This window comes from Rutidosis leptorrhynchoides, chromosome 10, assembly GCF_046630445.1.
Source record: "Rutidosis leptorrhynchoides isolate AG116_Rl617_1_P2 chromosome 10, CSIRO_AGI_Rlap_v1, whole genome shotgun sequence".
NCBI classification, from domain to species: Eukaryota; Viridiplantae; Streptophyta; class Magnoliopsida; order Asterales; family Asteraceae; genus Rutidosis; species Rutidosis leptorrhynchoides.
The window spans coordinates 347,767,321-347,839,409 of record NC_092342.1 but is presented as its reverse complement, the minus strand read 5'-3'; the positions used below and the strand labels follow the sequence as shown (position 1 = coordinate 347,839,409).

The 72,089-nt window shown below is 33.5% G+C and overlaps 2 protein-coding genes across 2 annotated transcripts; one reads left to right on the top strand and one right to left on the bottom strand.

The window, feature by feature from the left end:
• Positions 1–28,882: 28,882 nt before the first annotated feature.
• On the bottom strand, positions 28,883–29,798 carry LOC139873343 (uncharacterized). Its single transcript, XM_071861269.1, has one exon. It carries the CDS (start codon positions 29,693–29,695, stop codon positions 28,883–28,885), a length of 813 nt encoding a protein of 270 aa, XP_071717370.1. The 5' UTR covers positions 29,696–29,798.
• A 28,473-nt stretch (positions 29,799–58,271) lies between these two features.
• Positions 58,272–62,198, top strand: LOC139871741 (probable chlorophyll(ide) b reductase NYC1, chloroplastic). The gene is made up of 10 exons (XM_071859475.1): positions 58,272–58,682; positions 59,032–59,110; positions 59,220–59,355; positions 59,564–59,638; positions 59,766–59,961; positions 60,057–60,125; positions 60,452–60,591; positions 60,687–60,809; positions 60,905–61,097; positions 61,604–62,198. The coding sequence occupies exons 1-10, from the start codon at positions 58,386–58,388 to the stop codon at positions 61,790–61,792; spliced, it is 1,497 nt and encodes a 498-aa protein (XP_071715576.1). The 5' UTR covers positions 58,272–58,385; the 3' UTR covers positions 61,793–62,198.
• The last annotated feature ends 9,891 nt before the right edge of the window (positions 62,199–72,089 follow it).

Here is a 72,089-nt window from a genome sequence, read left to right as displayed (position 1 = left end):
TAAAATTAAAATATAAATATAAATATATATATATATATATATATATATATATATATATATATATATATATATATATATATATATATATATATATATATATATATATATATATTACGTATATAGATAGAGAGATTGATATATATGATATTAAAACTCGTCGAACTGCGTTGGCTTTTATAGGGAATTGAGTCCAGGGGAACTCCGCGACTCGCGGCATTTTCCTTCTTTAAACTCCGCAAGTCGCGGAGTTTGAAATTACAGCTCACCCAGCTTTGGCTCTTTGTTTGCCAACGAATTATAAATATATTATAATATATATATTAATTTTAAGAATTAATTATATATTATATTATATTTATATACATAGTTAACTTGTAATTTTTAGTCCGTTGCGTCGAGTGTTGAGAGTTGACTCTGGTCCCGGTTCCGGATTTTCGAACGTCCTTGCGTACAATTTAATATCTTGTACTTTGCGATTTGAATCTTGTACTCTTGTAATTTCGAGACGTTTCTTATCAATAATTGGAACCACTTTGATTGTATTTTGTACTTTTGAGCTTTTTGGACCTTTGCGTCTTCAATTCATCGAATCTGTCTTTTGTCTTCACCTTTTTTTATTTAAACGAATATCACTTGTAAATAGAACAATTGCAACTAAAAGCTTGTCTTTCTTGAGGAATAATGCTATGAAATATATGTTCGTTTTTAGCATTATCAAATATTCCCACACTTGAGTGTTACTTGTCCTCAAGCAATATAGTCTTGAAATACAAGAATCACTTCTTTATTCTTCACACTTTGTACATCAGTGATTTCTTTACGGCGGTATAAACAATGGTAGTAACGATATGGTTTACAGTCCCACATGACTATAAAATTTAGATCCTTTAAGGAAATTGGATCTTTATGAAAATATTTGATCTTTTGAAAATTAAATCTAGATTTTACCCTTGATAAGTTTTCCGGAATAACCCTTCACCGGTGTTTGCAAAATATTTTTGTGGGTTTGGTGGGTTTCAGATTTGAAAATTTTAGCTCAAAACTTGTGGTTTTGTGTCACCCACTTGCTAACCTTGTATTGGGAAAGCAACACGTCCAGTATACTTGCTCCGAATATTACCTTTCGATAAACTACCGTCCGGTTGTAAAGGAAAGCGTTGAACAAGCAACTGTTAAGGCAATATCCCCTGACATGCTTTTAATTATGGTCTATAACGTGTCGGACGCAATTACTATCCTTTGTAGGAGCAATAGTAAAGCTCACCCTTATAATTTTTCGGTCTGGCACAAGGTCCTGTCTTTGACCATACTGTGCAACCACCGTTCTTACGGTTGATACCCGATTTGGTTCAGGTGACCTAATGAATTCCAGGTGAATTCCTAGGATTTTACGTTCAATGGTAATGAACGCATTGAAAATAGGTTTTCAGAAAATAAATCGGTTTGTAATTTTTGATCAAAATATTTTCTCGTTCAAGCTCGAGTTTAGATATTATTGAATTCCATGAGTTTGTAATTCTCAATCTTTAAGGTCAATCTCAAGGATTGAGTAATATCAGGCTTAAAAGCTGATTTTTAATCTTTAAGGAGATTATCCTTTCTGGGGATCTGATTCATTAGTCTTATCAAGCTAATTTGCACGGTGCCCCCCCATTGTATGAGATAAATCCTTCTCATGGTTAGGATAAATCTGAACACTTGGCGAACCTGTTTTATGCTGAGGTCCGTGGATTTCCTGCTGATTTTAGAGATGACTTTTCTAGATTTTTCGTCAACCTACAGCTGGTCTGGACGACAACTTCATGACCTAAATCAAGAAGTGCGTGTCTTTTTCGGAAGACTTTACTTCCTTTTAATGATGGAATTGATTCATCAGGTAGATCCATCTTTCTTACAGTAGATCGGGTAAAACAGTTAATTATCGTCCAAAACAAAAGTATTTTCAATTATTTGTACAAAAATATGTGTCATATGTTTAAAATAACTTGGTGAATTTTCCCACACTTGGCTTTTATTTTTTTCTTTTTGTTCTCCTCTATTCCATTTTAAATGAATTCTAACATTTTTGGTTTGTTTCTCAATTTATGTCCTTTCCGAGGTAACAATAATTTCGGTGTTAACACCTAGTTTTATCATTCATAAATATGTATAAACATGATTTTGAGTTCATTTAATTGAAAATTTTGAAAATTTTACTAGAATTTGGTAGTCAGTATATAAGACTAGGGCTGTTCTTTATTATCAGAGAGCACTAGATTCTAATACAACTACTGCGTTACTAGTATTTTTAATGGTAACTAAGTGTTTTAAGTTAAAAATTTTAAAAATCCGAAAGAATTTAACCCCTTCCCACACTTAAGATCTTGCAATGCCCTCATTTGCAAGAAATCAGTAACAATTTAAATTATTGAGGGTGATTAGCGTAGAAATGGTTAAATTTTACCAAAGTTTCCAAACATATTGGCGTTTGTTTTCTGAATGATAAATGGTGCATATCATTTGTTCATTCCGTCTTGTTGTTATTTCACATATATTTTGCATCTTGTCGTCAAAATTAGTTACTTTTACTGAACTTAATGTCAGTCTTTGAAAATGCGTTGTTTTACCCTGTTGTTTACATAAGATAAACTGCAAACATATATACATATTTTTGAAGTTTGGTATATTACCCCACATTCAAAAATTATTAAAATCTAATAATAAAAGTTAGAAAATTATAAAAACTAATACAATTCCAACATAAGTATTAAATGTATCAACATTACAAATAATAAAATAAATAAAACTAAGTACACTAGGGATGATACTGATACCAGTAGGGGTTCCATGCATAACCGTATGTGTTATAAAATGCTTCGGCAGGGTTATAAGTAGGATACGGTGGTTGCATCTCTATAGACCAGGGAGGAAATATGGGCGTTGGAGTAGGAATATAGTTTCTACCTATTTGTTGGCAATAAGCTATGATTTGGTTTTGATGAACTTGCCAATCTTCAAATGCTCGATGTCTAGCATTTTCGTACTCCTGTGAAGCTATAAACCTTTGCATTTCTGTCATTTCATTTCCCCCTCCCACATTACCTGGCTGTTGATTTCTCTCAGCCTGTGGATGTCTACCATTATATCGTACTGCGGCGTTATTTCGCCTCTTCAAAACTTTAGCACCATGGTATACATTTAAACCAATTGTATCGTGGGGTTCTGGTTCTTCGATTAATAATCCCCCCCCCCCCCGACTTATATCCACATTGAGATACTCAGCAATTAGTGTAATAAATATACCACCTCCTATTATACTGTGTGGTCTCATCCCCCTAACCATAGCTGATAAATAATAACCTACACAATACGGTATACTTACAGTGCTTTGTGGGTCTCGAATACACATGTGGTAAAACAAATCCTGTTCATTTACCTTTTCCTTATTCTTACCTCGTTGTGTAATCGAATTGGCTAAAAACCTATGAATTACTCTTAATTCAGCTCTATCTATATCCAAATAAGAGTAATTTCCCCCTTTAAATCGGTGATGGCTAGTCATTTGACTCCATACACCATGCGTATCAAAATTTTCGTCTATCTTTTTACCATTTAGTATCAACCCTCTACAATCGGCAGACGCTAACTCCTCAGGCGTATATATACGTAAAGCCTGAGCCATGTCTAGTAAAGACATGTGGCGCATCGAACCTCCTAACAAAAATCTAATAAAAGATCGATCGGTTAAAGTAGTTACCCGATCATTTATCTCTATACTACACAATAATTCTTCACACCATACTTTATATACAGGTCTACGCATGCTGAATAATCGTACCCAATCGTTAAAAGTAGAATTACCATACCTCTGTGTAAGTAATTCTCTAATTGGCCCGGCCAATTCTACAGCTTCTAATGGTCCCCATTCTATTACCCTAGGTACTTCAACAACTTTAGAATGAAGAGTATGCAAGCCTCTTTGGTATTTTGGATAATCTATCCAACGTCTGTCAAATCTCAAGTTCGGGTGCAAATCTTCCAAGTGCATATCAGAAAATGTCATAACTGGATGAGGTATATCTTGTTTGTAGTAGTTATCCACCTCCTGTTGTTCCGCATTCTCAGCAGGAACAACGGTTGAAAACCTCCCAAAGTTGACAAAAGAGCTACGCGGACAGTAAAAGAAAAGATATAGAATTTGAAATTGGTGATATGGTCATGCTTAAGGTATCACCTTGGAAAGGTGTTGTTCGATTTGGTAAATGGGGGAAACTGAATGCAAGGTACATTGGACCATTCAAAATTATAGATCGTGTCAGACCAGTAGCTTACCGACTTGAATTATCTCAACAACTCACCGGCGTACATGATACTTTTCACGTATCGAATCTGAAGAAATGATTAGCCAAAGAAGATCTCACTATTCCTTTAGACAAAATTCAAATCGATGAAAAACTTTAATTCATTGAAGAACCAGTCGAAATAATGGATCGTGAGGTTAAAGGACTTAAGTAAAACAAAATACCAATCATTAAGGTTCGATGGAATGCTCGTAGAGGACCCGAGTTCACCTGGAAGCGTGAAGATCAGATGAAGAAGAAATACCCGCACTTATTTCCAGAAGATGTGTTAACACCTCCAACTGCTTAAAATTTCGGGACGAAATTTATTTAATGGGTAGGTACTTATATTATATGAGATTAATATTTACATGAATAAATGTTTCCAACATGTTAAGCAATTAAACTTATTAAGACTTGATTAATTGAAATGATTTTATGTAGACAATTGACCAATCCGTTTGCCTGATGATTCACGAACGTCATAACTTGTGATAATTATATAATCGTTTTTTTATGATGTAAGTTTTTATTTTATATATATATATATATATATATATATATATATATATATATATAAGAAGAAATACAATTAAATCAAAGATGTACAACTAAAACACTATTTGCTACAGTAAAACACTATTTGCTACAGTAAAACATTATTTGCTACTGTAAAACACTATTTGGTACAGTAAATTTTCGCTTTGCTACAGTAAAATACTATTTGCTACAGTAAACACTATTTACTACAGTAACACTATTTACTCGTATCCAATTCGTACTCGTACAATACACAACTTCTAAATGTATATACTATTAGTATATACACTTCAATGATCAGCTCTTAGCAGCCTTAATGAGTCACCTAAACATGTGGGAACCATCATTTGGCAACTAGCCTGAAATATCTAACAAAAATACAAACTAATGGAACCTTATATTCAAGGGTAGGATCACGTTTTTCTTCACCAACCATAAACACATTTTTATTCCAACTTTTATGCATCAAATTACTCTCTCTCAATTCCTCTCTTATTGTTCTAAGTGTTCTTCATCATTTTCTTCATAATCTAGTTCAATCTAGTTAACCTAGATCAACATACAAAACAACTACTCAAGAACACTTCATAAACACTTTAAAGTTTACAAGTTTACTTCCAAGCTTTCTAATCTATTCCAAGTAATCATCTAAGATCAAGAAACATCTGTTATTTATAGTAGGTTATCATTCTAATTCAAGGTATAATTCATATTCAAACTTTGATTCAATTTCTATAACTATAACAATCTTAATTCGAGTAGAAATCTTACTTGAACTTGTTTTCGTGTCATGATTCTACTTCAAGAACTTTCAAGCCATCCAAGATTCTTTGAAGCTAGATCAATTTTTATCACTTCCTGTAGGTTTACCTACTAAACTTGAGGTAGTAATGATGTTCATAACATCATTCGATTCATATATATAAAACTATTTTATTCGAAGATTATAACATGTAATCACTAGAACATAGTTTAGTTAACTCTAAACTTGTTCGCAAACAAAGTTAATCCTTCTAACTTAACTTTTAAAATCAACTAAACACATGTTATATATCTATATGATATGCTAACTTAATGATTTAAAACCTGAAAACACGAAGAACACCGTAAAACCGGACATACGCCGTCGTAGTAACACCGCGGGCTGTTTTGGGTTAGATAATTAAAAACTATGATAAACTTTGATTTAAAAGTTATTCTTCATGAAAAATGATTTTTCTTATGAACATGAAACTATATCCAAAAATCATGTTTAAACTCAAAGTTGAAGTGTGCTTTTCAAAATGGTCATCAAGAAGTCGTTCTTTCGACTTAAATGACTACCTCTTACAAAAATGACTTGTAACCTGTATTTCCGACTATAAACTTATACTTTTTCTGTTTAGTTTCATGAATTTCAGATCATTATGAAACCATAGTAACTTGAATCACTCAAAACGGATTTAAAACGAAAAGTTATGGGTAAAACAAAACGGAATATTTTTTGTTTGTTGTAGCTACGTGAAATTTGTAACAAATCTATTCTAACCATAACTTAACTAACTTATATTGTATTATACATGTACTCTTACATATTATGTAACGTTGATAGACTATAGACACGTATACAATGTTTTGACATATCATATCGACCCATATATATATATATATTATTTGGGAACAACCATAGACACTCTATATGCAGTAATGTTCGAGTTAGCTATACAGGGTTGAGGTTGATTTCAAAATAATATATATACTTTGACTTGTGATCTAGCCTGAGACTTGTATACACTGGGTCATGGATTGATTCGAGATAATATATATTGATTTAATTCTGTACATCTAACTGTAGACAACTAGTTGTAGATCACTAATGTTGGACTGCTAACTTAACAAACTTAAATCGTTAAAACGTAATAAAACATATTGCGAATATATTTCGATCATACTTTGATATATATGTATATATTTGTTATAGGTTCGTGAATCGATCAGTGGCCAAGTCTAATTCTCAACGAATTAAGAATCTGTGAAAGTGAGTTATAGTCCCACTTTTAAAATCTAATATTTTGGGATGAGAATACATGCAGTTTTATAAATGTTTTACAAAATAGACACAAGTATGCGAAACTATATTCTATGGTTGAATTATTATTACCGAATATCACCCTTTTTAGTCTGGTAATCTAAGAATTAGGGAACATAAACCCTAATTGACGTGAATCCTAAAGATAGATCTATTGGGCCTAACAAACCCCATCCGGGTTACGGATGCTTTAGTACTTCGATTTTATCATGTCCGATGAGAGTCCCGGAATGATGGGGATATTCTAGACGCGTTCTGTTAATGTCGGTTACCAGGTGTTCACCATATGAATGATTTTTATCTCTATACAGTTTATGCAAAATGCCTGATATGAGATGGATGTTTATGAAAAATGAAATCTTGTGGTCTATTATTACAATTTGATATATATAGGTTAGACCTATAACTCACCAACATTTTTGTTGATGTTTTTAAGCATGTTTATTCTCAGGTGATTATTAAGAGCTTCCGCTGTTGCATGCTAATTAAGGACAAGAATTGGAGTCAGCATGCTTGTAATATATTGTTTAAAAACTGCATTCGGAGATTTAAATCGATGTGTAATATTATTGTAAACCATTATGTAATGGTCATGTGAAAAATGTTATCTTTTAGATTATCATTACTGGATAATCTACGTTATGATTTTAAAACCTTTAACGATAAAATAAAGGTTATGGTTTGTTTTAAAAACGAATGCAGTCTTTGAAAAACGTCTCATATAGAGGTCAATACCTCGCAAGGAAATCAATTAATATGAAACATTTATAATCGATATGAACGGGACATTTCAGTAAGTGTTTAATTCTTGTTTGAGTTAGGATTTGAGTTAGTTAGGGTTATAAACCCCATTTCTCATGAAATTGGGGTTTTGTTGTATTGTTAGTTAATGTAAACCTAATTATTGTGGGTGTAGGGTTTGATGACGAATTTGGAAGTATTTATCATGGATTTGGGTGTTAGTCACTAGTTTATAAGTGTATTGGTGGTTTTGATTTTCTTAAGAACATGTTTGCTAGTCAAAATGGGTGTTGACTTGGTTTGGTGTCAAAATGAGTTTTGAGTCACGTTTTGGTGAATTAAGTATGTAAATACTTGGTTTAGGTGTTAATTGGTGTTTTGAAATATAATCACTAGCCGTTAGTGATTATGGGCATTTTTGTGACTTGGGCCAAAATGGGTGAATTGAATTGGGTCAAATTTGATGATGACACTAGTTTTGGTCAATGGATGTTTAAACACTCGTGTTAAGTGTTAAATGGCGTTTTTGGAAGTAATCGCTCATGAGAAGTGATTTTGAGTCGAAATGATACTTTTACATAAGTCAAGGTGGTCAAAAGCAATATGGGTCAATATTGCACGTGTTGTGGTTTTTGTGTAAATGGCGGTTTGAAATGATCTTTATCAAAGTAGTAATCTAGTATCGGGACCTAGGTTGGTCTAATTAGTGTAAAGTATAATTTGGGCTAAATGTACTTTGTGGTGTGGGTTTGAATTACCACCCGAAGTGGTAATTAGTTTGTGTCCATTAGGTGTTAAATGGGCGAGTTTTTGCGAGCAATGTGTGATCCCTCGGCTAAGAGATGTTGGTGTTGGGTTCTCTTTTAGAGAATCGCTATTTATGTGTATATTGTACCTATGTGTGATATAGGTGGTTACTTGCTCGGATTTGAGGATAAAGATTATGATATACATGACTTGTGCATGCATTCCAAGGTGAATGGAATAATTATACGTGTATGTAGTTAGTGTATTTACTTGTGTGCTATGGTATGAACCAAAGAGCCGGTATTGCCATAGCATGTGCGAATGTGCTATGATGTAAACCAAAGAGCCGGTAGCTTCATGGCATATGTGTTGTAGTGTGAACCAAAGAGCTGGTAGTACTATAGCATGAGTTGTTAGGGTGTGAACCAAAGAGACGGTAGCACCTTAGTGTGAGTTTGTTAGAGTGTGAACCAAAGAGCCGGTAGCACTTTAGCGTGAGTATGACTCAAGTTATGATGTGAACCAAAGAGCGGGTAGCATCATGACAAATGCGTATGGTGTGAACCAAAGAGCCAGTAGCACCATGACACGAGTATGGTTAACCATATTGTGTGTGTGTGTGTGTCTTGTTTATTTAACATTTTATATTATGATGAATATATGCTATTGGTGAAGCTAGTTTGTTGTGAATTGTGAGTATTTAGCATTATGCATTGTGATTGTATGCTAATTGGATTGCTAGCTCGAATGCAGTATTTGTCTAAGTGTTTGCAAGTAAGTAGATTATATATGTATATGTATAATTATTGCATTCACTAAGCTTTATGCTTACCCCTCTCGTTGTTTACCTTTTTATAGGTATCGTTCGTTAAGGAGAAGACTTCTAGTTGCTAGACTAGTTGCTTTCGGGTTGATTGGGCTTATGGTGGGGTAGCTTTTGGATATTCTGACATAGTTTGGGGAATTGGTAAATCCCCAAAATTATGCTCTTAGTATTGGGTTGAGTTATAGAGTCCTAACTCGTCTAAATGTATAATTGGGTCGTGATTACACCGTTTGGTTATATGGGTTGTCAAAACCGTTTGTAAATTTATATACAATTATTGTATGTTGAATTTGTACGTCGTTAAACAAGTATTGGTATAAAGAAATTGTTTTGTTGGAAAATTTGGATTCTGCCTTAAAAAGTTGTTGATCCTGTTTTGTGTTATAAGTCGCGCCGCGCGGACAAATGTGGACCGCGCATATGTGTTTGGTCCCAAACTGTCTTTAAAAAAAATTTGTTTTCTCGTGTTACGTTTTGGGGTCGTTACATGAACATAGGTCACTATTCGAGTCTTCAAACTAGTTAATTTAGTCGGTTACAAACAAAGAGGTCTTTGGTGACAACAATTCCTACACCAGGTAATCTAGTTTGAGCGTTCCTTTGAGAGAACTCTTGGCGAACCGATCAATTTAGCCACGTTCATAGTAAATTAATACGGTCTTTATACATGTCATCCAACATTGAGGGTAAAAGGTCTAGGCGATTTTTTCTATTGATATAAATTCTATCTTTTTTGTTTAATAGAAAAGCACAAAAACATTGTCTTTTGCTTTTATCAAAACTTTGATTGGTCGATCATTAAACGAATACCCCCTACTATTTTACTTGCTTATTTGTTTAAGTTTAATAGTTACTTGCATATTTAGTTTACAATCTTAAATAGCTTCTAGAACTGTTCAGAGGACGATACTAGGGACTTTACCAATATTGTACTGCTATATGATTGGGTACACCTGCCCAGTTGTGTTTTAGTATTTATTTGGGTATTTTCCATTCAATAAATATATATCTGATTTTACACATCATTAATGCAGGATCATTGTTTGTTTTTGTCGAAACACGTCCGGTTAAACATATTCATGATTTATTAGAAGTGGCATTACCCGTTTCGGGTGATTGTACAAAATCACATGTTTGGGTCAATGAGATCAATGACCCTTCATTGGTTGACCGTGTGATTAATGGCCGTTTTTCTCCGGACTGAATAGAGTCTTTGAATAGTGAGCTTTTAAGTTACATGGATGACGGTTTTATTGCTCCGGATCCCGAGTTTAATCTGGTTAAATAGGTTAGTCATGGTGTGGTTAGTTCTCTTGTTGTTACTATGCCTGTGAATGCTGTCGTAACAGTTGTTGCATCTACGATTAATATCCCCTTAGTTATTTCGGATAATGGTCCTTATGTTCTAAGGTATAATTCGTTTAATTATCCTCTGTTCCTGTGTTAACTTCGACTTTTCCTTCTGCCCATGTAGTTGTTAATGTTGTTGTTACAGATGTTCCTGTGGCAACAACGGCTGCAAAAGTTGGTCCGAATTTTGAATCTGCCGATGTTCTGGTTAACAAGTATGGTGGCATTTTCTGGTAAAATTTGGTTGTATGTTCGGTTCAGTTAGATGAGGTTTGGGATGCTCTTAGCGTAGGTTTGAGCCTAAGAGTAAATGATGTGATGAACCGGGTATATAATTTATATTAGGAAAAATACCGGTTATTAGAACTATTACACAACTACGGGCAGTGTACCCGATCGTATAGTAGTATAGATAATGGTTTAGTCCGTGTATCGTTCCAAGGACAGTTGTATGAGTCAAACTATAATTAGAAACTATATTATGATTAACTAAGTAAATGAAACTAAAGGTACAAGATATTATGGTTTTACCCTTTAACGATGGGCTAATCAAGACGAGTTCTAGTTTACAAGTAAAAGAAATGTTTTTGGTAACTTTGGTTTTAAACAATTGTAAATAAAGCAAATAAGATAGTTTGATTTAGATCAAAAAGACAAAATGTTCATCTAGATATTTTACCCTCGGTATTGGATGTAAGTTTTGATATTAAGGCCTGATTGAATGATTATGTGTGTAAGTTATCTAATAGGTTCACCAAGAGTTCTCTTTAGTAAACACGCAAACATAATTACAAGATCAAGGGTTCCCTTTTCACTATAGTTCTTGTATTTGTAATCGGATAACTTAACTAGTTCTAAGGCTTGAAACTTGACTTCTATGTTCATAGTTATCAATAATTGTACAAACGTTCGTTGCATACAATTCATCCCTATATCGTCTAATCAAATGAGTCTAATTTACCCCTTGGTCCGATTTAGTAAACAATCAATCTAAGACAACTTGATTGTAAATCAATATGATAAATCAACAAGAGTTCTCTTTATCAACAACATATCAATTAACTAGTTATAAATGATTTTTAACATCAATAAGCATGTTCTTGAATCAAGCTTAAAACTATCACACAAACTACATTCAATCCATAAGATTACATCCAATACCTCAGTTATTAATCTAAACAAACATTATAGAGTTTAGCCAACAATCATATTAACAAACAAAATAGCAATCAATTGATAAGTAGAATTCATTGTTAAGAACAAGAAATCAACCTAATAGAGAATGAATCTTGAATGGAGAAGGTGTTGAATCTTGATTCTTGGGATGTTAGACCTCTTCAAAGAGCTTGGAGTTCTCCAAAATAGCTCCTAAAATTGTCTTCTAACTCTTCTGGTTCGTATCTGATCGTCTCCCCAAACTGGTCTTCCAATCATTCATTTTTAAAGTGGTTAAAGTGGGTCAAAAGTCAAAAGTAGGCTGAAACCTACTACTGGACGGCGTCCCAGATTCTGGACGGCGTCTAGTACTGAAGGGCTGGATGGCGTCCCATATACTGGACGGTGTCTAGTTGTAAAGGGCTGGACGGCGTCCCACTTCTTTGGATGGCGTCCAGTTGAACTGAAGTTCACTGTCTCGTTTTTCATAATCTCCCTTATTTTGGACGGAGTCCCAATCATTTTGGACGGAGTCCAACTTATCTGAAGCCTTTTTTTATCATTTTAGAGCGCTAATTTGACCCTAACTTGTATCGGGATCAACTATGATGATATCACAACTTATAGAACGGTCATAATTCACCAAAACTCTTTATAAGCCACTTTCCGATACAATTTACATACCTTTGTGTATTACTTGTAGAAACCGCCTTAACTATCCTTGATTCGAGAGCATTTATTTTGATATTGCGATAGATATATATGATGAAATCGAGCAATATCAAACACCCCACACTTAAACCTTGCTTGGCCTCAAGCAAATCTTTCTTACAAAGTAGAACAATATCAAACATACTAGCACAATTTAAATTTTGCACATCACACAAATCATGCGAAGCACACGAAACACATACGTTTTTATGAAAAGCAACTCACGCTATATGAAACACACGCTTTAAGTATAACACACCTTTATTGTTATCACACTCACGCTATATACACAATGAGAACACACGCACACATTTTTGGGAGATTAGAGCCAAGTTTCCGAAAAATTTGATCCTACGGAAATCAGGACCTTATGAAAACGTTTTATGTTTTTGAAAATATAATGCTAGTTTTTACACTAGGCACGTTTTCCAATTTTTGTCGGATTTTCTGAATTTTGAAAAATGAGTGCGGGTTTCCCGCTATTGGTCAAGCCAATACCTCCCACAGTACCTAACATTGCTAAATGTTGGTAAGAAAATAATATGCTTATGAGGATACACATTACGTCCGGATATCATTGATAACTATGAGGTAATCATCTAATCCGTTATATCAATCATATAAATTGAGGATCATCAGGCTTAAAAGCTGATTAATCTTTAAGGAGATTATCCGTCCGGGGATCTGATAAATCACTAACATTTTGTGTATACATGGTGCCCCCCGATTTTACTAGTAAATCTCCCTCATTGAGACAAACTTTGACTACCAGTTTCCCTGCTTGACGTTGAGGCCTGGTAGATTTCTAGTCGATGTTAGTAATGACTTTTCAAGATTTTTCGTCACCCTACAACTAGTCTGGACTACATCTTCTGAATTAAATCAGCAAGTGTGTCATTCGGAAGACTTTACTTCCTTGAGGATGGAATGGATACATCCTATGGGTAATAATAAAGTGGTCGGACGCAACATTATCCTTGTTAGGAGAAACAATGAGGATCATCTTGTTTAAGTTTTCGATTTGGCACGAGATCCGATTTCCGACCACGCTATGCAATCACCGCTCTCTCACGGTTTACACTCGTTTTGGTACAAGTGACCTACAAGTTAGCTTTACTAAACTAGTAGGATTTTCATCCAAATAATTGAATGATAGTGCAACTTCAAAGACTATTAATAATTTAAAACATAACTCAACATTTCTTTTTATAGTTTTTAGAACACTATGTATGTAACATGGTTTTTGGACAATTTTCGTTTCTAAGGCTACCTTAAAATTTTAAAATTTTAATTATAAACGCCTTAATTTTTGTAAAACGAATTCCCGATAAATATCTATTCTCCCACCCCACACTTGAGATTATGCAAGGTCCTCATTGCATGAAATCAGAAAAAGAATTAAAATTAGAGGCAAAGTGATAGGGTGATTGTAGAAATTTTCAAATTTTTAACCTGTAAATTGTGGAACATGTAGACGGATGCCGCTGAACTTACTGCTAGCATAAGAGCATCGCCCACTCCACGATTAGCATCAAACATACATCATAATATCAAATGTTGTTGACCTTAATGTCAGTCTTTTGAAGTTCAATTACGCTGCACAAAATAACAAACCAAACAAATAATACTAAAAATAACGGTGTTTTACAACCACAACCATTATTAAATTAGTTAATATTACAAACCAAACATTGTTTTAATACACACCATAACAAATAAATAGATAGTCTCAAAGTAATGTAACAAAATGATAATAGGCACGCAGGCCTTCAGTTGTTGTAAGGCCAAAAGTAATTTCCTGAACCATCTCTGCTTGGCCGTCCTTGCGGGTATTGTTGCTCAAACATGTTCCTGGCATCCTGCAACGCAGCGTTAGAATCATAAATTGGGTAATGAGGAGGTGGGTTTTGCGAATCAGTGTAGTATGTGGGTGTCAGGCGTGTTGTCCCATAGTAATGATCGGGGTCGCAATAAAATAACTCAGTGTTATGGTTATTCCAATCAATACCATAACTGTTCCACCCCTGATCATGTACTTGAGCAATATGGTGTTGCTCCACTCTCTGCTGACTATCCCACATACGATCGTTATGAGTCCTCTGTTCATTCGGACTTAACCTCATGTTATTCACACTATTAACCAAATTATCCCAACTAGATTGGGACGGATTCCAAGGACCTTGATTATGAATATTAGTCTGAGCTTCCATTTCCGCTTCTTCTTCTTCTTGTTGTTCTTGTTGAACATTTGCTCCACTACCACTTGCTCCACCTGCGACAAAAGGCACTAAACGCCTACTTCCGTCATACATAAGAATATCAGCGTTGACATAAGAAACTTTCTTTATAGCTTTCATGGAGTGATCACACTCCATCAATCGGCTGAAATCATTGTTAAAGTGACGAGCAATCCTCGTGATATAGTGGCCCCCAAGAAGCGGTTTATCTCTCCATGTCTCAGTGGCGATGGCCAGAAAATAGTTGCCTATCAACCCCAGAATATCAGTATGGCAACCCCGTTTTATTTGATCCATTATCCATAGATCCATCGACTTAACCTTTTCGTTTCCCTCGACTGGCGCATTGAAAGTGCGTGCGATAAGTCGATGAAGAAGTCTATCATTAGGGCTTGCAATTTCATTATACCGGTGTCTGCTTGATTTAAATGGCCTAGATGCATTCGGCCCACAAATTCTTTGCCAAAAAGCTAGCTCATTAAAGACAACTCTACCAGGGTAATCGGAACCTCTCGAGTAAGTTCCCAATTGATTGTCGGTAAGCTCCTCGAAAATGCCCAACACTCTACATAACTCAAATTTTCTTATACCTCTATCTTCACCCCCTAACCGAAACCGAATAAATTCATTCGACAAATGATCACGAACATTATTAAACCTTAAAGATGAGTAAAATTTCTTTAATAACACCGGATAAATTTTTTCGCGAATGCTAAAAACGTGCTCCCATGCGTAGGAAATGATCCTATCGTATGGAATGGCTAACAAACGAGAAACATGGAGGTGCATACCCGCCTCATCCAATGGAGCCCAAACAAAATACCACGTGGCATTTATTGGCCTACTATTTATCCTATTAAAGGTCTCTGCGTAATAGTCGTCGTTCCTAATTTGTCTCAACCAAACTTGAGGATCATTTAGATCCTCCTCTTCTTCTTCAGAAGATGATGTATAATGTTGTTGTGGTGGTGGTGGATTGTTTCTTGTTGTTCTGCCTCGTTTTGGTTGTCCACCTCGGCTAGATTGTCCCTGCAAAACACATTAACACCAAACCAAAAGAATATAGAAATCGTTGTGTTAGTGTTAGCTAAAAACATAACCGTGTAGCAAGAGAACTTATTCATTCTATTCAAAGTTCAAAGGCATTGTGATTCATATAAGAAAAGTTGTATGTTCAAAATATTTGACCAAAGTCAACCAAAATCAACATAAGCTAGTAAATACACTTTCAAAAATGTGGATCACATAATTCACAATTAAGCATCAACTTAGGACTCAAGCATGTTGCATTCATAAACCTGGGTCATAACATGTAGAACTTGTATTCAAATTATTTCCATTACAAGTATAACACAAGTATCACAATTTAGTTCAACATGACCATTAACTTCTCATCTCGCAACTACATTATCGCATACAATACTATCAATTCAATAGGTCTAAACATGTGAAAATCAAGCATACATCTTTCATAAGAACATCAAAATTCAAAATATGCTAGAAATTCAAGAAATTTCAATTCATGACCCGACCACATTGACATCTAAATCATCAACAATAAATTAAGCATTCACAATCTTCATAAACATCACAAACAAACCCACTATCTTAAAGTAACAACCCTAATTTTGGATTTAATCACTACAAACCCTAGGTTCATGACCACACCCATTAAACATGTAATTATTGCAAAATCAAGACATAATGGGTAATTAAACAACTAAGGCATGTTAATCTAATTAAGAATCATGCAAATCAAACACCCCACACTTATCTTTCACATAATCATACATACAAGCATATAAATTGAGAAATCAAGAAAGAAAAGTGTGAAAAGGTAGTAGTATTACCCTAGAAGTCATGATTCAAGAACGAATTTGAAGGAAGAAATCACGAAATTGAAAGAAGAAATTAGGGTTTTTGAGAGTTGGTTCGTTTGTAAGAGAGAAAAATAGAGAGGAGTGTGTTTTGTGGTTGAAAATTGGGTTAGATAAGGTATAAAACGCGTTTATTTATTTTTTTGGGTCAGGCCATAAGGACGGCGTCCAGAATTTGGACGGCGTTCAAGTGTGAAGGACTGGACGGCGTCCCATTTTCTGGATGGCGTCCAGTGGATTTGGACGGCGTCCAAATGTACTAAAACTGACTGACTTCTTTTTTGGAAAAATCCTTTGAAATTGGATGGTGTCCAAGAAATTTTGGACGGCGTCCCACTGGTCTGGTGGCTCAAAATTTTAATAAAACTCATAAAAATTCCCATTTTTAACACATAAAAGTTCATATCACCATCATAGATCATTTTGTACATTAAAAACAGTCAAACCAATCATAAAACACTCAATTCAAATTATTTACACGTGCGAACCTTCTTTAACGAGTCGTTCACCCAACTCGTCCCCTTTTTAATTTAAGCTTTGTTCTCGAAGTTGAGGTTAACCTCGTCTTTGATTTCCAGGGGACCATCGACATAGTGTTTGACCCGGTGGCCATTCACTTTAAAAATATCTCCCTTCCAGTTCACCACTTCAATCGTACCATAAGGGTAAAATCTTCTAACAACAAATGGTCCCGACCATCGAGACTTGAGTTTTCCTGGTGATAATTTGAAACGGGCATTATAAACAAGGATACGATCTCCTTCCACGAACTCTTTTGGACTTTTCAATCGCCTATCGTGCCATTGTTTGGTCTTTTCCTTATAAATTAGAGAGTTGTCATAGGCTTCAAGCCTTAACTCGTCTAATTCATTCAACTGGGTCAAACGTAACCGACCCACCTCCTGGTAATCCAAATTACATGCCGTTAGCGCCCAATGCGCTTTATGTTCAATCTCCAAAGGGAGATGGCATGCTTTCCCGTATACCATTCGGAAAGGAGTGGTTCCAATAGGTGTTTTGTAGGCCTTATGAAAAGCCCACAATGCATCGTTTAACTTAACAGACCACTCTTTTGGATTTGCACCAACAGTCTTTTCAAGTATGCGTTTTAAAGACCGATTGGTATTCTCCACCTGCCCACTTGTTTGGGGATGATATGATGTTGAAATTTTATGGATAACTCCATAACATTTCAACACCTTTTCCATTTGCGTATTGCAAAAGTGGGTGCCCCGGTCAATGATAAGGGCTTTAGGTGTGCCAAATCTTGAGAAAAGTTCCATCAAAAAGGTAACTACAACTCGGCCATCATTTGTTGGGAGAGGTTTTGCCTCCGCCCATTTGGAAACATAGTCTATGGCAACAAGTATGTAGAGGTAAGAATGAGACTTTAGAAAGGGCCCCATAAAGTCAATTCCCCAAATATCGAACACCTCGCATACTTGAATGCTTTGTTGAGGCATTTCATCCCATTTAGTGATTTTACCGGCCTGTTGGCACGCGTCACAAGCCTTACAAACAGTGTAGGCATCTTTGAATATTGTAGGCCAATAGAAACCGGCCTCGTAAACTTTCTTCCCCGTAATTTGGGGACCAAAGTGTCCACCCGTAGGACCAAGGTGACAATCAAGCAGAATTTCGGTGCATTCCTTCCTCGAAACGCACCTGCGAATAACTCCATTCGCACATCGCCTAAATAGATAAGGGTCTTCCCAAAAATAGTATTTTAGGTCACTAAAGAATTTCTTCCTTTTCTGATGTGACCAACCGGTTTCAAGGTACCCCCAACAATGTAATTGGAGAAATCAACATACCACGGGTCTTCCACCTTCTCTACTCGCATGAGGTATTCACCGGAAAAATCATCTTTAATACTCGATTCATGGAGTACTTCAAGATTGGGATTTTCAAGTCTAGAAAGATGGTCAGCCACGAGATTTTCGGCACCTTTCTTGTCCTGGATCTCGATATCAAATTCTTGCAAGAGCAAGACCAGTCTTAGCAATCGAGGTTTAGCATCCGGTTTAGAGAAAAGGTATTTCAATGCCGAATGATTGGTTAAGACAATTGTCTTTGATAGGACAAGATAAGATCGGAATTTGTCAAAAGAAAAGACGATAGCAAGGAGCTCCTTTTCTGTTGTTGTGTAGTTTAATTGGGCTCCTTGTAAAGTCTTGCTTGCATAGTAAATGGGTTGAAAACGTTTTTCAACCCGTTGGCCCAAAACTGAACCAGCTGTAAAATTAGATGCATCGCACATTAGCTCGAATGGTAATGACCAATTTGGAGCTATAATTATTGGTGCGTTAACAAGTTTTTGTTTTAAGATGTTGAATACCTTAATGCATTCACTCGTGAAAACAAAGGGTGCATCTTTTTCGAGAAGTTTATTCAATGGCGTTGCAATTTTTGAAAAATCTTGAATGAATCACTGGTAAAATCCGGCATGCCTGAGAAAACTTCTCACACCCTTCACATTTGAAGGAGGTGGAAGGTTGGCAATGACGTCAACCTTTGTTGGATCCACCTGAATACCAACACTTGAGATTTTGTGCCCCAAGACAATGCCTTCTTTAACCATAAAGTGGCATTTCTCCCAATTTAGCACTAAGTTTGATTTCTCACACCTAATTAGCATTTTCTCCAAATTTAGAAGGCATGAATCGAAAGTGTGACCGAAGACTGAAAAGTCATCATGCAATCTTCAATCATATCATGGAAAATAGCCATCATGCACCTTTGGAATGCTGCTGGTGCATTACATAGATCAAAGGGCATTCGACGGTATGAAAAGGTGCCATAGGGACACGTGAAGGTAGTCTTTTCTTGGTCCTCGGGGGAGATGGGAATTTGAAAGTACCCCGAAAAACCATCTAGAAAACAATAAAAGCTATTTTCCGCTAGTCTCTCTAACATTTGATCAATGAATGGTAGCGGAAAATGGTCTTTTCTAGTGGCATCATTTAACTTACGATAATCAATACAAACTCGCCACCTCATAATAGTTCGTGTAGTGATAAGCTCATCCTTATCATTTGTGGTAACAGTTGTACCACCCTTTTTAGGAACACAATGGACCGGGCTTATCCACGGACTGTCTGAGATTAGGTAGATTAGACCTGCATCTATCAATTTAATGATCTCCTTCTTGATAACATCTTGCATATGAGGATTTAGGCTCCTTTGAAGTTGCACCACTGGTTTAGAATTTTCTTCCATTAAGATCTTGTGAGTGCAATAAGAAGGACTAATTCCTTTTATATCATGAATTTTCCATGCAATGGCCAGTTTGTGGGCCTGTAACAAGGAAACAAGACGTTCTTTTTCATGTTTAGAAAGAAGTGAGGAAATAATTACCGGAAGCTTCGAATCCTCCTGAAGGAAAGCGTACTCAAGATGATCAGGGAGCGGCTTAAGCTCCAAAATTGGAGGTTCCTCAATTGAGGGCTTACTCCGGTACTCGCTATCCTTGTTCAGTTGTTCTAACTCTTCCTCAGTTGGTTCATACCCATTTGCCATCAATGTAGCCATCACATCCATTTCTTCTTCAGAAAGTTCTTCATCTCCACTCGCCAAATCGTATGTACCTGTTTCATCCAATTCGGGAAATTCCTGCAAGAACTCATAATGCGAATCTATGCTTTGCATAAAATAACAAGTATCATCTGAAGATTCGGGATATTTCAATGACTTTTCAATTACAAAATTCGCACTAGCTTCACCAATTCTAAGGGTCAACTGCTGATCATAAACATCAATGACACATCTAGCAGTATTTAAAAATGGTCAACCCAAAATAATTGGTATTCTGTCATCAACTTCCATGTCTAAAACCACAAAGTCTGCCGAAAAAATCAGATTTCTGGTCTTAACTAACATATTCTCTATTATTCCTCGAGGGAATTTTATAGAGCGATCAGCTAGTTGAATAGCCATTCGTGTGGTTTTGAGTTACCCAGGGGCTAATTTAAGGTAAATCGAATAGGGCATCAAATTGATACTAGCCCCCAAATCGGCTAATGCCCTCATACAATCAAGGTCACCCATTAGACATGGAATAGTGAAACAACCCGGATCTTGAAGTTTTTTGGGAAGTGTGTTGGACACCAGCGCTGAACATCTAGCATTTAAAGTGACTGATGAAATGATTTCCATCTTCTTTCGGTTGGTGAGCACGTCCTTCAAGAATCGAGCATATTTAGGCATTCCTGCAATAACATCAATAAAAGGTAAATTTACGTTAACTTTCTTGATGAGCTCCATGAATCTTGACTTTTCTTCCTCGAGCTTCTCCAATCTTTGTTTTCTTGGGAATGAGAGCGGTGGTTGATACGCTTTAACAACCGATTTGACTCGCACCGTGTCTTTTTGACTTTCCATGTGCTCATTGTCAAAACCTTCAACCACATTTTCCAGCTCCTTTTCTTTCTCCTGTTCATTCACACTACTTTGTTTACTCTCTTTTGTTAATGGAACACGAAAGTCGGAAACTTCTGGCATCTTTGGTGGATCATAGGTTACCCCACTTCGGGTAGTGATAGCCTTTGCTTGCTCGTTTCGGGGGTTAGATTGCGTGTTGCTTGGCAATTCCCCCGATTTTCTTTCGCTTAACAATTTAGCAAGATTACTCATTTGTTGTTCCAATACTTGAATGGAAGATTGTTGGTTTCTAAATTGTTGCTCATTCTTCTCATTCATTTGGCTTATATTGGTAACAAGTTAAGTTTGCGATGCAATTAACTTCTCCAACATATTCTCCACATTTGACTTTTTCTCTTCATGTTGGGGTTTTTTGATAAAAACCCGGAATTTGTTGTTGGGACCCACTACTTGACCCTTGTTGGAAATTTGAATTTTGACCTTGAGGGTTGTAAAGGTTGTTGAAGTTTCGGTTGAATTGGGCTCTTCTTTGAAATTAGTTATTATTCCTTTGGCTTATGAAAGCCACTTCTTCTTTCTGAGCCATTGTCAAACCTGCATCACAATTTTTTTCCTAAATAGAGACCACCACAGTATTCACAACCTACCTTCATACTATGAATTTCCTTGGTGATCTTTTCCATGTTTCGAGCAACACCGTCTATTTTCACACTTAGTGAACTAAGGTCATCATAAGCACCGGTGCTTTGGACTTGAGAATGACGAGTAATTTATCTTTCTTGATGTCACTCATGAGAATAATCGGCTTGTTTCTCGATTATATCATAAGCTTCTTGCTCGATTTTTTCCATGAGTGAACCTCCAGCCGCTTGATCAATAGAAATTTGGGTTGCAACATCACAACCCTTGTAAAAGATTTGAACTTTTTGGAAGGTATCTAAACCATGGTTTGGACAACCTCTTAGCATTTTGAAAATTCGATTTCATGCTTCATACAAGGTTTCCATCGGCTTTTGACAAAATTGGGTAATTTCTTGTTAGAGTCTCGCGGACTTAGAAGCTGGAAAATATTTCTTAAGAAATTTTTTCAACATACCATCCCAAGTTTCTATCGTAGCCTCGGGTAATGAATCTAACCAACTCCATGCTTCCCCGTGGAGTGTCCATGGGAAAAGTTTTAAAAATACATTTTGGTCGGTGTCCCTTTGAAGCTTGAATAGAACACATATCTCTTGAAAAAGATGAATATGTTCATTAGCATTTTCATTCGGACCTCCACCAAATTGACATCTATTGTTAATCATTTGGAGAATAGGTCCTTTTATTTCAAATTTTACCTCACCAGGTGGCTGAGTAATTGCACTTCCTTGTCCAGTTCGGGTTGCCTTCATCTTGGCCACCATTGATTGTCTTGGTACCACCGGTCTTTGTGCCTCTCCTTCCATTTCAAAATTTGGAGGATGAACGGGTTCACCAAATTCAGAATATCGAGGCTTGGTTGTTCTTGATGATTCCGAATCAAAAATTTCCTGCGTTGATGAAGACTCAAAAATTTCAAGTACTTCTTTTCGTATCCTACCAAGCTTTCTGTCCGGTTCTGTAAGTGGTGTAAGTAGCGAAGAATCTGAATTTCGGGTATGTGGCATATGCAACCTAAAATCTTTCAATCACACAACTAACAAAACTATTAAACGCACCGATTCTATAAGTTTAAAAATCAAAGACTATTAATAATTTAAAAGAATTAAGAAACTACTTAATCACAAATTAGTTAATAATTCTATTTTGACAAAAAACTGTCCCCGGCAGCGGCGCCAAAAACTTGATGTGATGAATCAGGTATATAATTTATATTAGGAAAAATACCGGTTATTAGAACTATTACACAACTACGGGCAGTGTACCCGATCGTATAGTAGTATAGATAATGATTTAGTCCGTGTATCGTTCCAAGGACAGTTGTATGAGTCAAACTATAATTAGAAACTATATTATGATTAACTAAGTAAATGAAACTAAAGGTACAAGATATTATGGTTTTGCCCTTTAACGATGGGCTAATCAAGACAAGTACTAGTTTACAAGTAAAAGAAATATTTTTGGTAATTTTGGTTTTAAACAATTGTAAATAAAGCAAATAAGATAATTTGATTTAGATCAAAAAGACAAAATGTTCATTTAGATATTTTACCCTCGGTATTAGATGTAAGTTTTGATATTAAGGCATGATTGAATGATTATGTGTGTAAGTTATCTAATAGGTTCACCAAGAGTTCTCTTTAGTAAACACGCAAACACAATTACAAGATCAAGGGTTCTCTTTTCACTATAGTTCTTGTATTTGTAATCGGATAACTTAACTAGTTCTAAGGCTTGAAACTTGACTTCTATGTTCATAGTTATCAATAATTGTACAAACGTTCGTTGCATACAATTCATCCCTATATCGTCTAATCAAATGAATCTAATTTACCCCCTTGGTCCGGTTTAGTAAACAATCAATCTAAGACAAGTTGATTGTAAATCAATATGATAAATCAACAACATATCAATTAACTAGTTACAAACGATTTTTAACATCAATAAGCATGTTCTTGAATCAAACTTAAAACTATCACACAAAATACATTCAATCCATAAGATTATATCCAATACCTTAGTTATTAATCTAGACAAACATTATAGAGTTTAGCCAACAATCATATTAACAAACAAAATAGCAATCAATTGATAAGTAGAATTCATTGTTAAGAACAAGAAATCAACCTAATAGAGAATGAATCTTGAATGGAGAAGGTGTAGAATCTTGATTCTTGGGATGTTAGACCTCTTCAAAGAGCTTGGAGTTCTCCAAAATAGCTCCTAAAATTGTCTTCTAACTCTTCTGGTTCGTATCTGATCGTCTCCCCAAACTGGTCTTCCAATCATTCATTTTTAAAGTGGTTAAAGTGGGTCAAAAGTCAAAAGTAGGCTGAAACCTACTACTGGACGGCGTCCTAGATTCTGGACGGCGTCTAGTACTGAAGGGCTGGACGGCGTCCCATATATTGGACGGCGTCCCATATACTGGACGGCGTCCAGTAGTAAAGGGCTGGACGACGTCCCACTTCTTTGGACAACGTCCAGTTGAACTGAAGTTCACTGTCTCGTTTTTTCATAATCTCCCTTAATTTGGACGGAGTCCCAATCATTTTGGACAGAGTCCAACATATCTGAAGCTTTTTTTTATCATTTTAGAGTGCTAATTTGACCCTAACTTGTATCGGGATCAACTATGATGATATCACAACCTATAGAACGGTCATAATTCACCAAAACTCTTTATAAGCCACTTTTCGATACAATTTACATACCTTTGTATATTACTTGTAGAAACCGCCTTAACTATCCTTGATTCGAGAGCATTTATTTTGATATTGCGATAGATATATATGTTGAAATCGAGCAATATCAGTAAAAAAGGCGTTTCGAAGAAGTGACGAAGCTGAGGGTGTTTAATGGTTCGAGTAGTGAAATTACTAGATGGGGGAGAGTGGTGTCCATTAATGCTAGTTTGTTATATAATATGAAAAATGTAGCTACGGGTAATAGTGTGGGTAGGAAGTTTTATATTTGTGTGAATGTGGCATGTAATGATTTTTGTCGTGGTTGGATTATACATTCGAGTAAATTTCGTGGAACTGGTGTGAAGAAATTTGTGCCTAAAGGTAAGGCGAAGGACAAGGTAATGAAGAAGGTCTTTTCGGGTGATTCATTTTGTTTACAGAATATCATTGATGACAATGAACGTGGGGTAGAGATTTAAAATCTTTTTAAGGACGCTTCGGCTGTTGGGTCAAGTATTGGGTCTATATTGGGTTCGGGAGCGGTAGAAAAGGTAAAAAAGAAGGTAGGTTTGGTAATTCGTTGAGTTTACGAGATAACATTGAAGACGATGAAGATGAGATTGTTGTTCAAAAAAAAAATTTTAAACGCTCCGGAGGTCGGGTCTTTTAATTGGCCTCAGGTAGGTTCGGGATCGGATTAGTCGTTAGGAAAAGGTGGTTTTATTGATGAGTTTAAAAGGCGAGGTTTGGGGTCCCTTCATTTGGATACTCTCGCTAGAGACAGTACCGAAAACGGTTCGACTTTTTCTTTCAAAGCATGTGTTGCTTTGATCAAAAACAACTTCGGCGATGAGGTCTCTTTGTCGTGTCCCAAAATTTAGTCAAGAGGATGACGTTGTCGATTAGTGGGTTTTAGTTTTATTAGTTTGGTGTTATCTTCGTTTATGGTTGTATGCTCTTTATGCTTTTTTACGTTTATTTTGTTTGTATTGTATGTTTGTTCGTTGGTGTGCGGCGAGACTCAGACTTAGTTAGCTTATATACGGTTAGTTTGCTAGGCTTAGTTTACTGCTTCTGAGCCTCGTCGTGACTTTGTTTGTTGTTGCTCCTTTTCTTTCTTTTTCTCTTTTTGAGAAAATAATTTTGGTATAAAGTTTTCGTTTTTTCATAAAAAGGGGAAAAATATAGCAATTGTTTTTTTTTTTTAAGAAATATCTTGTTATTGTTATCAATTAAAAGAATTGAATAATTAATTTGATATATTAAAAAAATCTATTAAAAAATTGACACAGGTAATGCTAGATATAACAATTTTATACTCTTATGTGTATGCTTTTTTTATAATATTTTTTAAAAAGGTATTTGAAAGAAAAAATTACGCGGTTGGTTCTTAAAGTTTGTCTAAAATTGTACGAATGAACCTAATGAATAAGTACTTTATCACTTATTATAAATTAATCACATAATTTTTTATTTATAACTATTCAGTTATAATACAAATTAACCAAATAACTTTTCAGTTATTATGAATTAACTATAATTATTTATATCCATCTATTCTATATTTTGTTTCATAAACAAAAAGTAACTAAATTTGATAAATATATACCGTAGAATTATCATTACTACCTCCGTCCCAATTAGATAGTCCTGTTTTTCCATTTTGAGATGTCCCAAATTAATAGTCCACTTCTATAAATAGAAATGAAAGAGGATATTTGATTGGTGGATCTGAAGAGAGAAAATATTTCATTGGTGGATAAATGAAGTTAGTGGGAATTCCTAAAACTGGGTGCCTTTTGTCTGTGGACTATTAAATTGGGACGGAGGGAGTAATTATTATTTTGTCTTTTTTCCCCGTAAACTTTAGGTTTTTTCAATAGCCTTTCCTTCTATTTTATTTTTTTTATTGAATTTAATTAATCATCTCGTTAACATCCAAAAAGTGTTAAGCGTGGGAACTAGTATGAAAAGTAAATTTTGGTTAACCAATTGTCAACCATATTTTGAATCTTATGAAGAATAGTAAATGAAAACTACTTTTCAGTTTTCACTACTTCAAAAAGCACTTTTTATTTTCCTTTTTGCTACTCTTTTGCACCTAGTAATTCCCAATGTCTTTTTTCACGGAAACCTTGTAAATATCATTAATTTATGAAAATACATGATTTCTGTTCAGAAAATTATTAGTATTATTAATTATTAATTTATAAACAAAATATACTGTATTTGCTAATACACTCCGTATTTGTTTTTGCTTAGCATCTTGTATATGTCAGCAAGGTCAAACGTGTCATGTCATGTTCACATTTTAACTAGAGAGTAAAAATGTTGCAGGAATGGTAGTGTTCTATATTTACTGTTAAAGTGTCTAAGTTATTGTGAATGTAATACTTGACCACTCTCTATGGTTCCATTATCCGTCATTACCCGCTCATTACCCGTAGTTACCTGCAACGAACCATAAGCACGCCTTAGTTACCCGCCTTAGTTACCCGCCTTAGTTACCCGCACTCACCATGGATTTAATGGAAGAGTTTTGGTTAGTTATAGGAATTGTGAGTCCCAGTGGCTTTTTATTGTTGGACTTGATGCTTTATTGCTTGTACGTTGTATATTAAGAGGAGTATTGTTTTAGCCATGATAGAGAGTGTTTAGTTATGAGTTAGTTATATGATATTGGTGTTGATGTGGCGATGATGTGGAAGGTTAAGAGGATGAATAGTTTAGTTACGATAGGGAGTGACCTAAAATGATTAATGAAGTTCAATTATTATATTTAGAGTCAATGAATATCAAAATTATAATATAATAAAAAGTATATATACTGTAAGTTGAATGTTACTCCGTAGAAAGTATATATATACAAGTACCTATTTTTGTAAATATAATTGTATTAATCTTCTATCTATCTATAGTTTCTAATAAAATCCTATAATGATGATGTCATTATTAGGCTAATTCATTTATTAAAAAAAATTAAAAAACAAAAGAAAAAAATCTAAATATGGTGAATGATGTCATTAATATAAATTATTTTGAAGAAGTTGTAATGTGGTCCAGCGTTTGGTGGCCTACCTCCTTTAGAGGAGGTCAGGAGTTCGACCCCCGTTGGCTACATATTAAAAACACAATTTCATCCCTGACATGAAGTATCCACCCATGACACCTTTTTCATATCATTTTTTTGGGTGGGGGGGGGGGGGGGTAAAAGGGAGGGGGTTTTCTTGAATCAGTTTCAAAGTTTTCTCCCGGGCAGTGATGAGGGCGGGGTTATTATCGCTGCATCGGCATAGTCGAAACAGGAGATGATCACAATGGATGGTTTAGTCCCCCTCGGGTGATCCCAATCGCTGTTCAAAAAAAAATATGGATTATTTTGAATTAAAATCAAATCTTATTAATTAATTATTATTATTAAATCTTATTAAAAATTATTTTAAATATTAAAATTAAATAATTTTGAATTTTTTTAATTAATTATTTTGAATTGAGTAGAAGAAAACTAATTCTAAATTTATATTTTAATTTGCATTTTTAAAATAAAATAACAACTAATATTATCTCTTATGATTGGATGTGAATTGTTTAATATGCATTTTAGGTGTTTAAAGAAATGTTCAGCTGGCAAGTTGCTTAGTCGGACTCTGTGGTTTCACGGGTCATTAAACTAAATGACTTTAACATTTACGTTAACTTAATACTTAAAACATATCATTAAACTGTTTCATTTAAACAAACTCGTGGTTTTACGGGTCATTTCACTAGTAAATTCACTAAAAGAGTACACAAATTAGATTTGAGAAGTACAAGAGTCGAATTGTTATGATTAATCGTTTGACTATATTGATATATCTAAGTATCTAACTGAGTTGGAATGTTAATCTATGACGTATACAGATATGATTTTGAATATAACTTACTTACAAATAAGTCTATTGATTTTTTTATTTTTTTTGAATTCAAATAAGTTAAGAAAACGTCAATCAACATTTATCTATATACTTAAATATCAAATCATGGAACAGTACATTTCGAAACAGAAATACACCACAATGCAAATAAGAACTTTTCATGTACATAAATTTATGATTCTTTTGAGGTCAAATTTCATGCATCATTAAGGTTAACATTCACAAGATTTTGGAGTAGTACATTTTATAATCTTGATAACTATTATTGTATCATTTTGTTGTGTGTGTTTTTGTTGTTGAATTTATGTCGTGTAGGTTGATGTACTGTTTTGTTAAATTGTTTTTCTTAAGTTGTGTTCGTGTTTTATACCGCTTCTTGCTCGTTTTTCAATTTACAAAATACTCGCCTTTCAAAAAATCTATAATTATTATATTATTATAAGTATAATTATAATTAGTAATTAGTAATTATATGAGTTACAATAGGCTTTTGCAAACTATCCTACGTAGTACATTTTTCTTCAAACACTAAAAGACAGAGATGAATTAAGTACAAGATAAAAACAACATAATTACCACAAAACACATGTAAAATAGTTAATGTAAACTATCTTTTAATTAGGAATAACAATAACAATAATCAACCATACCTAATGCCTAAAAATAAATAAAAACAGAGTACTAAGTTTATCTAAACATAGTCAGAAAACAGTGTCTCCCAAATCTCAGTAAAAACATCACAAATAACCCTATGATGTTCTTCTGAATTTAGTGATAAGAAACATTTTAGTAGATTCTCTAAATCTTTTGTTCCAAATATTTGTCTTTCAACAATCATCTCCAACATTGAAACCCTAAAATCTTCATGTGGGTCACTTGATTTCTTCACAATTGCAACACTATCTTTAACTAATTTCCCTTTACCTTTAATGGGAACCACATCGGTTGCTTTTCGATCTCTACATCCACCCCTCTTCGATTTTTTTCGACGTGTTATTCCATTTTTGTAAAAAGATGCCGAAGAATCTGACGAAAACGATCGTGATGAAAACAGAGTAGTTTCATCGTCGATTTTGTAATCTTCATCACTACTGCAGCAATCGTAGTAGTAATTATCAGTAGTTGATGTGAAATCTTGAAACTTTATTGTTTTTCTGTAATGGGGTTTCTTTTTCTTGGTTGTTTTCGGTTTATTGACATAAAACAGAGGCGGGGTAATAGAAACGGAGCAAACAGAGTCTAGTTTGCCGGTTGGTTTAGCTACCGGAGCAAGGGTTTTTTGGTCGGAAACTTTTGGTTTGGGATAATGGGGTTTGGGTTTACAAGATGGGTAGGAAAGTGGTTGTGGTTTAGGAGAAAAAAGGTCGATAAGTTGACGGTGATGGCGGTTTTCCGGGAAGAAAAATTGCTGAACAGCGACGTCGGAGATGCGTTTTTCAGTCCGGCAAGATGTGAAGGATGATTGAAATAATTTAGAGATTCGTAGTTTGAAGTTGTTTTCCATTATGTAGTTTTTTACTTTTTGAAGATGATGAAGACGACTTGTGTTGTTGTGTGTACTTTGTAACTAAAAGTTTAAATACAGAAGAGGGATAAGAAAAACAAAGTTGAAATCAAAAGATAAAGTAAAAAATATTAATTAACTTTTTAAAGGGATTATATATCGGGGTCACTGATATTTAAAAAATAATTTTTTAAGCTATCAAAATTAATCTTTTCATTTTTATAGGTTATCAGCATTTAAAAATGATTTCTTAAGTGATTCAAATTCATAGATTGTTCCATACATACACAATGAAGCTAAAATTTCATTAGAAAATTTTAAAAAATAACACAAATTTTTCATAATTAATACTCCATATTATTTAGATAAGGATTAATTGTTATCAAAATACACGAATATTTACGTTTTCTATATTTTTTTTACAAACAACAAAGGCTGTATTAGGTCATGTACAATGTGTATCATACATTAGACAACCTATTGCACTTGCATATTCCAGCTGAGCAATAGCTCTTCCACTATTCTCAATTAGTTTACAAGATGAGTTATATGGAGTATTAGCTTCTTTAATAAACTGATGAAACTTGTCTATTATCTTATCAATGTAATGACATTGATTCAATGAATAACCTACACTATGCCTTTTAATTTTAAACCCCAGTATAGTATCAACCTCTTTCAAATCTTTCATTTGAAAGCATGAAACTAAAAAACCCTTGGTTTCATTGATATGTTTCATATTGGTCCTAACAATAAGAATGTCATCAACATAAAGGCATAGAATTACTCCTTAATCTTGTGTAAACTTTGAATATAAGCATCTATCAGAAGAATTATGAGTAAAACCATTTGATAGTATTGATGTATCAAATTTTTCATGTCATTGCTTTGGCGCTTGTTTTAACCCATACAATTATTTCTTTAATTTGCAAACTTTATTTTCATTACCAGGCAACACAAACCCTTCGGGTTGTTTCACATACACCTCTTCATCTAGATCACCATTAAGAAGGCATTTTTTACATCCATTTGATGTATACATAAATCATAAAAAGAAGCCAATGCAAACAATATTCTAATCGAAGTGATTTCTGCAACTGGTGCATATTTATTAAAGTAATCAACTCCTTGTTTTTGACTAAATCCTTGAATTACCAACCTAGCTTTAAAGGTTTGAATGGATCCATCAGTATTATGTTTTATTCTAAATACCCATCTACACCCAATAGCTTTTGACCTAGGAGGCAAATTTGTAATTTCCCACGTATTGTTAGAAATTAAAGAATCCATTTCATCATCGATAGCCTCCTTCCAAAAAGCAGAGTTTCTAAAGGTTATAGTCTCTTTATAAGTCTTGGGTGAATCTTCTACATTAAGTAGAATAGGTATTTTGTTTAAACCATTATTCTCATGATCTCCTTCACTAAGAAGACTATTGCTTCAGAATCAACAAAATCAGGATCCAAATTTCTTTCCTTTCTTGCCCTATCACTTCCTCTAGATGCACTAGAAGATTCTGATACTTTTCTGTTATTATAGGAGTTCAACACATGGCTTGAATCACTTTGTAGGTTAGGCATGGCAACCTCTTCATGTTAGTTAAATCATAGTGAAATTTATTTTCAAAAAATTCCACGTCCTTTAATTCAACAATAACATTTGAGTCTAAATCTAGACAACAATAAGATTTAGAGTTCTCAGCATATCCCACAAATATACTTTTTAAAGCTTTAGGTCCTAACTTAGATGTTTTAGATAAGGGAACCTTGTAATAAGCTAGACAACCCCAAACTCTAAAATAATCTATGTTTGGCTTTCTTCCCTTCCAAATTTCATAAGGAGTAGTCTTTAACTTTTTCGATGCAACTCTATTACTTACATGACATGATGTATGTAATTCTTCTCCCCATAAATTCTTTGATAAATTTGCATTCACCAACATAGAGTTAATCATAAATTGAAAAACTCTATTCTTCCTTTTGGCAATACCATTTTGTTGTGGTGTATATGATGTTGTTCTTTGATGAATCAACCATGTAATTCACAAAAGGAAGAAAATTCTAAGAAAAAAAATACTCACCACCTCTATCACTTCTTAGAATTTGTATTCTTCTACCCTTTTGATTTTCTACTTCAGCCTTATATGCCTTAAATGTTTCAAATGCATGATCTTTATTTGTATTCTTAGAATTTGTATTCTTCTACCCTTTTGACCACCCAAGTTGACCGGTGATTCACGAACGTTAAAACTTGTAAAAACTATAGGATGACATATATATGGTTATATATATAGTTAACATGATATTATGATAAGTAAACATATCATTAAGTATATTAATAATGAACTACATGTGTAAAAATAAGACTACTAACTTAATGATTTCGAAACGAGACATATATGTAACGATTATCGTTGTAACGACATTTAACTGTATATATATCATACTAAGATATATTATATATCATAATATCATGATAATATAACAATTTAACATCTCATTTGATATAATAAACAATGGGTTAACAACATTTAACAAGATCGTTAACCTAAAGGTTTCAAAACAACATTTACATGTAACGACTAACGATGACTTAACGACTCAGTTAAAATGTATATATATGTAGTGTTTTAATATGTATTCATACACTTTTGAAAGACTTCAAGACACTTATCAAAATACTTCTACTTAACAAAAATTCTTACAATTACATCCTCGTTCAGTTTCATCAACAAATCTACTCGTATGAACCCGTATTCGTACTCGTACAATACATAACTTTTAGATGTATGTACTATTGGTATATACACTCCAATGATCAGCTCTTAGCAGCCCATGTGAGTCACCTAACACATGTGGGAACCATCATTTGGCAACTAGCATGAAATATCTCATAAAATTACAAAAATATGAGTAATCATTCATGACTTATTTACATGAAAACAAAATTACATATCCTTTATATCTAATCCATACACCAACGACCAAAAACACCTACAAACACTTTCATTCTTCAATTTTCTTCATCTAATTGATCTCTCTCAAGTTCTATCTTCAAGTTCTAAGTGTTCTTCATAAATTCAAAAAGTTCTAGTTTCATAAAATCAAGAATACTTCCAAGATTGCAAGTTTACTTCCAAGTTTTCTAAATCCATTCCAAGTAATCATCCAAGATCAAGAAACCTTTGTTACTTACAGTAGGTTATCTTTCTAATACAAGGTAATAATCATATTCAAACTTTAATTCAATTTCTATAACTATAACAATCTTATTTCGAGTGGAAATCTTACTTGAAATTGTTTTCGTGTCATGATTCTGCTTCAAGAACTTTCAAGCCATCCAAGGATCCTTTGAAGCTAGATCCATTTTTATCATTTCCAGTAAGTTTATCCAAGGAACTTGAGGTAGTAATGATGTTCATAACATCATTCGATTCATACATAAAAAGCTGTCTTATTCAACGTTATAAACTTGTAATCACTAGAACATAGTTTAGTTAATTCTAAACTTGTTCGCAAATAAAGTTAATCCTTCTAACTAGACTTTTAAAATCAACTAAACACATGTTCTATATCTATATGATATGCTAACTTAATGATTTAAAACCCGAAAACACGATAAACATCATAAAACTGGATATACGCCGTCGTAGTAAAATCGGGGGCTGTTTTGGTTGGGATAATTAAAAGCTAAGAAGAACTTTGATTTAAAAGCTATACTTCTATAAAAATGATTTTTCTTATGAACATGAAACTATATCCAAAAATCATGGTTAAACTCAAAGTGAAAGTATGTTTTTCAAAATGGTCATCAAGATGTCGTTCTTTCGACGGAAATGACTACCTCTTTCAAAAACGACTTGTAACTTGTATTTCCGACTATAAACTTATACTTTTTATATTTAGATTCATAAATTTAATTTCAATACGAAACCGTGGCCACTGGAATCACTCAAAACGGATTAGAAACGAATAAATGGCGAGTAAAACAAGATTGATAAAAACTACTCATTTTACCTACGTGAAAGTTAGTAATAAATCTATTCCAACCATAACCTAATCAACTTATATTGTATATTATGTAATCTTGAGATACCATAGACACGTATACAATGTTTCAACCTATCATGTCGACCCATATATATATATATATTGCGGAACAACCATAGACACTCTATATGTGAATGTTGGAGTTAGCTATACAGGGTTGAGGTTGATTCCAAAATATATATATAGTTTGAGTTGTGATCAATACTGAGATACGTATACACTGGGTCGTGGATTGATTCAAGATAATATTTATCGATTTATTTCTGTACATCTAACTGTGAACAACTAGTTGTAGGTTACTAACGAGGACAGCTGACTTAATAAACTTAAAATATCAAAATGTATTAAAAGTATTGAAAATATATTTTGAACATACTTTGATATATATGTATATATTGTTATAGGTTCGTGAATCAACCAGTGGCCAAGTCTTACTTCCCGACGAAGTAAAAATCTGTGAAAGTGAGTTATAGTCCCACTTTTAAAATCTAATATTTTTGGGATGAGAATACATGCAGGTTTTATAAATGATTTACAAAATAGACACAAGTACGTGAAACTACATTCTATGGTTGAATTATCGAAATCAAATATGCCCCTTTTTATTAAGTCTGGTAATCTAAGAATTAGGGAACAGATACCCTAATTGACGCGAATCCTAAAGATAGATCTATTGGGCCTAACAAACCCCATCCAAAGTACCGGATGCTTTAGTACTTCGAAATTTATATTATATCCGAAGGGTGTCCCGGAATGATGGGGATATTCTTATATATGCATCTTGTTAATGTCGGTTACCAGGTGTTCACCATATAATGATTTTTATCTCTATGTATGGGATGTGTATTGAAATATGAAATCTTGTGGTCTATTGTTACGATTTGATATATATAGGTTAAACCTATAACTCACCAACATTTTTTGTTGACGTTTAAAGCATGTTTATTCTCAGGTTAATACTAAGAGCTTCCGCTGTTGCATACTAAAATAAGGACAAGATTTGGAGTCCATGTTTGTATGATATTGTGTAAAAACTGCATTCAAGAAACTGATTTCGATGTAACATATTTGTATTGTAAACCATTATGTAATGGTCGTGTGTGTAGTGACCCGGAAAAATTTCGACTAATTTTAAAACAAACTCTCGATACGATTTAATATCTTTGACACGATAAGCAAAGTCTGTTAGGTTGAGTCTCAAAAATTTGGAATTTGTTTTATGAAATCATTTGACTTCGACCATTTCCGACGATTCACGAACCATTATTTGTAAATAGATAAATATATATAAATAAGTAAATATAAATAATTATGCATAAGAATGTTACTAAACTATTATATACAATATACAATTTGTTATAAATAAATATGTACATTAATATATGATATATTAAAATTTATTATAAAAGTGAATATATAAAGTCTGTTATATATATATATAAGAAATTTCGAAGTTATTTAGTAAACGACGGAAACGCTCATTTGTCGTTCGATTGATAGTAAATGAATTAAAAAGGGGCTTATATTATTTTAAAATAAACGGTGATCCGAAAATGAGTTCTATAAATTTTAGACTTATTAAAAATGTATTTAGGAACTATTTGTTAAGTTTTAACACTTTTTATATTTTACCCATAAATGAGAGAGACAATTGATGTAATTTTTATTTATTAAATTAATGACTGAATTTTATACCATAATGACTAAAATAAATAAGGTTACTTAATTTAAAATTTTGGGATTTTTCTGAGAACTTTTATCCTCCACTTATTAACAACGGAGTACGATATAATTCCCGTAATGAACTGTCGGCAGTATTTAATCTAGGAATTATTCCTTCACACGTTTATATAATTAAATTATATTATAATCATTATTATTAAATATCTATTACTGTTTTTAACGTTTAATACATCCGCACTCATACTATTACCTTTTGACTTATATATAATATATGATATATGATATATGATATATGATGTCTATATATGTGCACATATACTCTATCAACTTAATCACCTTTATTCTTCTTTTCTTTTCTCTGCTAGCTATACATTCACCTTAATAACCACTCATTTCATATTTAGTCTAGATATTGGAAGATTGAACCCTGCGTTTTTCTGTTTCTTTCTTGTTTGACGATCAAACATCACCATGAATCACCCTACCACTTTCACTCTTAAATATCAAATCCATAACTAACCATCACAAAGAAAAATAGATATCCTCACATATTCGCATGGAAACATCAACTCATTACAACCACAGCAAACCCATACATTCGATCTCCTTTTTCTCCACAATACCATCACCTCTCGATTACATCACGACCACCTTTCTATTTCTTGTTTACTATGAAAACCCATCACCTAAACCACACACCATCAACGAGTACATCATCCTCCTCATTCTCATCGATTTGTTACCATCGACCACCACCGCATTGAGCCACCCTACAACCATGAATTACACCATTACCGCCACTTACTTGCTATTATTTATATCACGAAAACCATCACTCATCATCATGATTTTATATTACTACTGCGTTTTGTTTTATAAACCCAAACACGCCACCATATACAATCTTTGATCCCACAATCATCACCTCCACGACAACACTTCGTCACCACCACCATCCATCACCAAATCTCATACAATCACCACTAAATGTCTAATTAGGTTCTTCGATCACTATCACAACCATTAATTCGCAACCCATTTAGATTCTACTACTGGGTTTTGTAACCAGGAAACAAACCATCGAAAAACCTAAACCACCTACAACTATTTTCGGTTTAAACCATAAAGGATGACGATGAATATGAAAAGTGTAAACAATGATTATGACCATAAGAATTATGATAAAGAAGCTGTGATGGTGACAATAATAAAGCGATGATGATGTTGGTGTTGATATTAGGTACAACTTGTTTCTTTTATGTCGATATTCAAGTACCCCACCAAATTAATAAACATATAAGATGATAATGGTTTGATAATGATAAGGACACAGTGAGTGGAAGATGAGATGATGATGATGTAATAATGCTAAGTTGCCTGCGTTTTTTTTTATTTGCTTCCTACTCGTTCGGTTATACTTGTCTCCTTGCAAACGAATTATAAAATCCAAAAGAATCCAGAAACTTAAAAGGGCTTAATTGCTTGTACTCTTGGGCCGAGTACCCTCTTCTTACGTTGGGCCAACGTAAATCATTATTAAGCAGGCCGTGCACTTGTGTTTTTGTGTGGGCCGAGATCTTGCTTTTCTTTTGGGCCGATGATGAGTATGATGTACGAAGATGATAAATGAGGCGTAATGTTGATGATTATGTTAGTGATACACGACGATGATGAATGAAGATGATAATGTTATGATGTTGAGGTGATGATGATAATATAAGATATGACGATGATGATGATAAAGAGGATGATGATGTCGATGATGACAGGATGATATGATGATACTTAACGATGATATATGATAATGATTATGGTGATCAATAATGAAGTAACGAGAAAGAATGATGATGATTATTGTTGAGGTTGTGAAGAAGATGAAAAATTGTTTCTTATAGTTAAAAACTTTAATCTGCGAAGTAATACAAGAATGTATCGAATGGTTCCATGGTTCAGTGGGTGTTTGTTATTTGAAGGGTCGCGAGTTCGAACCATGCCTGTGTCAAACTTATTTTTTTAGGTATAATTACTTTCATAAAAGTATTGTTATTATTATTATTAATTATTGGTATTAGTACTAGGTTAATTATTAATTTATTATTATTATTAGTATTATTATTAATAATATGGTTAGGATCTTAGGATATAAAGGATGATTAAATTACTAAATAAGTTTATATGATTTAAATGTTAATGGTAAAAATGATGAAAATAAATATAAGCACAAAATAATATATAATTGTGATAAACATTATCATTATGATTATTATGATATCATTATTATTATTACTATCACTATTTTAGTATTATAATAATTATTATTTTAATAAACAAATGATATTTTTATATATAGTTATCATATATATTATTTTTAAAACTAAAATATTATTAATTAATGTTATATATAATATATAAACATATTTTAATATAATAATATATGTAAATTTTAATACATTATAATTAAAAACACTTCAATATGAATCTAATATATAAATACTAAGTATTTATTTAAAATATATATATAAATAGATATAATTAAGTTATTATTTAATAGATCGTATATATAAACTTGATTAAATATTATTATATGTTTTAATATATATATAAATGATATAGGTTCATGAATCCGAGGCCAACCCTACAATTGTTCAATGTCGTAATATGTATTTTTACTACAAAATACGATTGGTGAGTTCATTCGCTCCCTTTTTTACTCATTACATTTTTGAGCTGAGAATACATGCAAAATATTTTATTAACTGTTTTACAATATTTATATGCGCGAGTTCATTTGAATCCCTTTTACTCTTTACATTTTTGGGACTGAGAATACATGCGCTGTTTTTATAACTGTTTTACGAAATAGACACAAGTAATCGAAATTACATTATATGGTTGAATGATCGAAATCGAATATGCCTCTTGTTAGTCTGGTAATCTAAGAATTAGGGAACAGACACCTTAATTGACGCGAACTCTAAAGATAGATCTATCGGGCCCAACAAGCCCCATCCAAAGTACCAGATGCTTTAGTACTTCGAAATTTATATCATGTCCGAAGGAGGATCCCGGAATGATGGGGATATTCTTATATGCATATTGTGAATGTCGGTTACCAGGTGTTCAATCCATATGAATGATATTTTTGTCTCTATGTATGGGACGTATAATTTATGAGAAATGAAAATCTTGTGGTCTATTAAAATTATGAAATGATTATTTATGTTAAACTAATGAACTCACTAACCTTTTGATTGACACTTGAAAGCATGTTTATTCTCAGGTACGAAAGAAATCTTCCGATGTGCATTTGCTCATTTTAGAAACATTACGTGGAGTGATTCATGGCATATTTCAAAAGACGTTGCATTCGAGTCGTCGAGTTCATCAAGATTAATATTAAGTCAATTATAATTAGATATATTATGAAATGGTATGCATGCCGTCAACTTTCGATGTAATGAAATATTGTCTTTTCAAAAACGAATGCAATGTTTGTAAAATGTTTCATATAGAGGTCAAGTACCTCGCGATGTAATCAACTATTGTGAGTCGTTTATAATCGATACGGACTTCGTCCGGATGGATTAGGACGGGTCTTCACAGTTGGTATCAGAGCGGTGGTCTTAGTAAACCGGGTCTGCATTAGTGTGTCTAACAGATAAGTCGTTAGGATGCATTGGTGAGTCTGGACTTCGACCGTGTCTGCATGTCAAAAGTTTTGCTTATCATTTCTAGTCAGAAATCATTTGCTTATCATTCTTAGTCTAGACACATCTTATTGCATTGACTGCATGAATAGTGTATAGACAAAATTCATATCTTAGCGTATCTGTTATTGTTACCTTTGTCTGACAGCTTCCGTAGATTCCTCCGTAACTTATGGGATTTTAGTATTATATATGCATATGTAAATTATGTATTGCAGGGTACTAATCTACATCCTATAATCTATTTCTTATCGAAAATTCTTCATCTGATCGTACGAGATGAATCCCTCAACCAGTTCGAGTCCCTCAGATTCCGATAGCTATTCCGATAGTTATTCCGACAGCTATTCCGATATGGAGTTTCACCTATCAGCGTCACCAGAATGAATCAACTAATCAGTCATCCCCAATTCATCTGATGGGTTTGTAGTCGACTTAATCAATGGAGACGCGAAGAAGGCGATCCCTTCCACCAACCGAATTTACCTCTTGGCAATGAACCTGAAGCACTTACCGGCGAACCTGTTCGTAATACTATTTTCTCTCTCATTTCCGGAATATCTCGCCAAGATTATATTCTATCTAAAATTTTAAACCTTATTCATTCGCTCGTTCCAACCAACAATCATCCCGGAATAATAAAAGAAGTCAAAAAAACTTCGCGCTCGAAAAAAAAATTAAATATGGAGAATATGGTGCAAAATTTACCAGCTTCAGCAATATCACCGGCACCAACAGTACCACCAATAACCCAAGTTTCAACATCACATGCCTCAACATCTCATTCTGTACCTCGAGAATAATCATCGTTCTACATGACGTTCTACATCATTTATCTTCGTTCGACATGGCGATTATATAATCTCTAATGTTTTAGAGATTATATATTCTTGTTCTAACGATAAAGCAAATGAGATTAATATCATATTAACTCATTAAATCCATGATTACATCTGAAGAAAATATATATGTATATATGTTTTCATAAAGATTGTAATTAAAAATTCTTTTGTACAAACTGTTAATGGTGAAAATATTTTAACGGGTAGGTAATACCCGAGGAATATTTAGATTTCACATTAATAAGTTACACTGTACATTCTTCTCATCTGATTCAACAGTCATTTACTATCCTACCTACATCCACAGATATATGAATTCGTTCACTGCAGAATAATTATTTTCATCCAGTTTCATATTTGGATTTTGATTTATCAGAATCCAACAAGTGGCATAATGAAGAAAACATTTGACAAAATAAAATTTGTTAGAAACAAACAAATTGACTATGAGAAATTTTGTTAAGAATCCACGCTAACTGTTCCTAGCTAATTGTTCCTAGCTAACTGATTACATTTTATTTATCGTCATTAAATTTCTGTAATTATTTTATGCACTTTAAATATCGGGACACGTATACAAGGTTTTGACATATCATATCGACGCATTTATATATATTATTTGGAATAACCATAGACACTCTATATGCAGTAATGATCGAGTTCTCTATACAGGGTTGAGGTTGATTCTACAATAATATATATAATTTGAGTTGTGATCGAGTCTGAGATATGTACACGGGTCACGATACGTATTAATTAATTCGAATATTATAAATTAAACTATATATGAATTATTGGACTGTCAACTGTGGACTATCGACTGTGGACTATCAAGATTGGACAATTTAAAATGAATTAAAATATTGATTATAACATATGAAACTAAACAACTCTTCAAGTTTGCCACTTGATTTCATCTTAAACCTCATTTGTATCTTGACGATTCCAATCTGCGTTCAAACCTTTCATGATTCTTGAAAACACCTCGATCAAGAGGATGAAACAACCGCACTTCATCTACAGAAGAAAAGATTGATGCATGTAGATATACACCTGAAAACACTCAGAACCTCAGTAAACGTTTAACACGTATCTATGCTAGCTCCTTTAGCGTTGTTATTACCAAAAAATAGCTTTACAATCCCTTTTCAAGTAGCAAATTTTGTCACAGCTCCAGCAAGTCAACTTCGACTTTTCGTTCGAAACAACCTTATTATAACCTTGATATAAATGCGTACTCTTTTATTGTTACCAGAGAATCTTTTATATTCCACCATATTACCAGAAAAGTTGGAACTGGAAAACGGATTGAGCTAACCACGAAGGAGACCAAGGACAAATACAAAGACCATACCCTATATTCAAAGAATTCAGGTAATTCTGGATCCGTTGAAATCTTTAGAGAATATCTTGCTCCGAAGTCATGTTAACATCTTGCGGAAAAATTTTCTTCATCAACCTTCAAACTTTGAAATTCCAAAATATCATCATAAATATCTTCGATATTTCTGAGGATATTTTTATAAATACTCTTGTCCGAAATTATCTACCTCTTCATGTTTTTTCCGAATTCCATTATATTGGAAACTTCTGTAAAATCTAAGTATAAATTACGAATGAATTGTGGAGAAGTGTTGGGAATTGAAGCATGGGTTAGTATAATATAATGACGCCCGGCCAACGTGATTATATTACAGTAAGTCATGCTGAGTTTCTAATAAAACGTGATGATGGTTCACAGTAGATCATACCATCATCATGTGCCATGTTACATAACTCTTTCATTCTAATTAACCTCTGAACATATAAAGAAAATATATTCTTGATAGTTCTATCCTCAGTGATTTTGGTAATTTGATAAATCAAATCGTGCTATTACGTTCTTTCTTGTTTAGAACATTAAGTTCATTCGAAACTCCATACTTATGAATTCTGGACCATTACTCGCTTTACTAGAGGTCGAGAGGATAATAAAAAGGCTAAGAGATCCAAAATATAAGAGAAAATATAAGGCCCAATAATAACACGGAGGTTACAAGTCATGGATATTAATACGAATAGCAATATAAAGACACGGTATAATTAAGAATAGTATCACCCGAGGTAGTAGTAGAAGTAAACAAATTTTTCTGGTGGAAGATTGAAAAGAAGGATGACAGAAATGGTAATTAGAAAAATATCAAAGATTAGAACGGGATTAAGCATTTTCACAATCTTTTGAATGTATGGACTAAGAAAGAAAGTATAGGAATGGTGAGAATAATGAAACGGAAGAGCTTAATTTATAATGGAAATATCAAACATAGTAATTGAGGCAGATCACCGTATTTAATTTTAGAGATCTTAATTTCCTTACTAGCCTAAGAATCAAATCTTTTAGATTTCGAAGATTTTCTTTAAATCCCTTGAATTCCAAAATTCAACTAAGACAACGTCAAAAGTTAAGATGCACCTTATCTTCTAAAATCCACCGTGACTACGTCAAAAGTTAAATCTCTATCTCAATCTTTTGTGATAGCTTCACTCGTACGCTTCACCTAATCGAATCGTTTTATCTATATTAGTCAATAATGATAAAACTCCATTTATCAACTCATATTCGTCATAAAAACATTTTTTATTGTTAGCCATGACGACCTCACTCAAATTTCGGGACGAAATTTCTTTAACGGTAGGTACTGTAGTGACCCGGAAAAATTTCGACTAATTTTAAAACAAACTCTCGATACGATTTAATATCTTTGACACGATAAGCAAAGTCTGTTAGGTTGAGTCTCAAAAATTTGGAATTTGTTTTATGAAATCATTTGACTTCGACCATTTCCGACGATTCACGAACCATTATTTATAAATAGATAAATATATATAAATAAGTAAATATAAATAATTATGCATAAGAATATTACTAAACTATTATATACACAATTTGTTATAAATAAATATGTACATTAATATATGATATATTAAAATTTATTATAAAAGTGAATATATAAAGTCTGTTATATATATATATATATAAGAAATTTCGAAGTTATTTAGTAAACGACGGAAACGCTCATTTGTCATTCGATTGATAGTAAATGAATTAAAAAGGGGCTTATATTATTTTAAAATAAACGGTGATCCGAAAATGAGTTCTATAAATTTTAGGCTTATTAAAAATGTATTTAGGAACTATTTGTTAAGTTTTAACACTTTTTATATTTTACCCATAAATGAGAGAGACAATTGATGTAATTTTTATTTATTAAATTAATGACTGAATTTTATACCATAATGACTAAAATAAATAAGGTTACTTAATTTAAAATTTTGGGATTTTTCTGAGAACTTTTATCCTCCACTTATTAACAACGGAGTACGATATAATTCCCGTAATGAACTGTCGGCAGTATTTAATCTAGGAATTATTCCTTCACACGTTTATATAATTAAATTATATTATAATCATTATTATTAAATATCTATTACTGTTTTTAACGTTTAATACATCCGCACTCATACTATTACCTTTTGACTTATATATAATATATGATATATGATATATGATATATGATGTCTATATATGTGCACATATACTCTATCAACTTAATCACCTTTATTCTTCTTTTCTTTTCTCTGCTAGCTATACATTCACCTTAATAACCACTCATTTCATATTTAGTCTAGATATTGGAAGATTGAACCCTGCGTTTTTCTATTTCTTTCTTGTTTGACGATCAAACATCACCATGAATCACCCTACCACTTTCACTCTTAAATATCAAATCCATAACTAACCATCACAAAGAAAAATAGATATCCTCACAGATTCGCATGGAAACATCAACTCATTACAACCACAACAAACCCATACATTCGATCTCCTTTTTCTCCACAATACCATCACCTCTCGGTTACATCACGACCACCTTTCTATTTCTTGTTTACTATGAAAACCCATCACCTAAACCACACACCATCAACGAGTACATCATCCTCCTCATTCTCATCGATTTGTTACCATCGACCACCACCGCATTGAGCCACCCTACAACCATGAATTACACCATTACCGCCACTTACTTGCTATTATTTCTATCACGAAAACCATCACTCATCATCATGATTTTATATTACTACTGCGTTTTGTTTTATAAACCCAAACACGCCACCATATACAATCTTTGATCCCACAATCATCACCTCCACGACAACACTTCGTCACCACCACCATCCATCACCAAATCTCATACAATAACCACTAAATGTCTAATTAGGTTCTTCGATCACTATCACAACCATTAATTCGCAATCCATTTAGATTCTACTACTGGGTTTTGTAACCAGGAAACAAACCATCGAAAAACCTAAACCACCTACAACTATTTTCGGTTTAAACCATAAAGGATGACGATGAATATGAAAAGTGTAAACAATGATTATGACCATAAGAATTATGATAAAGAAGCTGTGATGGTGACAATAATAAAGCGATGATGATGTTGGTGTTGATATTAGGTACAACTTGTTTCTTTTATGTCGATATTCAAGTACCCCACCAAATTAATAAACATATAAGATGATAATGGTTTGATAATGATAAGGACACAGTGAGTGGAAGATTTGATGATGATGATGTAATAATGCTAAGTTGCCTGTGTTTTTTTTTTATTTGCTTCCTACTCGTTCGGTTATACTTGTCTCCTTGCAAACGAATTATAAAATCCAAAAGAATCCAGAAACTTAAAAGGGCTTAATTGCTTGTACTCTTGGGCCGAGTACCCTCTTCTTACGTTGGGCCAACGTAAATCATTATTAAGCAGGCCGTGCACTTGTGTTTTTGTGTGGGCCGAGATCTTGCTTTTCTTTTGGGCCGATGATGAGTATGATGTACGAAGATGATAAATGAGGCGTAATGTTGATGATTATGTTAGTGATACACGACGATGATGAATGAAGATGATAATGTTATGATGTTGAGGTGATGATGATAATATAAGATATGACGATGATGATGATAAAGAGGATGATGATGTCGATGATGACAGGATGATATGATGATACTTAACGATGATATATGATAATGATTATGGTGATCAATAATGAAGTAACGAGAAAGAATGATGATGATTATTGTTGAGGTTGTGAAGAAGATGAAAAATTGTTTCTTATAGTTAAAAACTTTAATCTGCGAAGTAATACAAGAATGTATCGAATGGTTCCATGGTTCAGTGGGTGTTTGTTATTTGAAGGGTCGCGAGTTCGAACCATGCCTGTGTCAAACTTATTTTTTTTAGGTATAATTACTTTCATAAAAGTATTGTTATTATTATTATTAATTATTGGTATTAGTACTAGGTTAATTACTAATTTATTATTATTATTAGTATTATTATTAATAATATGGTTAGGATCTTAGGATATAAAGGATGATTAAATTACTAAATAAGTTTATATGATTTAAATGTTAATGGTAAAAATGATGAAAATAAATATAAGCACAAAATAATATATAATTGTGATAAAAATTATCATTATGATTATTATGATATCATTATTATTATTATTACTATCACTATTTTAGTATTATAATAATTATTATTTTAATAAACAAATGATATTTTTATATATAGTTATCATATATATTATTTTTAAAACTAAAATATTATTAATTAATGTTATATATAATATATAAACATATTTTAATATAATAATATATGTAAATTTTAATACATTATAATTAAAAACACTTCAATATGAATCTAATATATAAATACTAAGTATTTATTTAAAATATATATATAAATAGATATAATTAAGTTATTATTTAATAGATCGTATATATAAACTTGATTAAATATTATTATATGTTTTAATATATATATAAATAATATAGGTTCATGAATCCGAGGCCAACCCTACAATTGTTCAATGTCGTAATATGTATTTTTACTACAAAAAACGATTGGTGAGTTCATTCGCTCCCTTTTTTACTCATTACATTTTTGAGCTGAGAATACATGCAAAATATTTTATTAACTGTTTTACAATATTTATATGCGTGAGTTCATTTGAATCCCTTTTACTCTTTACATTTTTGGGACTGAGAATACATGTGCTGTTTTTATAACTGTTTTACGAAATAGACACAAGTAATCGAAATTACATTATATGGTTGAATGATCGAAATCGAATATGCCCCTTGTTAGTCTGGTAATCTAAGAATTAGGGAACAGACACCTTAATTGACGCGAACTCCAAAGATAGATCTATCGGGCCCAACAAGCCCCATCCAAAGTACCGGATGCTTTAGTACTTCGAAATTTATATCATGTCCGAAGGAGGATCCCGGAATGATGGGGATATTCTTATATGCATATTGTGAATGTCGGTTACCAGGTGTTCAATCCATATGAAAATCTTGTGGTCTATTAAAATTATGAAATGATTATTTATGTTAAACTAATGAACTCACCAACCTTTTGGTTGACACTTGAAAGCATGTTTATTCTCAGGTACGAAAGAAATCTTCCGCTGTACATTTGCTCATTTTAGAAACATTAAGTAGAGTCATTCATGGCATATTTCAAAAGACGTTGCCTTCGAGTCGTCGAGTTCATCAAGATTAATATTAAGTCAATTATAATTAGATATGTTATGAAATGGTATGCATGCCGTCAACTTTCGATGTAATGAAATATTGTCTTTTCAAAAACGAATGCAATGTTTGTAAAATGTTTCATATAGAGGTCAAGTACCTCGCGATGTAATCAACTATTGTGAGTCGTTTATAATCGATACGGACTTCGTCCGGATGGATTAGGACGGGTCTTCACAGTGTGTAAACAGGATATTTTAGATTATCATTATTTGATAATCTACGTAAAGCTTTTAAACCTTTATTTATGAAATAAAGGTTATGGTTTGTTTTAAAAATGAATGCAGTCTTTGAAAAAACTTCTCATATAGAGGTCAAAATCTCGCAACGAAATCAATTAATATGGAACGTTTTTAATCAATAAGAACGGGACATTTCATTTCCTTTGTTGTTTTTCTTTCCTGAATCAACAAAATTAACTTTAGAAGTTGATGCACCATTCAGATTCTTTTCACGAATTCATGTTTCCTCTTCAATTAGTGTTGGGATCGAACCCGCACAAATATCACTTTCGAAATCGATCCCCATCACACTAAGAACCACACAACCATGTATAAGTCAATAATAATACACGAACGACATTTTGCGTGGAAAACCTCTCAAGGGAGAGTAAAAACCACGGGACTCGTAAGCCACTTAAATTCCACTATATACGAACAATATTACAAGAATTAACGCTCCTTACAACACTCTTGAATATTATCACGTATCTCTCAACTCCTCTCACAAACGGTAGATTACAATAACGGAATTCACTCCCATTGTTATTGAATCACCGAGACCACCACTCGGGACGGAGTTAAACGACTTTCATAAATTCGCTATTTTTATCTTTAACTCCTCAACTTTTCTCTACATACTACTACATATATTTATACTAAAACTCCACAAAGTTTTCCTCCAAAATCCACCCTACAAAACTCCCTCTACAAAACTCCCTCCAAAACAATTCCCACCAAAACTTCCCACCAAAATATTTCCTCCCAAAAATTACTCCCACCAAATACACTTTTACAATATTTAACATTTTGAATCAATAAATATAACACATCCTTCCTTGATTCAAATTCTTTAAATCCCGATCTCGAACGTGGATTATTGATCTTCATCTTGTTGCCGCCAACTTTATCTCAACCGGGACACGCCACCAAACAATCTCATTGTTAGGAAGACTTTCGACACAAGGAACTCTCCATGATCAACTCTCCACCGAGCCTCTTTATCTTGAACCTCTCTTGAAGAACTTCTTCATTTCGTACAATTTCAGTAGCAACTTCAGACACATGTATCTCCCAAAGTACTCTTCTGATCACCACAAAAATCGGTCACAGCATAAATCAAAGTGTTCTGAACCCGATGTCAAAAAATCACGATGATCCAACGGCTAACGAATCTGCAGCACCCGTTTCTTTCCAACTGCGCTGAAATGACGAATTTTTTTCTGCAGCACACTTCAGATAATAATATCTCTCGAACGACAGCTCTAATCAAAGATCCCAACGGTCAGATCGCGTATCTACCTCTTATGAACCTACAGTCCAAATTTCACACCGATCCAACAGTTAACGAACCCGTACCATCAATTCTCTTTTCGCTGCGCAGAATATGACTAACCGTACACTTTTTTCTTCACAAATTGACTTCCTCCCGGTTATGCGATTCTTCTCCATGAACCCCGCTCTGATACCAGTTTGTTGGGATCGAACCCGCACAAATATCACTTTCGAGATCGATCCCCATCACACTAAGAACCACACAACCATGTATAAGTCAATAATAATACACGAACGACATTTTGCGTGGAAAACCTCTCAAGGGAGAGTAAAAACCACGGGACTCGTAAGCCACTTAAATTCCACTATATACGAACAATATTACAAGAATGAACACTCCTTACAATACTCTTGAATATTATCACGTATCTCTCAACACCTCTCACAAACGGTAGATTACAATAACGGAATTCGCTCCCATCGTTATTGAATCACCGAGACCACCACTCGGGACGGAGTTAAACGACTCTCATAAATTCGCTATTTTTATCTTTAACTCCTCCACTTTTCTCTACATACTACTACATATATTTATACTAAAACTCCACAAAGTTTCCCTCCAAAATCCACCCTACAAAACTTCCTCCACAAAACTCCCTCCAAAACAATTTCCACCAAAACTTTCCACCAAAATATTCCCTCTCAAAAATTACTCCCACCAAATACACTTTTACAATATTTAAACATTTTGAATCAATAAATATAACAATTAGAAGATGTTTTTGAATTTCATTAAGATTAAAATCTTATGATGTGTGCATCATCTCTTTCTATAATTATGTTAAGAAGGGGTAACTTTGTGATGATGGCACCAACCAATAACTTTTAAGAAATTTCAATATTCAGATTTTTAAACTTTGAGACTAAAATCAGGATTTCATGAACTTGATCTAATATAGAAACATCATCAACCATGGTAAATTCAAAGAATTTAAAAGTGATATACTTATCTGCTCCTTCTTTTTCAGCTGTGTACTTTTCTTCAAGAGAAGTCCAGATCACTTTTGCAAATTTTAATTGTGTGTAAAGATCATACAAACGATCTGTGAGGGTGGACAGAATATACCCTCTACATAACGTTTCATCTTGAACACGTTGCCTTTGTTCTTCTTATGTTAACAAGCCTAGTGGTTGACATCCGAAACATTGTAGACTTTGAGGGCTTTTAATATGAACTTCATCTTTTCTTTCCATCGAGTAAAGTTCACGCATTCATTCTGTCCAATTTGATGGTGTCACTTCCAAACATACTTAGTATGGTACTATAAGAATCCATAACTAATATTCTTTAAGATTGATAAAAATATCAGTCGAATAGCATCAAAACAAAACAAGGATTGAGGACGTAGATCACTGTCCTTAAAGAATATTAGCCCCACTATAAAACGCAGGTAGGTTATCGCCTAACTTCTTCCCAAAATTCAACCTCAATTGAAGAACGTTATGCGGCGTACATAAAGTTCACATGAACATCAATGAATATCATTTGTGTTTGTGAAAGTAATTGTACCAGAAATTGTTATCTGATCTGATGGAAATTAGAGACATATTTATGGTTTAAAATATGGTAGTTATGTGCTAATTGTTGTGTCTTTTGATGAACCAACATAACTCTTATATAAACAAATATGTCTATTCAAAACCATCAGATAAATATCTATTAATAACTCGTCGTCCACGTATCTTGACCACGATAGACCAGTGATAACCAGTACCCTTTCACATACACACTCATGGCTATGATAAGCCAATGATAACAAATTAATAAGACCACAAGTTCTAACATATATGTAATAACATACAAATTTGGATGACCTACAAAATTACTTTTAAATATGAGTGACCTACAATACCTGTACTATAATTAATCCTATACCCGTTTTGTTTTGTTGGCTTCGGAAACATTATATACTTTTGGATTTGTTAACCAATTATGCCATTCCAAATTATTTAATTTAATATACTGTACATATCACTTGAATTAAGTCTGTGAATAACTTCCATATCATATAAGTTTATAAAATGTATTCTTTGGTCGCTTCTAATCTACTCGAAGCTACGAATTTGAATATCATTAAGCATGAGACGCCCGTTGATGTCTAAGTTCTCTAATATCTTTTTATTCCTATTTCTCCGAATTTTGTATCAACTAATCTACTCTACTAAACAAACATGACAATCCCAACTAATCAATAAGCAAACAAACGGGATTGAAGCCGAACCAACCAAATGAATGCCATGATACATCCTTGAAACGCCGTATTATAAACAAAATGACAGCCTATCTCCAATTTAGGGCCTAGATATTCGTTAGAGTTGTTAAAAGTTTACACATAGGAGGTGATCCTCACACACTCATTTTTATCAATGTACACTTTTATCTCATAAACTCACAGTTATGCTCCTAGATTAATCTAGGGAGTTGAACTTATATTATTATTGTAAGTATAACTAAGGATATTATATGTAATTAGGTGTAAATTGATCAAAAAGTAGTGTGTGAGATCACATCCCTTACACAATAGTACAATACCCTTTATAGTATGGCGATATACATTTTAAACACCACACTTTCAAAAGCGACAAATACATTCTCATATGTATTACGGAGTAGTTAATTAATCTATGTGTACTCCGTATTAGTTATATAGTAGTATTGTGCATTAATTAAACTTAACAAACATTTATTAATTATATTTTTTATACATATATATGTAACATTTATTCTTTACATGTAAAACTGTAATCGAGAATCCTAAGTTCTCTCTGAATTGCCGAGTTTTCCTCAAAATTCCCGATCGAGATCTCTCCGATTGAGATCTCTCCGAGTAGCGAGCTCTCAAATCTTGTGTAAATGTGTATAGGGATGAATGTCGTCGGAAAAAGAACGCCACAAAAAATGTACGTGAGAGGCTAAGTGAAAGCCAAAATAAAGAAATTGAATGTCGGGACTTAACGTGAGATATAAAACAAACATGATCACCGAAAAAAGAAACAACCACTCCAAAAATTACTACGGCCACCAAGTGGCGGACACAGAATTTTTTTTTTACCGGGGGCGAAATTTTTGTTTAAAAATGTAGGGATTTTTTTTTTTTTTGGCAAAACATGGAGGTTTTTGGGCAAAATATTGAGTTTTTGAGCAAAATTTGAAGATTTTTGGGCAAAATACGAAGTTTTTGAGGCAAAATATGAATGATTTGGGACAAAATATGAAGGGCTTGGGGCAAAAAAAAAATCCACCGCGGCCAAAATCAAAAAACCAAAAAAAATTACACTGAAAATTACAAATCCACTGGGGACGGGCGCCCTCTCTGCTCCTACATATGTCCGCCCATCACCACCCAAACCCTCACTACATAACCACAACCAACAGAATACGGTGGAACCATCGTACTTGCCAGAAAAATCTCAAATATATAAATATAAATTTACTAATTCAATAATGTTAAATACTAGCTTTCCCTAAAACTGGGAAAAAGATGTTTTTGAAATAAATTTAATATGTTTTCCATTTTAATAGAAAGTGATATGATATGATATATCACCAATTAGTAGAGTAGGGCAAAACAATTAAAACTTTAAAGAATTATTTCATGCGAACTTACAGAATTTTAGTTACCCAAAATTTCACATTGTCAGTTCTAAGTTTTGTTCTCTTTTCGTGCTTTTTAGGCAGTTTTAAATCTTCTTATTGACTTATTGATACAACAAATATGAAAGCGACTTGGCAATAGGACCTTGATTTTTGGTTATTAGTAATACCATATTTAATCCAATATAATTTGCTTAAGTAACTGTTGAACTTTAACCTTATAAAATGGAGTATTATTTGACTACGGTTTACATGTTAGATACGACGGACAAAAGAAAAGTTGACAATTATTTTAATATATGTAAGTGGACTGATTTGGTATATACATGTGGATGTGGATTGATTTTGCTAAATGAATGACTCATTTAGACTCACAAACTTTTAAGCTCGGTATAAAAAGTTCGACCTCTTGCTCCTTTACTAAATGATTTTTAAATAAGTTTAAACTCAATCTCGTTTAATATTCTTGGCTAGCTTGAGTCAAGCTTTTAATAAGTTGAGTTCGAGTACCTAACAATTAGCTCGTGTATACATTGACATTTTAAGTTCGAGTACCTAGCGTTGGTGTGGATGTGGTATTGTGTTTTTATAAAGCGTTTTTTGATTGCATTTATGATGTCATTGGAATATATTTTTTTCGCTTTATAGTGAAAAATCATTTGAGCAAAAGTGTTAAATATTATTTTAATAATTTAAAATTGTATTAGATATATCAATTATTATTGGTATTAACTTAACATTTGTCTTTTCTTAAACCTTTGATAAAAACAAAAAACTTGCAAACATAATGTAACTAAAAGAAGAAACGAAAAAAATTAGAAGAAAGAAAATGTTATTTAAATTTTTTTGTAAATAATAAAGAGAAATAAAGAATGTGGAAAATAATACTTAGAAGAAATAAAATAAAGATTAGTTTGTTGTTAAAGAAGAAGTTATTTTATTTGTTTGAAAATAATAAAAAATTTGAAAAAGTAAAGAGGAACAAAGAAGGTGTAATGTAAAGGAATGATTTTTTAAGGAAAAATAACAATGATGGGCTGCAAGGAATCGTAACCGGAATCTCCTAATTACCATATTAACTATTCGACAAAACTTATGAATAGTTACGGGTATTCTCGTCTTTTCATTTTTTTTTTTCCTTTTCCCTTCTTTCTTTCAAGTAACACCACAAAAGCCCCCCACACTTTGTTCAAAAATTAAAATCGGCCCCCAACACAGGGGGTTAAAGCGTCAAATCAAAATTTTCATAAAATATCTTAAATAAACTCCACTCAAATATTCAACAGGTCATATCTTCTCGCTCGCAACGAGTTAAATTTTTCCGACACCATCTTTAAACTCGAAATAATTTTATGAACACAATGTCACTAACTATACGCAAAACGGACACTTAAAAAAAAAACGCTAAATATTTAGGGTACTTTTCATATATGTTGATTTTTCACTCGCAGGCTCCGTAACTAAATAAAATAAAATACATTAAAAATCGAACCCCCGGCGCGAAGCGAGGGTTCGAAAACTAGTTAGGAACAAACACGTACACCAGCTGCGATACTATGACATTTGCTTAATTATGCGTACTGTTATAAATTATATAAATACTTTTATATATTGCTAATATTGAAGACGTTCTTAAAGTTAGAACCCATATATTTAAGTGTTTATGTATTTAATAAACTGATCTGTGTATTAATTCATCATTACAACTTCAAAGTTCAAAGAGCCCCCCTCCCCCCCACCCCCCCCCCCCCCCCCCCCCCCCCCCCCCCACCCACTTGATTTCAATAAATAGAGCATCTTTAGATATTAAAGAACGTTCCAACAAGAATCAAACATATGAAATGCATAAAAAACAAACATTATAATTCCAAAATCGTACCATGAAATTACAAGAAAGTTGTAGTTAAAATTAGGCTCTGTTTTTCTGCTTTCAAGTATGGCCAAACACAGATATATACAACACCTTATGCCATTTGACATTCATTAATTTAACCCCCTTAGTGCATGATCGTTATAAAAACTTTCTGGCATACCACCAAAATGGCTCTGAATATTTTCTAACTTTAACTTTCACTTGTGACTTTTGGTGAATTTTGTGTACTATTTTAAGTTATTCAAAACATGAGTTATACTATGAGTGCACTAAAATACAAATGCATCAAACCAAAAACCCTTTTATCCCATCAATTTTCATTGACTTTTAGCAATCCACTTTCTGTTGATTGAACGTGAGTCCTTGATTTTGACTTCCTATTTTAAATTTTCAAATTGTGTGATGGTAAACCACGAACTCTACAGAACTCCACTATTATATTTTCTTGCTTTTGATATATATCGGTGATCGGTGATTTTTTTTTTTTTTTTTTTTTTTTTTTTTTTTTTTTTTGGTGACTCAGGAACCCCCCTACGAACGAATCCTTTGGACTCCCCCGCAGAGGGTAAACCTGGGGGAACGAGCCTGCTGAGCGCCAGACACGCTACCTGGTGAATTGCCTGTGAAGGCACTCCTCACAACAACCTCCCATTTTTGAACGAGCGACCGAAGCCAGACTCGAACCCGGGTGGGTTGCAGGGTGGAGCAACTCAGTGGCCATCCAAGCTAAGCCCGGATGGTTGTGATCGGTGATTTTGGTATAATATACTCCGTATTAGTTTGTGTGATTAAAATTTATCGAGACTGAAAAAAAAAAAATTTGAATTTAGTAAAGTTATAACACGTGTTTAGAGTTGTAAAGTGGATACTATATAATAGTAATAACTAGAAAAAATTCGACTGCGCGTTGCTGCGGTTGTGTTCAACGCGCGGTCATATTTGTATATACGTTGTTTGGTACCTAATATATCTAGTAGGTTGAGTTGTTTGTTGGACGTGTACGTATATGTATGAAATATAGCTCGAAATATTTAGTGTTTTTTTGACGATGTCCGTTTCGCGTATAGTTAGTCGCGTTGTGTTCGTAAAATAATATCGAGTTGAACGGTGGTCTCGGAAAAATTTAGCTCGCACCGAGCGAGAATATAGGGCCCGTTATTTAGTGTTTTTTTAACGATGTCCGTTTCGCGCATAGTTAGTCCCGTTGTGTCCGTCTGATTTTTTCGAGTTGAACAGTGGTCTCGGAAAAATTTAACTCGGACCGAGCGAGAAGATAGGACCCGTTAAAAATACTGGTGGAATCATTTTCTTTTGTTTTTTTTAAAATTATATATTTACGCTTTTTACCCCTAAAAAGTAGAAAGTTGTGGGTCGTTTTGTATATGAAGCTGAATTTGAGGGGCGGGTGTAGTGTTAACGTAAACTAAAAACGACATTCGGATAAAACTGAAACTACGATTTTGCCCATGCATATTAGTATGTAGGGGTAATAATAAATAAATATATACTGGTAAAAACTGACTTGATCAAAATCATAAACATTATGTTCTTTATTTTACACAGGCCGCATGTATTGGGCATTCACAAAATTGTTTTAATGGGCTTGCACTACAAGGAAACTGTTCGATTGGGCCAGCCAAGTCTGTTCGGCTTTCACCGAAAGGAGTTTCTGGGTCTTTGCAACAGGGCACGCTAAATGGGCCACAAGGATTATAGGCCGACAGTTAATGGGCAACAACAACACAATTTACAAGGCAAGGCCTACCACTCACGAAATTCTGTTACCTAACACTAGGGATGGCAATGAATCGGATATGGATCGAGTGAGGCCGTATTCATATCCATATCCATTTATTTTTTTTAGTTTTCATCCATCCATATCCATATCCGTCAGGTGAAGCGGGTTAATGGATAATTATCCATATCCGTTTAAATTTATCTTATTTTTAACAATTATAAGCGGTGGTTCATTATATACGATCAAAAGTAATATTTTTTAATAGTTTATGCGACCGAAAGTCACATTTTTACTAATCTATATAAAAAATATTCAATAAATAGCCTATTAAATGTGTAAAGATATTGACATGTAAGTTGCTTATTTTTAGTTACATGAAATCACATTTAAACCACCAAAGTACGATAAATACATTTCAATTAAACAAAACAAAATATAAGAATAAAGTTATATTTTTGAGAAAATATAACGAAAGATGAATATGAATATAATTAATGAAATATCACTACATAAATGATACTAATTTGAGTGATAAATTTATATATTTAGTTATTTCGGGTGAAAGCGGGTTCATCCATGGATGAAATTTTTTCGTCCATATCCATATCCTTATCCATTTAGATCGTCCATATCCACGAATAATCGGGTGGATCGGATGAATATCCACTGGATCGGTTATCCATTGCCATCCCTACCTACCACCGTTCAATACTTTCACTAATTAGGATCTTTGGTAATGAAGGCAGAAACATGAACACCGAATTACCGATGCTTTCTCTCATCTAACCTCATCTACTAATAATTTAGGTAGAGTTTTCAAAAAATCATTTTATTTTCCATACACCGTCCAATATATCTTAAAATATATCTTATTAGATCATCTTTAACGCAGACGGGATCACCTCAATTTGGACCCAAGACGTCTCCGCCTCTAGTGTGGCATGTTGGTGGCACATGATGCTGGCTACTAGCACATGAACAAAATTGGGCACATTTTCTTGTTATTGATTGGTTCAATTCATTTTTTATTTTATTTTTATCTACTATTTCACCAAACTTCCAATCACATATTAACACATCATCCAACACGTCATCTCATTATTTTCCGATTTTACTAGCACGCTCGTCAAACATCCCATCCTTACCCATCAATACGCCACTTTTGTCCGCCATTCTTAAAGATGGTATGTCATCTACATGTATGAGTAGTTTTTATATTATCTTTACAATTATATTATTTGAAACTAATAATAAAATAGATCTAAATTGTATGTATAAATATATACAGTGGCGGATCCAGAAAAATTTTTCACCGGAGGCGAATTTTTTTTTAAAACGTAGGGATTTTTTTTTTGTTGCAAAAGGGGCAAAATATATAGTTTTTTGAGCAAAATTTGAAGGTTTTTGGGCAAAATACGAAGGTTTTTGGGCAAAATATAAAGGGTTTGGGGCAAAAAAAAAATTTCACCGGGAGCAAAATCGAAAAACCGAAAAAATTTGCACTAAAATTTCGAAATCCACCGGGGGCGGGCGCCCCCCCTCTTAATACACTAGATCCGCCAGTGAATATATATATGTGGCTAAGGGGAAATACTTTTTTGGGTGAAGAGTGAAGTAAATTTTAATTATTTTTTTCTTTTTTAATTTTTTTTTACAAATATTAAGATTATGTGATAATACAAATAATTAAAAAAGACATTTTGCGATAAAATGTTATAATTTTGACTAGAAAACGCTCGAAAAAAATAACATTCATTGATAAATGTTTCCGATAACATTCGTCGTGATGCATGTTATTCTTCGAGCGTTTTTTTTTTTCATCTTTTGTGAAGTTTTTTTCAAATCTTAAGCCCCATTTAGAGTTTAGGGTTTAATGTTTTGAGTTTAGAAAAAAATTATTTGAGTAGTCCTTATATTTACTTCAAATTTAACGTGGCATCCTTGCATTTATGTTGGTTGCCACTTTGATTTTAAATCTTTGTGTGAGTGGTCCATGTTTCAAACAGAAATTAGATTTAGATTAGATACTCCGTATTAGATAATTCCATTAAATCTTAACATGTGAGGGTAATTTTGGTATTGTCCTGTTGTTGTATTGTCAGAGACAAAGAAGGTTAATGTATACCTTCAGGTACACCCTTGATTGAGATAAAACCCACAGATCGAACTCCGAGTACAGTTACCGGAAAATGGTTACGAAAGTGACCAATGGCAGATCCGACGATATTCACGAACGATTCCGGCTGGCGACGAAGTTCTGTAACATTCAGGTCGATGACTACTATTTGTTCTTATATTCTGGGGATTTAAATAAATGTAAAGGGGCTGTTGGAGAGGATTTTTAAATATTTGTTATTTTTAGTTTAATTAATTATTGATTATTGATTTAGATTTGGATTAGAATTTTGATTTGATTTTATTTTACATTGGGTCTTGATTATGAAATTAGGGTTTTATATATTTGGTTAGGGCTTTGATTATGAAAACATAGAGTTTATATAGGAGATGAAGTAGACAAATAAGAAGACGAAATTACCCCTCACATGGATACTTTCTTAACGGAATTATCTAATGCCCGTTTGATGCAGGGACCACCAACACAACGATTTAAAAACTTACGTAAAAAATAAACACAGGGTTATTGCGTGCGCATGGACCACCAAATAATTTTTCTTATTTTTTATTTACAAATAATTTCGGAGATATTTAAATATCTTACGCAGTTAGGCCAACCAGCCCAACTGTAGTGAAAAAACCAAGTTCCACGTGGCAACAAGATGAGGTTGTCTTAACGTGTGGTCATCACACTTATCCCTTTTTCTTGCTTCTTTTTTTTTCTCTTCCATTTTTAAGATATTTGCATTCTAAAATCTCAAAAAGATCTTATTAAAACTCAACATTCATCCCACAAAAATTGGAACCATAATCCAGTGCACTTTTTCCTTTTAGATATTTTCAACTAACTTCTTTCTTTCTTTCTTTCTTTCCGGTAAAAGTCCAACTACCAAAAATGGCCGCAGTGGCCAAATTTCACATGATTCCGGCTAACTTCCACCACAAAACCACCCAACCGCAACTGGGTTTCTGCCGGGGCTCAGTCTTGTGGGACCCCATGCCACCATTTTCTTCAAGAAAGGTGTGTTTGCAGCCATGTAGGTCTTTTATAACAGAAGAAGGTAAAGAAAAGGGAAGTAGGAAAAAGGTTGGAACTTTAAAGAAAACAATAAGTAAAAACTTATTGGCTGTTGTTAAATCTTTAATCATTTCCAAAGATAGTTTGGAAAAGTTGGAAGAAAATTTATCAAAGGTTAGTTCTTTAATTTTTATTAAAGTTTGAATCTTTATGGTGTTTATGTTGTATAATAATGGTAATCTGTTCTTAAAACCTATGTCTTATCATTACAATTGTGTATGTATTCTCAATTATGTATATGTTCAAGTTAGTTGCTTTGATATCCATTTCATCAAAAAGTGCTCTAAATCATGATTCATGATTATAAATTACAATTAATGTATTATGTTGAAACATAATTTATGTAGGCTGTGTTGTAATTAGTGAATTTTTCAATACTCTTGTTGCTGTTTTAAAGTGCTATATGTCGAAGTTTAATATGAATATATGATAGAATAGAATGTTCTTATTGGATAATGTGTAGATTGCTCTTCGTATTGGGAGATACATTGTGACAATGATGAGCACAGGGGTGATTTTGTTGATTGGATTCAGTATATCAGGTTAGCTAAAGAGATAAACTGTATATATGTTGCTAAATATTTTATGTTTTTGCAAGATAGAATTAATTATTTGTTTAGAAATTATAATCCCTCATACTGTTAATTGAAGGTGGTGATGGTCAGATGAATTACTTGATTTGGTATAGTTGGCTTGGAGGCATTATAATTGGAACCTTGATTGGTTCAAATATGGTCTTAGACGAAGTTAGTCGATCTGGTCCTCGAAATGTTGTCATAACTGGAAGGTACTGGATCCATATTCTGTCAGCTCTAATTAAATTGATAAATTATTAAATATTTAGTGATTTGTCTGTATTAATCTGAAAATGGAAGTTTTGCTGGTCCTTTGGTTACAGAAAGTGAATTGGTTGGATGGTTTTTAGTCTGTATGTTATAGAAAATGATATAAATTTCGATATTGACAAATTTCGAAACACGTTTGTTCTAAAACAGTACGAGAGGTCTTGGAAAAGCGCTTGCTCGTGAATTCCTACTCTCAGGGGATCGTGTGGTTATTGCGTCAAGAAGGTTTTTTCCCTAAATTATTAGATCTTTTTACCCCATTATCAATGATGTTACTTATACCCAAAATCTCTATTTTTTATTTCCTACATACAATAAACGATACTTGTTTTTCCCTTTTATTTTTTCTTAGTGAAGATTCGGTTAATGTGACTATTAAAGAACTTGAAGATAACTTACAAGAAGGTATAGCAAGTGCAGAAAGCTCATCTAAGAAAAAACTAGAAAAGGCAAAAGTGGTTGGCACTTCATGTGACGTTTGTGATCCTGATGATGTTCGAAATTTGGCCAATTTTGCTGTTAACGAACTCGGGTCCATAGACATCTGGGTGAGCAATATATAATTTATTTTATCTTAACAGCTTCATGAATAATGAGGTTTGAACCTACATAACTTTCTTAAATTCTAATTACCATTTTTCAGATAAACAATGCTGGGACTAACAAAGGTTTCAGACCATTGTTGGAGTTTACTGATAAAGATATACAACAAGTACGTGTTTACCTATTTGATTAGTTTGTATAGTTTGATTTTGTAGTGTAAATAAATTAAAATAATAATTATCCCATGTTAACCTTTTTGTAGTAGTTCCAATGTTGTAAACCATTTTTAATATCTTGATTCACTTACATATGTTGTGAAATTTTATTATCTTGATCCGATGCTGACTCGTTTCGACCCATGACCCGTTTTGACTCAGACCCATTTAATCCTTGACCCAACCCGACCCGTTTGCCTGGTATAGTTTTGTTGGGCATTAGGTGTTTTGCAAACTTACCGCTCATACAGCGTTTCTTTCCTTTTTGTGACTTGAATAGATTGTGTCGACAAACTTGGTTGGGTCAATACTTTGCACTCGTGAAGCGATGCATGTAATGAGTAACCAGCATAAAGTGGGTCATATTTTTAACATGGATGGTGCTGGTTCTGGTGGATCAAGCACACCCTTGACAGCCGTGTAAGTTATTTCTCTAGTAAGGAACACTTATCATAAAAAGTTCGTACCTTTTTGTAACGACAGTTGTTTTGTATGAATTTTTTCTGCTATTCCAGTTATGGGTCAACCAAATGTGGTCTTAGACAACTTCAATCGTCATTATTGAAAGAGTGCAAAAAGTCTAGAGTTGGAGTTCATACTGCCTCTCCAGGCATGGTTCTCACAGATTTACTCTTAAGGTACAAAATTTAAGCAACATACAATCGATGATATTTATTGTTTTGATACGAAAAGGTTTTACTAAAAAGTTTCATTTTGTATACCTTTTGAGCAGTGGATCGACGATTCAGAACAAGCAAATGTTTAACATAATCTGTGAGCTACCTGAGACGGTTGCTAGAACACTGGTTCCACGCATGAGGGTTGTAAAAGGAAGTGGAAAAGCGATTAATTACTTAACTCCACCAAGAATTTTACTTGCTTTGGTCACTGCGTGGTTAAGACGAGGACGATGGTTTGATGACAAGGTAAATCATTTATCATGGAAACAACTTTAACTTGTTTGTTCATTTAGTGGAAAGTCAACGTTCAAAATATTGACTTATTACTATAATTTTGTATTAGAGTATTAGGTGTCTAACTATGTTTTCCTTAATATCTTCAAGTTGAACCAAGTGGGTAGTCAGAAAGATATCCTAAATCTCTTATGTAGTGCAAAGAAGAACATTATATGCAGTGACAAACTGATATACTTATGCAAAAAGTCAACTTTGCAGGATGTTGACTTCTTACTACCCTTTTTGTTGATTAAATTTTCATACTTTCCATAATTTCAACTTGCTAACCAGATGGGCATTCAAGAAACTTCTTCAATTCTAATCCATGGTGCAGGAAAAAGACATTATTTTATTTAGTAAAAGAATGATATTTGACTCTAGAGTGAAAAGTCAACTTTTTAACATATTGACTGCTCTACCATGTTTTATTTTAGATGAATGATCAAGTTTTTTTTAAATTTTGTTTTAATCTTCAGGGAAGAGCATTATATGCAGCAGAAGCCGATAGACTAAGAAACTGGGCTGAGAGCCGAACTCGTTTTTCTTTCACGGACGCCATGGAAATGTACACCGAAAACACATGGGTATCCGTATTTTCACTTTCTGTTGTTTGTGCATTCATTATTCTCTCGACCACCACTGGTAACGCGTCACCAGGCACATAAACTATAAACTAATTGTTTTAAAGTGAAACACTTATTTGATCATGATCTTACTACTACATTGGATTTAAGTCCATGTAGTTAAAGAAGCAGTTGGGCTTCTGGTTTTTTGTCAGTTGATGTCATCATCGGTTTTATCGATCTACAATCTGCTAGGTTTCTTTGTAGAGATGGATGATTGTTGTAAAGATAAATTAGCAAAAAGGAATTTGTTCTTGTTACTGAATGAACAAAGTAAATCTCCATGACCATTATTTATGATTGTTATATTGAATGTAAATTTAGGTTTCCATAGTTAAGTGATCTCATATCTCTTTTTATGGTCTACATTGCAATTTGTTACAGTTGCTAATTTACTTAATACTCTGTATTTTAAGTTGAATAAGATGTGACCCCATACTATTCGTTATGCCCCAGTTGAATAAAATGGTAACTTAAGTTTAATATGTAGTATAATGTTATGCAATTTGTTTTAAACGTTTGTGTTAACGTTGGGGTTGGGGTTGGGGTTGGGGTTGAGGTCGTGAGTTCGAGCCTCGCTCTACTCAACCTCTTAATTAATTTGTCTGAAATATAGAGTTCCTGATTGATTCTCGGGAGGTTTCTTCCGAGTCTATTCAGGATTAAAACTCGGTCCGTCTGCCCCTCGAGATGGTTTAAGTATCGGATTCTTGCAATGTGATTCGGGTTTCCTCTCGAAATTGTGTCCGGGTTTGCTCACTAAATTGCGTGCGTGTGTGGTAAATGATCGCGAAGGTGGTTAAGTCTAAGTCCTCTCAATAATGCCAATAACTTGCTTTAAAAAAAATCAAAAAATAAATACTAAATTGATAAAATGATTAAGAGGGGTAAGGGTTATGGTGGAGGAGACCCTAGTCAAACATTCTTACTCGTTAACCGCTCCGCATGTCACGCCGCCATCATATATCCCCATGTGAACCATGGGGGCTACCACCCTCTTTTTTTACTTAAGGGACCACAAGAACGATAATAGCCAACTATAAGGGTCTAAAATGATTTTTTCTAAATTTCTACAGGGATTAAACTCTCACTTATATATATGAAGCGGGTTTAACCGTGTGTGGTGAACCACACTTAAAATGTTGTGATGTTACCTCTCATAAGCCAATACTATATACTATGACTACAAATATGAACAAGTTATCGGATGTTTTTCGAACATTAAATTAAGCATCAATATAAGAAGTCACAATATAGAATTATAGAATAAAAATATAAAAAATGTGAAATTTCCATAGATTCCTGAAAGGTACTCCTGGACTAGTGATGGTAGCATGTGATGCGTGATTATGACTTTAAAAACGCAATTTAGAACAAGTTTTCTTCACTCAACAGATCTGAACACGAAACCCCCAATTTGTAACAGTAACAGCTCCAAAAACAGAGTATAAAACTCTGAAATAAGAACACAAGGATAGAAGAATCTAAACCCCAAATTGATAAAGATACCACCACAATTAGAGATCTAAAAACACTCCAAATCTTCAACTACAGCTGATAAAGATTCCACCACAACTATAATATCAGATATGAAGATTTGGATTTCACCACAATGTTTGATAAAGTAACACCACAAACACTGATAAAAAAACCACTCTTAGCCACCGGAATCAAAGATTCGTAAAGACACAGAGATTTTGTAAATAGATAAGCTCTATCAAACTTTTCATTCAATCATCAACCAAATTTTACAATTACAAGAGCTCTCTATTTATAGTAGAAGCTTAACAGCTATTTTCTAAATAAAACAAAAACATAAAAAGGAAATGGAGACAAAAAAGGACAAACAAATACAAATTAGCCAATAAGAATAAAGGACACAATCTGCAAAAAGTCTGCCATTTGTTAGTGCTCCTTCCCATGATAAAAGCATCCAATGATAAATGGGAATCTTCCTTGGACAGCTAACATTCTTCTAGAACAGCCACACACGTGTTAAGCACATGACCTGACCGGTTTATTGAAAAGCATAAGTAAACTTTGAATTGTATCAGCAAGTTGGCCCTGTAGAAAGAAAATAGCGTCGCCTGCTAGTTGAACTAAGTTTCGTGTGCTGGTTGAACTTAAAATTCGTCAGCTGGTTGAACTAGCTGGCTCGTCTGAGTATAACTTTGCTGGTTCGATTTGCTGGTTACCCGGCTGAGTGAATTAAAGCTTTACTGGCTGAACTAAGCTCATTTGCTGGTCCGGCTAGCTGGTTCTTCTTAATTGCTGGCTTGCCTTCAACTATCAAAAACTTTATTCATCAAAACATAACTACTTCAGTTTAAGGACTGAAGTAGGGTCACCCCTGAGCTTCTTGAACCAGCTCCAAAAACACTTAGATGATACAAAATAGATGGCAACACGACCATTGCTTGGCCTGATTCGGGTGTAACATCTTTTGCGCTCGTGCTGGCTGTGTTGCTGGTTACATTGCCCAGCTCACCCGCATCATCCTCTGTAAAGACCCGTCCTTATCCACCTGGACGAAGTCATCAACATTTGGTTCCATTGCGACGATCGACTCCAAGTAATGTCCTTAATATGAGCAAATGCACAGCGGAAGACTTAATTCGTACCTGAGAATAACATGCTTTAAAACGTCAACATAAAGTTGGTGAGATATAGGTTTGATGCTAACAGCGTTATAACTATGGACCACAAGATTTCATATAATTAAACATAATACACTCGCAAGTGTATGTAAAAGTAGTTGAGCACTTGGTAACCATACTTAACATTTAAATCATCGCAGCATATCCTTAAATAATCGCTACACCGTACCAAATGTAGTATACAGAAACGAAGTACTGTGCAACCGTTGAAAACTGGTCGTCCAGCCCGGTTGGGGTTGTCAGGCCCGATAGATCTATCAACAGGATTCGCGTTTACATTTCTCATGTAAATAATAGCCACCAAGTATGAAGAAATATGCCATGGTACAACTCAACATAGAATTTATTTTGATCACTTGTGTCCATAACGTAAATCATAAAATGCATGTATTCTCATCCCAAAATATTTAGAGTTTAAAAAGGGACTATATACTCACCATACTGTATTTTGTAGTAAAAATACATATAACATCATTGAACACGTTTAAGGTTGGCATCGGATTCACGAACCTATATCCAGTATGTATGTTAACACATGTAATAATATTCAAACAAGTTTATTTATTAATATTAATATAATTGTTATCTTAATAATTCATATGCTTTTAATAAATAGATTAATTATAACTATTTTATATATTTCAAATAAATAGTTAATATTTTCATATTGGATTCTTATTAGAGTATTTTTATTAAAATATATATAATGTATTAAAATTTTTATAAATAATTATATAATATGTAACTTAAATAATAACATTTTATTTTTTAAAATGACACAATAGTATGTAATATAATAAATATATTTTTATATAAATATAATTCATTTGTTAAAATAATAGTTATACTAATAATAAATTAGTGATAGTAATAATGATAATTAGATTTAATTATGTTAATAATACTAATAATAATAATCATTCTAATACTTCAAAATTCAAAATAAATAATAATAATAATAACAATAATGCTAATTGTAATAATATTAATAATAATAATAATAAAACTTTTGGTGTTAATAACTACCTCTTAAAGCCTTTAAAAATAACGCGCCCGAGTCGGGACTCGAACCCATGACCACTCGCATACCCGCTAACACTCTTAACCATGGCTCTGTCGCCTGTTTATCTGTTTTATATCCTCTCCATTTACTTTTAACCCAAATATAAACTCACCTCAACATCATAATATTATCATCATCTATATCGTCATTAATCATAAACCATAATCATCATCGTCTAATCATGCATCATTATCCTAAACATAATCACTTACATCGTGATTCAAGCACCATTACCACCTTAAATTATCATGAACAAACCATCATGAAGTTCACGTATTTCTCACTATCATTCTCGCTAGCATTAGTCTAACATCAAAACATCAACCAGACCTTGGCCCATTAACCTAAACCCATCGGTCCACTAATAGTTTTACCAGCCCAATCAAATATGATGGATCTCGGCTCACACTAAAAATCAGTTTAAGAAGCCTATTTAATCCTTTACAAGGTTTACGGTTTTAAGGGAATTACATTCGATGGTGTGCAAGGAATTTAGAATCCAAGGATAACAGTTCCAGTCGGTCCCTCCACTCCCTTTTCTTCGAGTATAATGCCCTACCATCAATCAATCTAATTATCTTTAATCATGCCTCCTTACCTCATTTATATTAACAATTCGTACAGCACAAATCAGCTGTAGCAATTCCCTTCATTCTTCATTCTTTATTTTCTCAAGAACCGTAAAGGTCTTGCAGCTGTAGCACAGTAACGTGTTATGGGTTTTATCGAGGCTTGGTTTGCGGTTCAAAATAGAAAGGACGTGCAGTAAGAAGGAACTGCAACAATGGTGGGTGTTCGAACAAGAAACAGGAAACGAGCATGAAGAAGAAAGAAAAGAAAGAAAGAAAAAAAAGAATAATGATAGTGTGGTGGTCTTGGGGTGGTTTGTGATGATGGTGTACAATTTTAAACAACAACAGAAACAACCTAAGCTCTAGTGAATTGAAGAGAGTGGTGTGTGGTTTTAATGGTGTTTGTACTCGCCCAAAAGGAGAAAGAAACTGAAACTCGATGATGATGGTTCATGACCTTGAGAGAGAGGTGAGAAGATGAGAGAGAGAGGTGGTTTGGTTGTGGTTTACGGCTGTAGGAAACAGAAACGTGAATCAACAACAAACTATTAACATCACAAGTTATTTGGCTTTGGTTTTGTATAAGGTTGTTTGTTTTGGTCATTGAAACAATAAGGTAGATATAGGGAGTAGGTTTTGTGTTGTGGTGTACTCGAATGTTTTAAGGAATAACACAAAAATGGTACTAGAAACGGAGGTGTGATCATTGGTTTGCAGGATAATTGTATAAGTCTTGTTTTTCATTCAAAGTACAATACGAGCAAAGAGGGTAGTAACATCGAAACAAGCATCAGTAGGTGATTGGAATTGGTGATGGGTTCATAGAGAGGAAGGATAATCGATTGATAGTTATTTATATTGATAATTGATTCAGACAAATGTTCACGGGTATACAGGAAAGGAATAGAGATATAGATATCAATTTTGTATGTATATCTAAGTTATATTATTTAATTTAATATTAGTAATTAATAATTGATTAATATAAAATAATAATACTAATAATATTGTTAACAATGATAATATTTATAGCAATATCAAATAATAACCATAATTTTTATTGACGTTACAAATAATAAAATACTAATACTGATAATAATAAATGTAAGATTAATAATAATACTGAATTACAATTAATTATAATACTAATAACTTATTTGTTTGTTATTATTATTTTTTTTTAATTCTAAATGATTAAAGTATACCTCATTAATTCAAAATATTATAAATACATTTATATTCATATTTATATTTATATACATATATATAATTATCTGTTCGTGAATCGTTGGGAATGGTCAAATGGTAATTGATTAACTAAATTTCAAATTTTCTAGACTCAACATTACAGATTTTGCTTATCGTGTCGGAAACATATAAAGATTAACGTTTAAATTTGGTCGGAAATTTTCGGGTCATTACAGTACCTACCCGTTAAAGAAATTTCGTCCCCGAAATTTGATAGAGGTCGTCATGGATAACAATAAGAATGTTTGCATGACAAGTATGAGATAATAATGGAGTTTTATCAGTATTGAGAGATATAGATAAAACGATTCGATCAAGTGAAGCGCACGAGTGAAGCTATCACAAAAGAGTGAAATGAGCAAATAAATATATTTGTTTCAACCGATGACGTAATTACTATTGATTTCCGAAATTTAAGGGATTTAAAGAAAATCTTACGTAATAAGATTTGGTTCTTCGGCAATCAGGATCTTCTTTGATTTAATGCAGCAATCTGTTTTGATTTCTCTGTCGGATATTTCACTATAAATCCACCCCTTCGCTTCCATATCTCATATCTTCTACTATTCCTCCTCCATTCATACTTTACAACATTCGTCAATATGCTCCTTCCCGTTTTGATCCTTGATATACTTCTAACCTTCATATCTGTCATCCTTCTCTTTCATCTACCGCCGGAAGAATCTATTTACTTCTACTATACTCTTGGGTTTATAGTGTTTCTAGTTCTCCCGTGTCTCTATATTGCTATACGCATTGATATACACGGTTTGTAATTTCGTTGTTATCATTGGGCTTTATATTTTCCCTTATACTTCGGAGCTTTTTGCCTTTTTATTCTCTTCTCGACTCTAAGTCAAGCGAATAATGGTCCAGAATTCGAAATAAGCATAGCTAGTGCTCTGAGAAGGAAATGGTAATGGCACGATTTTGATTTGTCAAATTACTAGAATATCCTGGAAAAGACCAAATCATCAAGAAAGATATGTTCTTGATATGTTTAGAGATTAGATAGAATGTAAGAGCCGTGTAACATGGCACATGATGATGGTACTGTGAATCATCACATTCCATTAGGAACTCAACATGACTTACTGTAATATAATGACGTTGATCAAGTGTCATTATATTATACTAATTCATGCATCAGTTCCCAACACTACCTCAAAACATTCCTATTTTAAACTCGAAGGTTTCAGAATTTAGAAACTAACACAGTTTCTTTTATATTGTAATGCAGATATTACGAAGAGATACTTGATCTCAGATAAGAATAGCTGTGAAAATATTTCCAGAAATATGGAGAATATGTATAACGGAAAATATGAAGATATCTTATAATATCTAAGATAAGATGATGATGAAGATTATCATCTGGAAAGGTTTAGAATAAGGAGTAGGGTTCTTACTGACGATTTCAGCAAGCACTGAATCATTTGGATTCTTTGAAGGTAGGTTCAGTCCTTGTATTTGTTCTTTGTTTCCTTCACGGTTAGCTCAATCCGTTTTTCAGTACCAAATTTTCTATCGAGCGTACCCAACACTCTATTCTTTTATCATCACTTTTGGCCATTAAGACCATTTACTACATGCTGCTTCGTCAGCATTTTCAAAGTTAACGGATCTGAGTCATCGGTTATCGAACCAAGGTGATTTCGGGAGAATTGTGTTTTTAGATGATTAAACGCTGATGGTGATATGGTGGAATATAAAAGGTTCTCCGATAACGACAGCGCAAGGACAAGGTGTATATATCGAGGTTATAATAAGACTGGTCTTACTGAGAAGTCGAAGTTAATTTGCTGGAGCTGTGACAAAATTGGCTAATTTGGAAAGGGATTGTAAAGTTATTTTGGGTAATAATAACACTAAAGGAATTAACACTGCTACGTTGACTCAGTTTCCGCGAGTTTTTAGGTGCATAACTATATGCAAGAATCTTTTCTTCCGTAGATGAATTGCGGTTAGTTCAACTTCTCGATTGAGGGATTTTCAAAAATCATGAAAGATTTAAACGCAAATTGTAACTGTCGAGGTATAAATGAGATTTAAGATGAAATCAAGTGGCAAACTTGAAGAATTGTTTAGTTTCATATGTTATAAACAATATTTTAATTCATTTTAATTGTACAAAGTTAGCAGTCCAACAGTCCAATTGTCCAATGGTCCAATAAATTCATATATAAATTAAATATATAATATTCAAATTAATTAATACGTATCGTGACCCGTGTACCGGTCTCAGTATTGATCACAACTCAAACCATATATATATATTGGAATCAACTCCAACCCTGTATAGCCAACTCCAACATTCACATATAGAGTGTCTATGGTTGTTCCGAAATATATATATAGATGGGTCGATATGATAGGTCGAAACCTTGTATACGTGTCCCGTTATTTAAAGTGCGTAAAAGTAAATAACAGAAATTAAATGACAATAAATAAAATGTAATACGGAATTAACAGTTAGCTGGGAACAGTTAGCTAGGAACAGTTAGCGTGGAATCTTAACAATATTTCAATTAATTAGTTCGTTTGTTTCTAACAATTTTTATTTGTCCAATGTTTTCTTCATTATGCCACTTGTTGGATTCCAATAGGTCAAAATTCAAATATGTAATTTGAATGAAAATGATTGTTATGTGGTGAACGGATACGTATATCGGTAGCTGTAAATAGGATAGTAAGTGACCGTTGAATCAGATTCGAAGAATGTACAGTGTAACTAGTTAATGTGAAATCTAAATATTCCTCGAGTACTACCTACCCGTTAAAATATTTTCATCATTAACAGTTTGTACGAAAGAATTTTTAATCACCATTTTTATGAAAATATACTTGCATATATATTTCCTTCAGATGTAATCATGGATTTAATGAGTCAATAAAGTATTAAACTCATTTGATTTATCGTTAGTACTTGATTACATGATCTCTAAAGCATTATAGATTACATAATCGTCATGTCGAACGAAGACAAATGAGGTAGAACGATATGTAAAGCGAAGGTAATCGATGTAGAACGATATGTAGAACGAAAATCATACTCGAAGTATAGATGAGGTTTTTGAGGTATATGATGTGGATATCCGAGATACTGATTGTGATATTGAGGTTTATGACGCAGTTGTGGTTGGGGTGATAAGGGTACTGTCGGCGTTGATAGTGGTGGTACTGATTATGCTGCTAGTGCTGCTGCTGGTGTTTGCAACCTTCGCACCATGTTCTCCAAAGCCGTCACGCGAGCGCGAAGTTCATTAACTTCTGCTAGTACACCGGGATGATTGGCGGTTGGAGTGAGCGAATGAATAAGATCTGAAATATGAGATAGTATATAATCGTGACGAGATACTCTAGAAATGAGAGAGAAAATGGTTTCTCGAACAGGTTCGCCGGTGAGTGCTTCAGGTTCATTGCCAAGAGGGCAATTTGGTGGATGGAATGGATCACCCTCTTCCTGTTTCCAATAATTTAGTATATTACGAACCCAACCCCAATTCATCCAGAATAGATGATGGAAGATTGGTTGATCCATTCCGGTGACGCTGCCTTCGGAGCCTGAATGGAAATCCATATCGGCGTAGCTGTCGGAGTCGGAGGAATTCGAACTAGATGCGGAATCCATCTTGTATAGTCGGGGAAATGAATTTTTGGTATTCTTTAATACATAATTTACATATGTATATATATTACCAAAATCCCATCAATTACGGAGAATCTTTGGAAAGATGTCAGACAAAGATAGCAATAACAGATATACTAATATATGAATTTTGTCTTTACACTATCGATGCAGTAAATGCAGTAAGACGTGTCTAGACTTAAGAATGATAGACATGCAATTCCCTAAGGATGATAAGCAGATAATTTCCGACTAGGAATGATAAACAAAACTTTTGACATGTAGACACGGTCAAAGTCCAGACTCATTAATGTATCCTAACAACTACTAGTCAGACACACTAATGCAAGACCTGGTTCGCTAAGACCACCGCTCTGATACCAACTGTAAAGACCCGTCCTTATCCACCTGGACGAAGTCATCAACATTTGGTTCCATTGCGACGATCGACTCCAAGTAATGTCCTTAATATGAGCAAATGCACAGCGGAAGACTTAATTCGTACCTGAGAATAACATGCTTTAAAACGTCAACATAAAGTTGGTGAGATATAGGTTTGATGCTAACAGCGTTATAACTATGGACCACAAGATTTCATATAATTAAACATAATACACTCGCAATGTGATGACCCGAAAATTTTTGACTTATTTAAACCAATTCTCTATACGATTTATTATTTTAACACGTTAAACAAAGTCTGTTAGATTGAGTCTCAAAATTTTAGAACTGTTACATATATACAATTACCTTTGACTACTTTCGACGATTCATGAACAATTATATGTATGTATATATATATGTACAAGTAAAAACGACTTTCCTACAGTAAAAATTACTTTGCTACAGTAAAACACAATTTGCTACAGTAAAACACTATTTGCTACAGTGAAACCGTATTTTGCTACAGTGCTACAGTGAAAACGAGTTTGCTACAGTGATTTGCTACAGTAAAACACTATTTGCTACAGTAAACACTATTTGCTACAGTAAAACACTATTTGCTACAGTAAACACTATTTGATGTCGACGAACTAGCAAACAGAAACAGAAAAGGCGGCCATGCGATCGCATGGCAAAAACACTGAAAACTCATGCGATCGCATGAGCTACAGTAAATCGAAAAGTACTATAAAAGGTCAGTTTTGCTCGACGAAATATTTCATAAAAA

What these genes read in the sequence shown, in the direction of transcription:
- LOC139871741 (XM_071859475.1), top strand. Translation starts at nt 58,386, where the DNA reads ATGGCCGCAGTGGCCAAATTTCACATGATTCCGGCTAACTTCCACCAC. An exon ending in TGGAAGAAAATTTATCAAAG is followed by an intron (nt 58,683 to 59,031) that starts GTTAGTTCTTTA and finishes GATAATGTGTAG; the next exon opens with ATTGCTCTTCGTATTGGGAG. An exon ending in AATGTTGTCATAACTGGAAG is followed by an intron (nt 59,356 to 59,563) that starts GTACTGGATCCA and finishes GTTCTAAAACAG; the next exon opens with TACGAGAGGTCTTGGAAAAG.
- LOC139873343 (XM_071861269.1), bottom strand. Translation starts at nt 29,695, where the DNA reads ATGGAAAACAACTTCAAACTACGAATCTCTAAATTATTTCAATCATCC.